Source organism: Oncorhynchus keta, chromosome 9 (genome assembly GCF_023373465.1).
Source record: "Oncorhynchus keta strain PuntledgeMale-10-30-2019 chromosome 9, Oket_V2, whole genome shotgun sequence".
Classification (NCBI taxonomy): domain Eukaryota; kingdom Metazoa; phylum Chordata; class Actinopteri; order Salmoniformes; family Salmonidae; genus Oncorhynchus; species Oncorhynchus keta.
The window spans coordinates 40,712,984-40,766,270 of NC_068429.1; the positions used below are offsets into that span (position 1 = coordinate 40,712,984).

The 53,287-nt window shown below is 44.8% G+C and overlaps 1 protein-coding gene across 3 annotated transcripts; it reads right to left on the reverse strand.

The window, feature by feature from the left end:
- Window positions 1–17,090: 17,090 nt before the first annotated feature.
- LOC118387829 (uncharacterized) lies at window positions 17,091–53,040 on the reverse strand. 3 transcript variants are annotated; one of them, XR_008143328.1, is made up of 12 exons: window positions 52,571–53,038; window positions 44,866–45,056; window positions 37,038–37,156; window positions 36,870–36,959; window positions 31,008–31,128; window positions 30,743–30,882; window positions 29,114–29,316; window positions 28,681–28,790; window positions 26,473–26,614; window positions 24,408–26,371; window positions 22,853–24,267; window positions 17,091–20,991 (listed from the first exon to the last, which is right to left on the reverse strand). XR_008143328.1 is itself a non-coding variant. In XM_035776587.2 (12 exons), the coding sequence occupies exons 2-12, from the start codon at window positions 52,627–52,629 to the stop codon at window positions 24,260–24,262; spliced, it is 3,147 nt and encodes a 1,048-aa protein (XP_035632480.1). In that variant the 5' UTR covers window positions 52,630–52,634; window positions 52,765–53,040; the 3' UTR covers window positions 17,091–24,259. The 3 variants fall into 3 exon arrangements, 2 of the variants coding, with proteins under 2 accessions (XP_035632480.1, XP_035632479.1); XM_035776587.2 differs by having other exon boundaries at window positions 17,091–24,267; window positions 52,571–52,634; window positions 52,765–53,040; XM_035776586.2 differs by having other exon boundaries at window positions 17,091–24,267.
- Window positions 53,041–53,287: the final 247 nt, after the last annotated feature.

Genomic DNA, 53,287 nt, shown 5'->3' on the forward strand with positions numbered 1-53,287 from the left:
ATGGAAAGAGAGAGGGAGGGAGAGAGAGTCCTGCAGACACACGGGTCAGAAATGACACTTCACTCTGTTCTAAGTTCACACCGGCAGAAAGATCGAAAGCACGACTTGTAGTAGCAGAAGCAGCAGCTCAGTGTCAAGCAAAACAACCTCCAGAGGAATCAGACTCATAGGGGCTGAGAAGTAGAGGAGGGAACAGATTTTGGGAGGGATGGAGGCAAGCGGAGAAAGATGCCCCCTCCCCCGTTGTCCCCCTCTCCCGTCTCCATCCCCTCCCCCACCCACCCCTCGCTCGTCTCTGTCAGCCACTCGAGCCTGGCAGACAGACAGAGTTCATGGTCTCTATGAAAATATGATAAATTCAATCAGGTGCTGCAAATTTCATGAACCAGACGTCTCACTACTGAATTTCTGAACGGGGTGTCAAAACAATCTCTTCTGTGACGTCTGACACACCGTGGCAGGCACTGAATCAGAGGACAACGAGAACCGGCCAAGCCTGACCTGAAACCCTTTCCACCTCACTCATATGTATTGCCCCTCTCTCATGCTTATCGGACACCCCCTCAACCCCTTCCCCCTCACATCCTCATCCCGACACATCCCTCACCCCCTCATCCCCTTCCCCCCCTCACATCCTCATCCCGACACATCCCTCACCCCCTCATCCCCTTCCCCCCCTCACATCCTCATCCCTACAACCCCTCACCCCGTTATCCCCTTCCCCCCCTCACATCCTCATCCCTACACACCCCCTCATCCCCTTCCCCCCTCACATCCTCATCCCTACACACCCCTCACCCCTTTGTCCCCTCTCAGCCCTCTATTTTGTAGCCACGTTGGTACGGTTCTGTTCAGACGGACCACTGTGTCTGTCCAATACAGTTCCGTTATCACTACCTCCTTTTCTATGATTCAATTTATATATTCAATAGAGAATCCAACAGAGAGAACTCCTTTTTTAAATGTACGCCCTTCCTTCGCTTGCAGGGCACCCATGGTAATGGGACTGGATATGCCTGGAGGGCAGCAGAGGGTGGCCAAATCCTCATCTCTCCACTCTTCCAAAAGAACCCATTAATATTTCACATTTATGCAAATAGCCTTAAATAGGGATTAATTGCCCTAAATCAAAATGCAATTACCGTTAAAACGCTGATTGAAAATAGGTGAATCATTACATTGACAATGTCTCTGAGAGAAATGAAAACGCAGCTCTTAAGTGGGACTGAGTGGAAGACACAGACAGTTAACAAAAGAAAGGCTTTTCAAACATTTAGATGAAAGTACCCAATTAATGTTCCAAATCTTTATTTTCTATAAAGTAACTAACCTCCCTACTAACCTCCCTACTAACCTCCCTACTACTCTCCCTACTACCCTCCCTACTACCCTCCCTACTACTCTCCCTACTAACCTCCCTACTAACCTCCCTACTACCCTCCCTACTAACCTCCCTACTACTCTCCCTATTACCCTCCCTACTAACCTCCCTACTACCCTCCCTACTAACCTCCCTACTACCCTCCCTTCTACCCTCCCTACTACCCTCCCTACTACTCTCCCTACTACCCTCCCTACTACCCTCCCTACTACTCTCCCTACTAACCTCCCTACTAACCTCCCTACTACCCTCCCTACTAACCTCCCTACTACTCTCCCTATTACCCTCCCTACTAACCTCCCTACTACCCTCCCTTCTACCCTCCCTACTACCCTCCCTACTACTCTCCCTACTACCCTCCCTACTACCCTCCCTACTACTCTCCCTACTAACCTCCCTACTAACCTCCCTACTACCCTCCCTACTAACCTCCCTACTACTCTCCCTATTACCCTCCCTACTAACCTCCCTACTACCCTCCCTACTAACCTCCCTACTACCCTCCCTTCTACCCTCCCTCCTACCCTCCCTACTACCCTCCCTCCTACCCTCCCTACTAACCTCCCTACTACCCTCGCTTCTACCCTCCCTCCTACCCTCCCTACTACCCTCCCTCCTACCCTCCCTCCTACTCTCCCTACTAACCTCCCTACTACACTCCCTACTAACCTCCCTACTACCCTCCCTATTACCCTCCCTACTAACCTCCCTACTACCCTTCCTACTACCCTCCCTACTAACCTCCCTCCTACCCTCCCTACTACCCTCCCTACTAACCTCCCTACTACCCTCCCTACTACCCTCCCTACTAACCTCCCTACTACCCTCCCTACTACCCTCCCTCCTACCCTCCCTACTAACCTCCCTACTACCCTTCCTACTACCCTCCCTACTAACCTCCCTCCTACCCTCCCTACTAACCTCCCTACTAACCTCCCTACTACCCTCCCTACTACCCTCCCTCCTACCTTCCCTACTACCCTCCCTACTACCCAGTGTACTACCCTTCCTACTACCCTCCCTACTACCCTCCCTCCTACCCTCCCTACTACCCACTGTACTACCCTCCCTACTACCCTCCCTACTACCCTCCCTACTCCCTCCCTACTACCCTCCCTACTACCCGCCCTACTACCCTCCCTACTACCCAGTGTACTACCCTCCCTACTACCCTCCCTCCTACCCTCCCTCCTACCCTCCCCACTACCCTCCCTCCTACCCTCCCTACTACCCTCCCTACTACCCAGTGTACTACCCTCCCTACTACACTCCCTACTACCCTCCCTCCTACCCTCCCTCCTACCTTCCCTACTACCCTCCCTACTACCCAGTGTACTACCCTCCCTCCTACCCTCCCTACTACCGTCCCTACTACCCTCCGTCCTACCCTCCCTACTACCCTCCCTACTACCCTCCCTACTACCCAGTGTTCTCACCGGTCTGCATTTCTAAGAAGAAATAAGAAAGCAGAAAGACATCATTACAAATGAGTACATTCTAATTATTGCTTTGATATGCATTTTCACCTAATAGTCTCATGATTTCAGGTGCAGAAGAATGAAGACATTTACAAGTAAGTATTTTGATATTATATTTTGATATACACAGAAAATCAGTATTTAAATAAAACACCATCAAAAACACATGTATTTGAACCCAGGTCTGATGACCACAGAGGTAAACTCTAAAAACGTCACTCTATGGGTGAGTTCATTCTCTATATCAGTGGCCTTTACCTGTGGAATAACTCTGTATTCTCTCAGTTGTCGCACTGATGTGATGGCAGTGGAGTAGTTTGGGGAAGATACACCAGAGGGAGAGAAAGAGGGAGATCACAGGGGCAGAGGGAGAGGTAGAAGGAGGTCACAAGGGGAGAGAAAGAGGGAGGTCACAGGGGGAGAGGGAGAGGGAGAAGGAGGTCACAAGGGGAGAGAAAGAGGGAGGTCACAGGGGCAGAGGGAGAGGTAGAAGGAGGTCACAAGGGGAGAGAAAGAGGGAGGTCACAGGGGGAGAGGGAGAGGGAGAAGGAGGTCACAGGGGCAGAGGGAGAGGGAGAAGGAGGTCACAAGGGGAGAGAAAGAGGGAGAGGGAGAGGGAGAAGGAGGTCACAAGGGGATAGAAAGAGGGAGGTCGCAGGGGCAGAGGGAGAGATAGAAGGAGGTCACAAGGGGAGAGAAAGAGGGAGGTCACAGGGGCAGAGGGAGAGGTAGAAGGAGAACACAGGGGGAGAGAAAGAGGGAGGTCACAGGGGGAGAGGGAGAGGGAGAAGGAGGTCACAGGGGCAGAGGGAGAGAGAAGGAGGTCACAAGGGGAGAGAAAGAGGGAGGTCACAGGGGCAGAGGGAGAGGTAGAAGGAGGTCACAAGGGGAGAGAAAGAGGGAGGTCACAGGGGCAGAGGGAGAGGTAAAAGGGGGTCACAAGGGGAGAGAAAGAGGGAGGTCACAGGGGGAGAGGGAGGGGGAGAAGGAGGCCAGAAGGGGCAGAGGGAGAGGTAGAAGGAGGTCACAAGGGGAGAGAAAGAGGGAGGTCACAGGGGCAGAGGGAGAGGGAGAAGGAGATGAAGAGGGAGGTCACAGGGGGAGAGGGAGGTCACAGGGGGAGAGGAAAGGAAGAGGGAGGTCACAGGGGGAGAGGAGAGGAAGGTCAAAAGGGGGGAGGAAGAGGTAGAAGGGCACAGGGGGAGAGGGAGAGGGAGAGGAGGAAGAGGGATGTCACGGGGGAGAGGGAGAGAAAGAGGGATATCAAAAGGGGGGAGGAAGAGGGAAGTCACGGGGGAGAGGGAAAGAAAGAGGGGGAGAGGAAGGTCAAAGGGGGGTGGGAGAGGAGAGGAAGGTCACAGGAGGAGGAGAGGAGAGGCAGAGGGAGGTCACAGGGGGAGAGGCAGAAGGAGGTCACAGGGGGAGAGGAAGATCCCTAGTGTTCCAGGGGAGAGTTAGGAGGGCACAGGGGGAGAGGGAGAGAAGAGGAAGAGGGACGTCACGGGGGAGAGGGAAAGGAAGAGGGGGAGAGGAAGGTCACAGGAGGAGGACAGGCAGAGGGAAGTCACGGGGGAGAGGCAGAAGGAGGTCACAGGGGGAGAGGAAGATCCCTAGTGTTCAAGGGGGAGAGGTAGGAGGGCACAGGGGGAGAGGGAGAGGAGAGGAAGAGGGACGTCACGGGGGAGAGGGAAAGGAAGAGGGGGAAAGGAAGGTCAAAGGGGGGGGTGGGAGGGGAGAGGAAGGTCACAGGAGGAGGACAGGCAGAGGGAAGTCACGGGGGAGAGGCAGAAGGAGGTCACAGGGGGAGAGGAAGATCCCTAGTGTTCCAGCAGGTTATGATGGGTTCAGGTCTCAGAGACCCAGAACGACCCCCCAGGGACTAGACTCTCCTGACAGCCTCTCAGACATGACCAGGGGCAGAGCAGAGGAGCGAGGAGCTGTGTGTGTGTGTTTGGTGACAGTCAGTCAACTGTTGTTATGTGGAAAACAAACCTTCAGTACTATTATCTGGCAGAAGACTGAGAACTGAGGTAACAATTAAAATCAGGAAAAAACATTCTGTCAAACCGGCTCATATCTATTATAAACAAATATATACATATCTCTGTATCCATAGCTGTTATCTTGTTTTTGGGCATAGCATAACAATAGATGATGCTTTGGGTTTTCATACATTAAATGTGCAACCCATATTCTACTACAGCAGTGGTCACCAACCCTTTCTCAAGAGTCCAGACGACTTTCACAGTCAAAAAGCAAGCCGAGATCTACCGCTCAGAGTTGTTTTAAACATGACTTAAAAAATTTAACATTAACTTAATTCTGTTCTGTAGGAATGAGGTTTGTGAAGTCGGCATAATACATTATCACAGAATATTGGCTATATGCCTGGCCTGACAATGTTGTTCTTCTCAGAGCATATTTTATTTCAAAACTCGAGCTTTGATAACAAAACAGATCAGTTGATGTAGCACTTGCTAGGCAGAGCTGAGCATAAACTGAAATAAATTGCTTTTTTATTTTACTGGACTGATGGTACCTGCATCTCATGGGCATGGTGCTTTCAAGACAACTGGGAACTCGGAAGAAGAAGAAAAAGTACAATTATGATGTCAGGTCATCTTCAGGTTGGAACTCTAGAAAGTTGCCTGAGTTTCAGACTTGGAATTCCGAGTTGGATGACCGTTCAAAACGATTTTCCCAGCCGGATCTCGTTCCCAGTTGTCTTGAACCCACTGAAGTCGGAACTCGGAGATGTCCGAGTTCCCAGTTGTTTTGAACATGGCATTAGTCTCAGTGGACGGAGGGAGAGAGCAGCAGAGGGTCCGCCTCTCATGGTCCCTGCTCCCTCCTCCTTTCCTCTGGTGAGACTGGCCAGACAGAGGGTCCGCCTCTCATGGTCCCTGCTCCCTCCTCCTTTCCTAAGGTGAGACTGGCCAGACAGAGGGTCCGCCTCTCATGGTCCCTGCTGTCTCCTCCTTTCCTCTGGTGAGACTGGCCAGACAGAGGGTCTGCCTCTCATGGTCCCTGCTCCCTCCTCCTTTCCTCTGGTGAGACTGGCCAGACAGAGGGTCCGCCTCTCATGGTCCCTGCTCCCTCCTCCTTTCCTCTGGTGAGACTGGCCAGACAGAGGGTCCGCCTCTCATGGTCCCTGCTGTCTCCTCCTTTCCTCTGGTGAGACTGGCCAACAGAGGGTCCGCCTCTCATGGTCCCTGCTCTCTCCTCCTTTCCTAAGGTGAGACTGGCCAGACAGAGGGTCCGCCTCTCATGGTCCCTGCTCTCTCCTCCTTTCCTAAGGTGAGACTGGCCAGACAGAGGGTCCGCCTCTCATGGTCCCTGCTCCCTCCTCCTTTCCTAAGGTGAGACTGGCCAACAGAGGGTCCGCCTCTCATGGTCCCTGCTCTCTCCTCCTTTCCTAAGGTGAGACTGGCCAGACAGAGGGTCCGCCTCTCATGGTCCCTGCTCTCTCCTCCTTTCCTCTGGTGAGACTGGCCAGACAGAGGGTCCGCCTCTCATGGTCCCTGCTCCCTCCTCCTTTCCTCTGGTGAGACTGGCCAGACAGAGGGTCCGCCTCTCATGGTCCCTGCTGTCTCCTCCTTTCCTCTGGTGAGACTGGCCAGACAGAGGGTCCGCCTCTCATGGTCCCTGCTCTCCCCTCCTTTCCTAAGGTGAGACTGGCCAACAGAGGGTCCGCCTCTCATGGTCCCTGCTCTCTCCTCCTTTCCTCTGGTGAGACTGGCCAGACAGAGGGTCCGCCTCTCATGGTCCCTGCTCCCTCCTCCTTTCCTCTGGTGAGACTGGCCAGACAGAGGGTCCGCCTCTCATGGTCCCTGCTGTCTCCTCCTTTCCTCTGGTGAGACTGGCCAGACAGAGGGTCCGCCTCTCATGGTCCCTGCTCTCCCCTCCTTTCCTAAGGTGAGACTGGCCAACAGAGGGTCCGCCTCTCATGGTCCCTGCTCTCTCCTCCTTTCCTAAGGTGAGACGGGCCAACAGAGGGTCCGCCTCTCATGGTCCCTGCTCTCTCCTCCTTTCCAGGGTCTGTGTTTTGTTTACCTCTGAATCAGAAGACGGACTATACCGGCACACTTTACATTGACAAAACAAGGGTTATGACACATTTTTTCTGGCCAGAGGGGACACCGTCTTCCACCTGATGGCGAAACTCGAGTTGCACCGCATCCGCCTCATGCACAAATTCATGTTATTCCTGTCCAGAGAAAGTGAAATATTCCTCGATATTAAAATAGAGACGACGAGCTGCTAATAATAATTAAAAATCAGGGCTACCGATACACTTGGCAACTATTTTGTGATAGTTGAATTAAAATAGTGTTGATAGTTCTGAATAAAAACTTAAACATGAACTCACTCATAAAAACGACAGCTATTTGCCGTATTCTTTAACAGTCTCTCTGGTCAAGGTTTTTAAAAGTTACGAAATCTCATGTAGGCTAGTATCAAACTTTGATGGAAGTTGTAGGCACGGTGATTTGATGCTATCCAACTGGCCAGCACAGTAAAAGCACTCGATTTAGCCACAGATATTCCGGTCTGCTGATATTTGTCTTTTCAGACAAATGAAAAGGTTCAAAATGGGAACACACTGCCTATCCGGTGCACAGGGCTTCTGAATCAAACGCACCTACCGGCTACCGGCTAACGCAAGCCTTTATCTGCACAAAATGTAGAAAACCCCTGGGTGGCTGTTGCTGTTCAGCTTTCACCCATGTTACACTGTTGCCTTGCCAACAGCAACTGGGCAGTCATTCTGCTCTCTTCCTCCCATGTCACCTTCTCTCGAGCTAGTTTATTACCCCCATTTAAATTTAAGGGTCTTTACTGGCATGGGAAAGATTGAAATAGATAATAAACAAAAGTGAAAATAAACAAAAGAAATGAACAGTAAACATTACACTGACAACAGTTCCAAAAGATGTGCAAATAGTTCAAGTACAAAAGGGAAAATAAATACACATCAATCCAGGTTGTATTTACAATGGTGTTTGTTCTTCACTGCTTGCCCTTTTCTTGTGGCATCAGGTCTCAAATCCTGCGGCAGTGATGGCAGACTGTGGTATTTCACCCAATAGATATGGGAGTTGATCAAAATTGGATTTCGTTTTCAAATTCTTTGTGGGTCTGTGTAATCCCAGAGAAATATGTGCCTCTCCATCTAGCCCCCTCTCTCTCTCTCTCTCTCTCTAGCCCTCTCTCTCTCTCTCTCTCTCTCAATTCAAGGGCTTTATTGGCATGTTAAACATATGTTAAACATTGCCAAAGCAAGTGAAGTAGATTTTACGGATACAAGTATCCTGTGTGTGTATCCTGTGTGTGTGTTTCTTTTCTCTCCTTCTCCCCTCACAGGTGAAAATCATCACTCCCCAATCAGTCACCAATCCAATCATCAATCAGAAGACACACCTACTCCTGTTTCCTACCCAATCACAGTTCCTTTCCCTTGGTTTAAAAACCCTGTCAGTAGTTTGCTCTAGAGCTCAATCTCTCTGTAAATGCCATATATATGCCATTTAGCTGACGCTTTTATCCAAAGCGACTTACAGTCATGTGTGCATACATTCTACGTATGGGTGGTCCCGGGAATCGAACCCACTACCCTGGCGTTACAAGCGCCATGCTCTACCAACTGAGCCACAGAAGGACCACGCCACAGAAGGACCATGTCTGTAGGTCTCTGTTTTTCACTCTCTCTTTGTGTATTAATCTCTCTTTTGTTTGAGCACCTCCATAGCACTTTGTCCTCACCTGTGAGTATTGTTTTTGGTTATCAAATCAAATTTATTTATATAGCCCTTCATACATCAGCTGATATCTCAAAGTGCTGTACAGAAACCCAGCCTAAAACCCCAAACAGCAAGCAATGCAGGTGTAGAAGCACGGTGGCTAGGAAAAACTCTCTATAAAGGCCAAAACCTAGGAAGAAACCTAGAGAGGAACCAGGCTATGTGGGGTGGCCAGTCCTCTTCTGGCTGTGCCGGGTGGAGATTATAACAGAACATGGCCAAGATGTTCAAATGTTCATAAATGACCAGCATGGTCAAATAATAATAAGGCAGAACAGTTTAAACTGGAGCAGCAGCACGGCCAGGTGGACTGGGGACAGCAAGGAGTCATCATGTCAGGTAGTCCTGGGGCATGGTCCTAGGGCTCAGGTCCTCCGAGAGAGAGAAAGAAAGAGAGAAGGAAATAATTAGAGAACGCACACTTAGATTCACACAAAACACAGAATAGGACAGGAGAAGTACTCCAGATATAACAAACTGACCCTAGCCCCCGACACAAACTACTGCAGCATAAATACTTGAGGCTGAGACAGGAGGGGTCAGAAGACACTGTGGCCCCATCCGAGGACACCCCCGGACAGGGCCAAACAGGAAGGATATAACCCCACCCACTTTGCCAAAGCACAGCCCCCACACCAGAGGGATATCTTCAACCACCAACTTACCATCCTGAGACAAGGCTGAGTATAGCCCACAAAGATCTCCGCCATGGCACAACCCAAAGGGGGGTGCCAACCCAGACAGGATGACCACATCAGTGAATCAACCCACTCAGGTGACGCACCCCTTCCAGGGACGGCATGAGAGAGCCCCAGTAGGCCAGTGACTCAGCCCCTGTAATAGGGTTAGAGGCAGAGAATCCCAGCGGAAAGAGGGGAACTGGCCAAGCAGAGACAGCAAGGGCGGTTCGTTGCTCCAGAGCCTTTCCGTTCACCTTCCCACTTCTGGGCCAGACTACAATCAATCATATGACCCACTGAAGAGATGAGTCTTCAGTAAAGACTTAAAGGTTGAGACCGAGTTTGCGTCTCTGACATGGGTAGGCAGACCGTTCCATAAAAATTGAGCTCTATAGGAGAAAGCCCTGCCTCCAGCTGTTTGCTTAGAAATTCTAGGGACAATTAGGAGGCCTGCGTCTTGTGACCGTAGCGTGCGTGTTGGTATGTACGGCAGGCCCATATCAGAGAGATAGGTAGGAGCAAGCCCATGTAATGCTTTGTAGGTTAGCAGTAAAACCTTGAAATCAGCCCTTGCTTTGACAGGAAGCCAGTGTAGAGAGGCTAGTACTGGAGTAATATGATCAAATTCTTTGGTTCTCGTCAGGATTCTAGCAGCCGTATTTAGCACTAACTGAATTGTATTTAGTGCTTTATCCAGGTAGCCGGAAAGTAGAGCATTGCAGTAGTCTAGCCTAGAAGTGACAAGCATGGATGAATTTTTCTGCATCATTTTTGGACAGAAAGTTTCTGATTTTTGCAATGTTACGTAGATGGGAAAAAACTGTCCTTGAAATGGTCTTGATATGTTCTTCAAAAGAGAGATCAGGGTCCAGAGGAACGCCGAGGTCCTTCACAGTTTTATTTGAGACGACTGTACAACCATTAAGATTAATTGTCAGATTCAACAGAAGATATCTTTGTTTTTTGAGACCTAGAACAAGCATCTCTGTTTTGTCCGAGTTTAAAAGTAGAAAGTTTGCAGCCATCCACTTCCTTATGTCTGAAACACATGCTTCTAGCAAGGGCAATTTTGGGGCTTCACCATGTTTCATTGAAATGTACAGCTGTGTGTCATCCGCATAGCAGTGAAAGTTAACATTATGTTTTCGAATAAAATCCCCAAGAGGTAAAATATATAGTAAAAACAATAGTGGTCCTAAAACGGAACCTTGAGGAACACCGAAATTTACAGTTGATTTGTCAGAGGACAAACCATTCACAGAGACAAACTGATATCTTTCCGACAGATAAGATCTAAACCAGGCCAGAACTTGTCCGTGTAGACCAATTTGGGTTTCCAATCTCTCCAAAAGAATGTGGTGATCGATGGTATCAAAAGCAGCACTAAGGTCTAGGAGCACGAGGACAGATGCAGAGCCTCGGTCCGATGCCATTAAAATGTAATTTACCACCTTCACAAGTGCCGTCTCAGTGCTATGATGGGGTCTAAAACCAGACTGAAGCATTTCGTACACATTGTTTGTCTTCAGGAAGGCAGTGAGTTGCTGTGCAACAGCCTTTTCTAAAAATTGAGAGGAATGGAAGATTCGATATAGGCCGATTAGTTTTTTATATTTTCTGGGTCAAAGTTTGGCTTTTTCAAGAGAGGCTTTATTACTGCCACTTTTAGTGAGTTTGGTACACATCCGGTGGATAGAGAGCCGTTTATTATGTTCAACATAGGAGGGCCAAGCACAGGAAGCAGCTCTTTCAGTAGTTTAGTTGGAATAGGGTCCAGTATGCAGCTTGGAGGTTTAGAGGCCATGATTATTTTCATCATTGTGTCAAGAGATATAGTACTAAAACACTTGAGCATCTCTCTTGATCCTAGGTCCTGGCAGAGTTGTGCAGACTCAGGACAACTGAGCTATGAAGGAATACGCAGATTTAAAGAGGAGTCCGTAATTTGCTTTCTAATAATCATAATATTTTCCTCAAAGAAGTTCATGAATTTATCACTGCTAAAGTGAAAGTTATCCTCTCTTGGGGAATGCTGCTTTTTAGTTAGCTTTGCGACAGTATCAAAAAGGAATTTCGGATTGTTCTTATTGTCCTCAATTAAGTTAGAAAAATAGGATGATCGAGCAGCAGTAAGGGCTCTTCGGTACTGCACGGTACTGTCTTTCCAAGCTAGTCGGAAGACTTCCAGTTTGGTGTGGCGCCATTTCCGTTCCAATTTTCTGGAAGCTTGCTTCAGAGCTCGGGTATTTTCTGTGTACCAGGGAGCTAGTTTCTTATGAGAAATGTTTTTAGTTTAGGGGTGCAACTGCATCTAGGGTATTGCGCAAGGTTGAATTGAGTTCCTCAGTTAGGTGGTTAACTGATTTTTGTCCTCTGGCGTCCTTGGGTAGACAGAGGGAATCTGGAAGGACATCAAGGAATCTTTGTGTTGTCTGTGAATTTATAGCACAACTTTTGATGTTCCTTGGTTGGGGTCTGAGCAGATTATTTGTTGCAATTGCAAACGTAAAAAAAATGGTGGTCCGATAGTCCAGGATTATGAGGAAAAACATTAAGATCCACAACATTTATTCCATGGGACAAAACTAGGCCCAGCGTATGACTGTGACAGTGAGTGGGTCCAGAGACATGTTGGACAAAACCCACTGAGTCGATGATGGCAGAGTTATGGTGTTTGTTTGCTGGTGGGAAAAGGGGAAACCAAGACAAGTCGCCCATGGGCATACACTACCCGTAAGTAGACTTTGTTAAATACACTAGTTAGAACTGGGCGGACCACCCACTGTATTTTTGGTTAGTTAGGTAGCTGTTGTTAAAGTAGGCTAGTCTAGCTTAGGGGTGTTTTTGAATACTTATTGTTTCTTTCCTTGGGTCCAGCTCAGCCCCTTTTCCTGCCCCCCATTACCGTGTGTTTTCAAATAAACCTTGAGTTTGACGGTAGATTTCAGTTGCCCTGGTTATTTCGTTCACACTTTTACTTTGTCACTATTATAATTTGCATGAGTTATGTTACATTTACATTTACATTTAATGTTACGGGTCTCATTACCATCCCCCCTAGACTGTCGGGCCAAAAGGGATTTGTAACAGTAGATAATAAACACAAGTGAAATAAACAATAAAAATGAACAGTTAACATTACACTCACAAAAGTTCCAAAATAATAAAGACATTTCAAATGTCTTATTATGTGCAAATAGTTCAAGTACAAAAAGGAAAATAAATAAATAGAAATATGGGTTGTATTTACAATGGTGTTTGTCCTTCACTGGTTGCCCTTTTCTTGTGGCAACAGGTCACAAATCTGGCTGCTGTAATGTTTCTTTGTGGGTCTGTGTAATCTGAGGGAAATATGTGTCTCTAATATGGTCATACATTTGACAGGAGGCTAAGAAGTGCAGCTCAGTTTCCACCTCATTTTGTGGGCAATGTGCACATAGCCTGTCTTCTCTTCAGAGCCATTTCTGCCTATGGCGGCCTTTCTCAATAGCAAGGCTATGCTCACTGAGTCTGTACATTGTCAAAGCTTTCTTTAAGTCTCTCTCTTCAACTGATTTCAAAGAGCTTTATTTGAATGGGAAACATACATACACAAAATAAAGGGAACACTAAAATAACACCCTAGATCTGAATGAATGAAATATTCTTATGAAATACTTTTTTCTTTACATAGTTGAATTGTGCTGACAACAAAATCACACAAATTATCAATGGAAATCAAATTTATCAATGGAGGTCTGGATTTGGAGTCACACTCAAAATTAAAGTGGAAAACCACACTACAGGCTGATCCAACTTTGATGTAATGTCCTTAAAACAAGTCAAAATGAGGCTCAGTAGTGTGTGTGGCCTCCACGTGCCTGTATGACCTCCCTACAACACCTGGGCATGCTCCTGATGAGGTGGTGGATGGTCTCCTGAGGGATCTCCTCCCAGACCTGGACTAAAGCATCCGCCAACTCCTGGACAGTCTGTGGTGCAACGTGGCGTTGGTGGATGGAGCGAGACATGATGTATTATTATTATTATTATGTCCCAGATGTGCTCAATTGGATTCAGGTCTGGGGAACAGGCAGGCCAGTCCATAGCATCAATGCCTTCCTCTTGCAGGAACTGCTGACACACTCCAGCCACATGAGGTCTAGCATTGTCTTGCATTAGGAGGAACCCAGGGCCAACCGCACCAGCATATGGTCTCACAAGGGGTCTCAGGATCTCATCTCGGTACCTAATGGCAGTCAGGCTACCTCTGGCGAGCACATGGTGGGCTGTGCGGCCCCCCAAAGAAATGCCACCCCACACCATGACTGACCCATCGCCAAACCGGTCATGCTGGAGGATGTTGCAGGCAGCAGAACATTCTCCACGGCGTCTCCAGACTCTGTCACGTCTGTCACATGTGCTCAGTGTGAACCTGCTTTCATCTGTGAAGAGCACAGGGCGCCAGTGGTGAATTTGCCAATCTTGGTGTTCTCTGGCAAATGCCAAACGTCCTGCACTGTGTTGGGCTGTAAGCACAACCCCCACCTGTGGACGTCGGGCCCTCACACCACCCTCTTGGAGTCTGTTTCTGACCGTTTGAACAGACACATGCACATTTGTGGCCTGCTGGAGGTCATTTTGCAGGGCTCTGGCAGGGCTCCTCCTGCTCCTCCTTGCACAAAGGCGGAGGTAGTGGTCCTGCTGCTGGGTTGTTGCCCTCCTGCGGCCTCCTCCACGTCTCCTGATGTACTGGCCTGTCTCCTGGTAGCACCTCCATGCTCTGGACACTATGCTGACAGACACAGCAAACCTTGCCACAGCTCGCATTGATGTGCCATCCTGGATGAGCTGCACTACCTGAGCCACTTGTGTGGGTTGTAGACTCCGTCTTATGCTACCACTGGAGTGAAAGCACTGCCAGCATTCAAAAGTGACCAAAACATCAGCCAGGAAGCATAGGAACTGAGAAGGGGTCTGTGGTCACCACCTGCAGAACCACTCCTTTATTGGGGGTGTCTTGCTTGGAGTTACATTGTGTTGTTTAAGTGTTCCCTTAATTTTTTTGAGCAGTGTATGTTTACATTGCCAAAGCAAAAGGAATAGACAATAGGAAGTGCAACTCAGTTTCCACCTCATTTTGTGGGCAGTGGGCACATAGGCAGACCTGGCTCGCCAGAGATGAAAGGCTATGGCGGCCTCTCTCTATAGCAAGGCTATGCTCACTGAGTCTGTACATAGTCAAGAACTTTCTTCATTTAGGGTCAGTCACGGTGGTCAGGTATTCTGCCACTGTGTCTACCTGACGAAGCTTCTCTCTATGCCGAGACCTTAAAACTGAGGTATAGTCCTCATTCTGATCTGGGTGCTTTGTTTGCGGTTTTGTGTTGTACACTAAGTATATTTTTGCAGAATTCTGCATGCAGTCTCTCAATTGGGTGTTTGTCCCATTTTGTGATTTCTTGTTTGGTGAGTGGAACCCAGGCCTCACAACCATAGACGGCAATGGGTACAGTAACTGGTTAAAGTATTTTTAACCAGATCCTAATTTGAATGTTGAGTTTTATTTTCCTTCCGACGGCATAGAAGGCCCTTCTTGCCTTGTCTCTGAGATCGTTCACAGCTCTGTGGAAGTTACCTGTGGTGTTGATGTTTAGGACGAGTTAGGTGTCATTTTTTGTGTGCTCTAGGGCAACAGTGTCTAGATAGAATTTGTATTTATTGTCTTGGCTACTGGACATTTTTTGGAACAGCATAATTTTTTGTCTTACTGAGATTCACTGCCAGATAGCTCATGCATTATCTCAACAGGTCTTGTTATATATCTGATGTTGTTGTCCTTTCTAGCATGGCCATCTCCTGAGTTCCATATCTCCCTCCATGTCTTTAAGGACTCTGACGGCAGCCATCTTTACTCTGTCAGAGCCGTTCAGAGACAAGGCCGGGAGTGCTCTCTAATTCCTTGTTCACTGTCACATTTGCTCCCGCTCTTCCCTCCCCCTGGCGCTTGAGGGCGCCAGATTGCCTTGCATCGCGCACTCCTGCCATCCCTCGTCACGCGCATCAGCGTTATTGGACTCACTTATCACCTGATTATTTCCTCCCCTATATTTGTCAGTTCCTCAGCTCTGTTCCCCGCTGCTGCGTTGAATGTTTTCTGACGCTGTTCCTGTCTCATTTTATGTCCGTTATTTATTAAACGTTACTCCCCATACCTGCTTCGTCTCCCCAGCGTCAATCCATGTGACAGCTCACACTGCGACCTTAACGCTCAAATCCGTTTTGTTTTTCAAATTCGTTTTGGAATAATGACTGCAAACATCAAGTGACCAAATCAGATTTGTGTGTGTGTTCAGACAGCAGTCATGGCTACCCTAGTTGTCATAGTTACGACAGTGTGTGCGCAGTGGTGTAGGCTGATTGGTGGTGGTGCTCATGCTTTGTCACTCAGAAGGTGACAATACCTGCCTGGGACATTTCCCAGTTTCTTTGAATGTTCAACATCATCGTGTAAGAACCATTTTAAAGCCTCAAAGGATAAGATTATATTATAAATTAGTCCTTTTTGGCTAGCCACAGCAGTCAACTTTCTAGCACATTCACTCATTTGTTTGTAAACAATTAACAAGCTAGTTAGCTAGTACTACGTCATGTTCTGCTCAAACTGTCAGAAGATTAGCTAGCTAGCAACAAGATACGCCAAATAACAGTCTAAAAACCACTTGAGGTCAAATAAATCCGATTTGACAGTTCAGACACAAGTTGCATGGCCAGGAATCAGATTTGTACCAGACTTCAAATCACATATGAAGGTGTAGCTTGAAATATCGGATTCCATGTGGCTTTTGGCTGTTCAGACTGCAGGAAAAAGAGCAGATTTGAATAGGATATGCAAAGAAATAGGATTTGAGTCACTTCAAACTGCCAATGTGAACAAGGCTTTAGGACACAGAGCTTATAGTGGATGGATAGGGTGATAGGGGAGAGAAAGAGACTGACAGATGAGATAAAGGGATACAGGCGGTTATATAAAGGGGTTGTGGGAACACAGCATCTTCCGAGAGAGTGATGAGGGAGAAGGAAGAGACAAAGCACAGTGGAAACACGTTAACCTGTATTAGTCTGGACACCTGGACCTTGTAAGATATACTTGGAGGAAGCTTAATCAAGCTAGCCGGATTGATTATTTTCTTTGAACTTTTTCTATGGTGCTAAAATTGAAAAAAATATTGATTGAGGATCGAATGCAATCAGACCATCAACTTATATCCCTTCAGATAAGACTTTCCATGAGGATGGGATATTGGACATGTGAACAGGGTTAATTGACAGACAGTACTTAACTGAAATGAAGGAATTCATAAAATATTTTTTTATAGGCCACTCAATTTAGTTTTCACCCCCAAGCATATTAGATGGAGAACGACAAAACATTTATAACGTTTTTCCTAAACCTTCAACATAGAAACACAACCAGAAATAACCTACAGAAAATAGTTACAAACGATGGAGAAATCCTTACTCATTTTGAATGAAAAAATGTAAACAAACTCACTTAACGATGAGTTTTGTGATATCCTTCTCCAAAAAATTCATGTTAAACTCTGTGAAACCCCAAAAATATTGTGATAGCATTATAACACAGGACAAACTACATTTGGCAATTGGTTCCTTTCAGACGGGAAAAAAAAACCCTGGCCTGTAACGGCTCTCTTCTATCTCCTCCTCTGACGAAGAGGTAGAACAAGGATCGGACCAAAATGCAGCGTGATGATGATTCATTATAGATTTTAATGAAGGAAAACTATACATACAGAAACTACGAAAATAATGAAATGAAATAATGAAAACCGAAACAGCCCTATCTGGTGCAAACACAAAGACAGGAACAATCACCCACGAAACACTCACAGAATATGGCTGCCTAAATATGGCTCCCAATCAGAGACAACGATAATCACCTGACTCTGATTGAGAACCGCCTCAGGCAGCCATAGACTACGTAGCCACCCCACAAAACCCCAAGACAAAAAACACACCACAATAACCCATGTCACACCCTGGCTTGACCAAATAAAGAAAGAAAACACAAAATACTAAGACCAAGGCGTGACATGGCCTAGATATATCAAATTTTTAATGAACTACTGATAGATCCACTACTATCAGACACACAAAAAGAAGATTGATCTCTTTCCTACTGAAGCAGGAGCCAGGAAGCAATACAAAGACCCAGTATATATATATATATATATATTTTTAGGCCTATCACCATTGAATGTTGCAACGCCAAAGCATTGGCAAAGTGTATTGCTCATAGAATTAAAAAGGTCCTACCGGACATTATTCATCTCGATCAGACGGGATTCTTAAAAGGAATACACACTACATGACCAAAAGTATGTGGACACCTGCTTGTCAAACATCTCAGTACAAAATCACGGGCATTAATATGGAGTTGGTCCCCTCTTTGCTGCTAATAACAGCCTACGCTCTTCTGGGAAGGCTTTCCACTAGACGCTACTGGGATTTGCTTCCATTCAGCCACAAGAGCATTAGTGAGGCTGACCTCGACAAACCAATTCTGTATGGACCTCGCTTTATGCACAGAGGCATTGTCATGCTGAAAAAGGAAAGGGCCTTCCCCAAACTGTTGCCACAAAGTTTTAAGCACATAAATGTCTAGAATGTCATTGTATGCTGTAGCGTTAAGACTTCCCTTCACTGGAACTAAGGTGCCTAGCCCAAACCATGAAAAACAGCCCCAAACTTTAATCAACTTCGGAGAATATCTCATAAGATGGGTAAAAGTCATGTACAACAACACTATATAAAATAATGGTTACTTCTCTGAAAATGTTGAACTGTCAAGAGGTGTAAAAGAAGGTTGCCCTCTATCATCATACGTATTCATTATGGCCATTGAAGTGTTAGGGTTCAGATCCAACGATAACATTAAGGGGTTAATTGAGGACCTGGAAGTTTCACCAGTGGGCATATGGTGAAGATGATTTGCTTGGTGTACATATCCTAGAAACGTCTAACGATCTTGCAACTATTAACTTTGATAGAAAATGTAGTAAAATAGATAGGATCTTGAAACCGTTGAGGGGAAACACCTGTCCATCTACGGGTAAATTACCCTGATATTTTACTTTACATACAGTGCCTTCAGAGAGTAGTAATACTCCTTGACTTATTCCACATTTAGTTGTGTTACAGCCTGAATCTTATTTTTTTTTTTTATCACACACAATACCCCATAATGACAAAGTGAATACATATTTTTTGAAATAGCACATTTCTTGAAAATTAAATACAGTAATATATATGACACCCTTGAGTTAACACTTTGTAGAAGCACCTTTGACAGCAATTACAGCTGTGTGTCTTTCTGGGTAAGTCTCTAAGAGCTTTCCACACCTATATTGTGCAACATTTGCCCATTATTATTACAAACAATTCTTCAATCTCTGCCAAATTGGTTGTTAATCATTGCTAGACAGTCATTTCAGGTCTTGCTGTAGATTTAAGTCAAAACAGTAACTCGGCCAACTCATGAACATTCACTGTCTTCTTGGTAAGCAACTCCAGTGTAGATTTGGCCATGTGTTTTAAGTTATTGTCCTGCTGAAAGGTGAATTAATCTCCCACTGTCTGGTGGAATGCAGACTGAACCAGGTTTTCCTCTAAGATTTTGTCTGTGCTTAGCTCTATTCTGTTTATTTTTTTATCCTGAAAAACTCCTTAATCCTTAACTATTACAAATATACCCATAACATGATGCAGCCACCAATATGCTGGAAAATATGGAGTACTCAGTAATGTGTTGTATTGGATTTGCCACAAACATAACACTTCGTGTTGTATTCAGGACAAAAAGTGAATTGCTTTACCACAATTTTTTCAGTATTACTTTAGTGCCTTGTTGCAAACAGAATGCATGTTTTGCAATATTTTTTATTTTGTACAAGCTTCCTTCTTTTCACTCTGTTCATTAGGTTAGTAATTGTGGAGTAACTACAATGTTATTGATCCATCTTCAGTTTTCTCCTATTACAGCCGTTAAACTCTATAACTGTTTTAATGTCACCATAGGTCTCATAGTGAATCCCTGAGCGGTTTCCTTTCTCTCTGGCAATTGAGTAAGGAAGAACACCTGTATCTTTTTAGTGATTGTGTGTATTGATACACTATCCAAAGTGTAATTAATAACTTCACCATGCTCAAAGGGATATTCAATGTCAGTATTTTTAAAACCCATCCACCAATAGGTGCCCTTCTTCGCAAGGCATTGGAAAACCTCCCTGATCTTTGTGGTTGTGTTTGAAATTCACTGCTTGACTGAGGGACCTTAAAGATAATGTATGTGTACAGTCGTGGCCAAAAGTTTTGAGAATCACACAAACATTAATTTCCACAAAGTTTGCTGCTTCAGTGTCTTTAGATATTTTTTGTCAGATATTACTATGGAATACTGAAGTATAATTACAAGCATTTCATAAGTGTCAAAGGCTTTTACTGACAATTACATGAAGTTGATGCAGAGTCAATATTTGCAGTGTTGACCCTTCATTTTCAAGACCTCTGCAATCCGCCCTGGCATGCTGTCAATTAACTTCTGGCCCACATCCTGACTGATGGCAGCCCATTCTTGCATAATCAATGCTGGGAGTTTTTGTCAGAATTTGTGGATTTTTGTTTGTCCACCCGCTTCTTGAGGATTGACCACAAGTTCTCAAAGGGATGAAGGTCTGGGGAGTTTCCTGACCATGGACACTAAATATCAATGTTTTGTTCCCCGAGCCACTTAGTTATCACTTTTGGCTTATGGCAAGGTGCTCCATCATGCTGGAAAAGGCATTGTTCGTCACCAAACTGTTCCTGGATGGTTGGGAGAAGTTGCTCTCGGAGGATGTGTTGGTACCATTCTTTATTCATGGCTGTGTTCTTAGGCAAAATTGTGAGTGAGCCCGCTCCCTTCGCTGAGATGCAACCCCACACATGAATGGTCTCAGGATGCTTTACTGTTGGCATGACACTGGACTGATGGTAGCGCTCACCTTGTCTTCTCCGGACAAGCTTTTTTCTGGGTGCCTCAAACAATCGGAAAGGGGATTCATCAGAGAAAATGACTTTACCCCAGTCCTCAGCAGTCCAATCCCTGTACCTTTTGCAGAATATCCGTCTGTCCCTTATGTTTTTCCTGGAGAAAAGTGGCTTCTTTGCTGCCCTTCTTGACACCAGGCCATCCTCCAAAAGTCTTTGCCTCACTGTGCGTGCAGATGCACTCACACCTGTCTGCTGCCATTCCTGAGCAAGCTCTGTACTGGTGGTGCCCCGATCCCGCAGCTGAATCAACTTTAGGAGAGGGTGCTGGTGATTGCTGGACTTTCTTGGGTGCCTTGAAGCCTTCATCACAACAATTGAACCGCTCTCCTGATTTAGGTGCAATCTTACTGGCAGCAATGTCCTTGCCTGTGAAGCCCTTTTTGTGCAAAGCAATGATGACGGCACGTGTTTCCTTGCAGGTAATCATGGTTGACAGAGGAAGAAGAATGATTCCAAGCACCACTCTCCTTTTGAAGCTTCCAGTCTGTTGTTCGAACTCAATCAGCATGACAGAGTGATCTCCAGCCTTGTCCTCGTCAGCTGGTCCTTTTGTGGCAGGGCTGAAATGCAGTGGAAATGTTTTTGGGGGATTCAGTTCATTTGCATGGCAAAGAGGGACTTTGCAATTAATTGCAATTTATCTGATCACTCTTCATAACATTGAATTGAGTTGAGTTTATTTTTACAGGGACAGTTCACATTAATCAACGTTTCTGTAAAAGTGCCGGTTTTAGCCAGCCGGCTAAAAACTATTACAATATAGACAATCATTGAGCAGTAAGCACACGCAGAGCAACATAGGACAAGCAAGACGTAGCATACAGACAGAGCAACATAGAACAAAAAGCAGCAAGACAAAATTCATAAAAGCAACAAAGTGTTTCCACACCTCACAAGCTACAGACAACAGACAACATGGAAAGCAGCAATACACAGCTAGGGACCATGTTCACAAATCTGATTGACCTTTAGCCATGTCTTCATGCATGTGTGATATGTGGTGCAGTTATGAGTGTCTGATGGCAGTGTATTCCTGACAAGGGAAGCTCTCACAGAGAAAGCGGATTTACTAAAAAGGTGCTTTTCCTTAGGGGAACTATACAGTCACCTCTCATGGCAGACCTTGTGGATCTGCTGCCATTTGTTTGGGTTTTCTGTTTAACAAAAATATTGAGTGGAGGGGGAGCCAGGCCATTTAGGATCTAGATTTTTGATGTCTCAGTGCCATGGGATCATGTTTATGAACTGATATACAAAACAACATTTGACGCATCAATCCGTTCTTTTCTATTTAAATTATTATATTCAGTGCATTCGGAAAGTGTTCAGACCCCTTGACTAATTCCACAGTGACGTTACAGCCTTATTCTAAAATGATTTAAGAAAAATTCCCCTCCAATCTACACAAATACCCCATAATGATAAAGCAAAAAATTGAAATATTACATTTACTGTACATATGTATTCAGACCCTTTACTCAGTACTTTGTTGAAGCACCTTTGGCAGTGATTACAGCCTCGAGTCTTCTTGGGTTTGACGCTACAAGCTTGGCACACCTGTATTTGGGGAGTTTCTTCCATTCTTTTCTGCAGATCCTCTCAAACTCTGTCAGGTTGGATGGGGTGCGTCGCCGCACAGCTATTTTCAGGTCTCTCCAGAGATGTTCGATCAGGTTCAAGTCTGGGCTTGGATATGTGCTTAGTGTTGTTGTCATGTTGAAAGGTGAACCTTCACCCCAGTCTGAGGTTCTGAGTGTTCTGGAACAGGTTTTCATCAAGGATCTCTTCGCAATTTGCACTGTTCATCTTTCCCTTGATCCTAACTAGTCTCCTCTCCCTGCCGCTGAAAAACATCCCCTCACCATGATGCTGCCACCACCCTGCTTCACCGTAGGGATGGTGCCAGATTTCCTTTAGACATGACGCTTGTCATTCAGGCCATAGAGTTCAATCTTGGTTTCATCAGACCAGAGAATCTTGTTTCTCATGGTCTGAGTTCTTGTAGGTACCTTTTGGCAAACTCCAAGCGGGCTGTCATGTGCCTTTTACTGACAAGTGTCTTCTGCCTGGATACTCTACCATAAAGGCCTGACTAGTGGAGTGCTGCAGAGATGATTGTCCTTCTGGAAGGTTCTCCCACCTCCACAGAGGAACTCTGGAGATCTAAGGGTGACTAGGCTTCAGGCTAGACTAGGCTAACTGTTTCCTTCCTTTGTGTGTGTGTGTGTGTGTGTGTGTGTGTGTGTGTGTGTGTGTGTGTGTGTGTGTGTGTGTGTGTGTGTGTTCACAGCTAAAGCCTGAACAGAAACAATAATGTCAATACAAGATCTCTGAAGACCAAAACAGCACGACATCAAACAAGTTCAAAACAAACAAACATGACGAAGCATAAAAATAGTGTACACTCCTTTTTATGCTTACCATAACAACATGGACATTCACTCATACACAAACAGCTGCATTTGAGCAACTTCCAAAAACACTACCGCCCATCTTGTTTCTTGAAATGGAAACAAACAAAATATCATATTATCCAGCTCCAAGGACCAGTCTCCGAAAGAGGTGAGATTTTTTGTACAGTTGTATTCCTCCAGGAGATGTTGCTGGTGCCACGGTGGAGATGGGTTTGTTGTATTCCTCCAGGAGATGTTGGTGGTGCCACGGTGGAGATGGTTTGTTGTATTCCTCCAGGAGATGTTGGTGGTGCCACGGTGGAGATGGTTTGTTGTATTCCTCCAGGAGATGTTGATGGTGCCACGTGGAGATGGTTTGTTGTATTCCTCCAGGAGATGTTGGTGGTGCCACAGTGGAGATGGTTTGTTGTATTCCTCCAGGAGATGTTGCTGGTGCCACGGTGGAGATGGGTTTGTTGTATTCCTCCAGGAGATGTTGGTGGTGCCACGGTGGAGATGGTTTGTTGTATTCCTCCAGGAGATGTTGGTGGTGCCACGGTGGAGATGGTTTGTTGTATTCCTCCAGGAGATGTTGGTGGTGCCACGGTGGAGATGGTTTGTTGTATTCCTCCAGGAGATGTTGATGGTGCCACGAGGGAGATGGTTTGTTGTATTCCTCCAGGAGATGTTGCTGGTGCCACGGTGGAGATGGTTTGTTGTATTCCTCCAGGAGATGTTGGTGGTGCCACGGTGGAGATGGTTTGTTGTATTCCTCCAGGAGATGTTGCTGGTGCCACGGTGGAGATGGTTGGTTGTATTCCTCCAGGAGATGTTGGTGGTGCCACGGTGGAGATGGTTTGTTGTATTCCTCCAGGAGATGTTGCTGGTGCCACGGTGGAGATGGTTTGTTGTATTCCTCCAGGAGATGTTGATGGTGCCACAGTGGAGATGGTTTGTTGTATTCCTCCAGGAGATGTTGCTGGTGCCACAGTGGAGATGGTTTGTTGTATTCCTCCAGGAGATGTTGATGGTGCCACGGTGGAGATGGTTTGTTGTATTCCTCCAGGAGATGTTGATGGTGCCACGGTGGAGATGGTTTGTTGTATTCCTCCAGGAGATGTTGATGGTGCCACAGTGGAGATGGTTTGTTGTATTCCTCCAGGAGATGTTGCTGGTGCCACGGTGGAGATGGTTTGTTGTATTCCTCCAGGAGATGTTGGTGGTGCCACAGTGGAGATGGTTTGTTGTATTCCTCCAGGAGATGTTGATGGTGCCACAGTGGAGATGGTTTGTTGTATTCCTCCAGGAGATGTTGATGGTGCCACGGTGGAGATGGTTTGTTGTATTCCTCTAAGTTCTAGAGTCTAGGAGATGTTGGTGGTTCTGTTAGCCAGGCCAGTGAAGAGAAAAGGATCCGCATCACAGTTTGGAACTGCTAGGGACCTATGGAGGGACAGATGAAGACACATCACATTGGAGGGTCATTGTAAGTCACATTCCAGTACCTACAAGTCTTGTGAGAATGGGAGGCCCCCCCAGAACCTTGCTAAAACAGTAGTAAAATGGATTGTAAGCACTCTCACCTGTGTAGAATAAAGATGACTGTACAGATCCGTTCTCAGGAGGAAATCCTGGCATCGGACATCCAGAAAAAAGGCTGCCTTCCAATCCCCTCTCACCCAGCGTCAAGCTCCCTTCACTGGGATTATTACAGCTGCCATCCCCCCTGGAGCTCTGGGGAACCAGCTGGCGTCTGGGAAAGGGGCCTGGGAGATGCTTCATGCCCAGGTATGGAGCCCCAGACCAGGCAGGGGGAGCTGCCATGCCCTCCCCTGGCTGAGCCCCTTTGGATAGGGCAGGGATGGGGTTAGGGATGGTGGCTGTGGGGTAGGTTGGGTTAGGAATGGAGGTTTGGGGGTAAGAAGGTTTTGGGATTAGAGATGCTTCAGGGTAAGGCACAAAGAATTTGGGGGCTTGGGTAGAGAAGCTGATTCTACAGTCATTGGAAAGAATGGGAGTGGGTCTGGGTCCATTGGACTGAGTTGGGGCAGGTATGGGTCCGTGTGACCTGTTTTGGGCAGGTGTAAGGCCACTGATATTTGAAGGCTTTTTTTCAAACATACAGTTGCCGGAGGGTGTGAGTGTTTGAGTTCTGGATGCGTTATTGGACGGTATGTGTGTGGTGTGTTTGGGGTGTGTGTGACTGAGTCCATTTACTGGCTTTGCTGGAAAACACTGTGGTATCTGCCAAGGTTGCCATTGTGTACTTTGCCGTGGCTGTTGCCAAGGCTGCCTTGGGTCCTGATATGAAGGACCCGGACAGGGCTGCCCTGAGAACTGCCTTTTTGCATCTCCAGTCCCAGAGTGGTATAACTCCAGGCTGGGCTGCATGGTTTGGTCAAAGGCCTCAGGGAGAATATTGTAGAAGTTTGGGAGAGGAACAGGGCTGTGGGTATTAAGGATAATATTTTGGATGGAGGGTATCCAGGACTCCGGTTGGTTGTTAATATGGGATGGTTGTGGGACCGTTCGGTTGCCATGGAGATAGACGCCACTTCCTTGAGTCCGTTGCCCTGCAAACGTGTGAGCAGCCTTGGGTAGTATGTTTGTGTTTACAACGCTGTGTGGCTCTCCAACAATCCCAGGACTACACCCCACCCCGTGCGCCACGCCACTAACAACTCCATTATTCAGCAGCCTCTGCTCTTCATAGCTGTTGAGTTTAGAGGTCATGTGTGGACCACCCATCTGCCATCGGTTCTCACTGTGTGAGCCGTTCCCGCCATTGAAGCCCTTGTTGCCTGGCAATAAGGAACTCAGGGAGTGAGGGAACATGCCCAGTGTGTTCGGATTGGCAGTGTTGTGAGCAGGGAGTCTGTTTATTGGCTCAGTGGCCTGTCTCAAGCTGCCTATCACACATCCACCATCATTCTCCCTCATCAGAGCCTCCTCCACGTACGAGAACACATCATTGGCTAAGATATCATCCAGCTTCCCCGTCACATCCTGCTGTTCCATGTTGATCCTGAAGAGGGTGCTCTCCCACTCCCTCAGCTCTGTCTCCTTCAACCTCAGCCCCTCCAGGCCCTCCGCCCCCATCTTCCCCAGGATCTCCCCCAGAGAGTCCATCATGGTTTGGGCTGTGGGGTCTACCAATCTGGGCCTATGGGGACCCTGGAGCTCCCCGGGGACACTCAGCAGAGCGTGGCTGTCCAGGAAGGCTCTCTCCAGGCCTGGGTCCTGGTCCTGGGGGAAGGCTAGGTCTAAGTCCGGGGAAAGGTCCTGGAGGTCCAGGCTAGGGTCCTGGGACTGAGTGTAAACAGAGCGGTCTTGACAGAGTAGGGACCCCAGTAGAGAGGCAGGGTCCAGGTGCTTGTCCTCAGGGCTAGAGCCTGGGGGAGTGAGGCCTGGGGGGATGGGTGGTCCTGGAGGCATAACGGCAGTATCCAGAGAGGAACAGGACTCATACAGCAGAGCCTCCCCAGTGGCAAAGTTGAAGGGAAGCTCTATTCTCCGCTGACGCAGGTGCTCCTCGCCCTCCTGGTTCCTGTAGATGGGTGACAAAGGTCAAAGGCCACTAAAACATACCTTATAGCATGGAATGCTACAACTATTTTGAGTAAAGATAAATGTCAACAGTAGGCTCACGTCAGGGCTTTCTGTCGAACGACGATGAAGTCGGGTCTCCCTGCCTTGAAGACGACCCTGGCGTTGGCCTGAACCCACACCCACACACCTGCCTTAGTCAGCAGCCTAAAAATGGTGAAACCAGTCTCTCCTGTTTTTATCACTACAGAGAGATAAAGGGGAGGAGAGAGAGAGGGGGAGAGATGAGGAGGAGAGAGAGATATAGCGAGGAGGAGAGAGAGATATAGCGAGGAGGAGAGAGAGATATAGCGAGGAGGTGAGAGAGATATAGAGGGGAGGTGAGAGAGATATAGAGGGGAGGTGAGAGAGATATAGCGAGGAGGTGAGAGAGATATAGCGAGGAGGTGAGAGAGATATAGCGAGGAGGTGAGAGAGATATAGAGGGGAGGAGAGAGAGATATAGCGAGGAGGAGAGAGAGATATAGCGAGGAGGAGAGAGAGAGATAGCGAGGAGGAGAGAGAGAGATATAGTGGGGAGGAGAGAGAGAGATATAGTGGGGAGGAGAGAGAGATATAGCAAGGAGGAGAGAGAGATATAGCGAGGAGGAGAGAGAGATATAGCGAGGAGGAGAGAGAGAGATATAGAGGGGAGGAGAGAGATATAGAGGGGAGGAGAGAGATATAGCGAGGAGGAGGAGAGAGATATAGAGGGGAGGTGAGAGAGATATAGCGAGGAGGAGGGGGAGGAGAGAGATATATAGAGGGGAGGAGAGAGATATAGAGGGGAGGAGAGATATATATATAGCGGGGAGGAGAGAGAGATATAGCGAGATATAGCAAGGAGGAGAGAGAGATATAGCGAGATATAGCGAGGAGGAGAGAGAGATATAGCGAGGAGGAGAGAGAGATATAGAGGGGAGGAGAGAGATATAGCGAGGAGGAGAGAGAGAGATATAGAGGGGAGGAGAGAGATAGAGGGGAGGAGAGAGAGATATAGCGAGGAGGAGAGAGATATAGAGGGGAGGAGAGAGAGATATAGCGAGGAGGAGAGAGATATAGAGGGGAGGAGAGAGAGATATAGCGAGGAGGAGAGAGAGATATAGAGGGGAGGAGAGAGATATAGCGAGGTGGAGAGAGAGAGATATAGAGGGGAGGAGAGAGATATAGAGGGGAGGAGAGAGAGATATAGCGAGGAGGAGAGATATATATATAGCGGGGAGGAGAGAGAGATATAGAGGGGAGGAGAGAGATATAGCGAGGAGGAGAGAGAGAGATATAGAGGGGAGGAGAGAGATATAGAGGGGAGGAGAGAGATATAGAGGGGAGGTGAGAGAGATATATAGCGAGGAGGAGAGAGAGATATAGAGGGAAGGAGAGCGATATAGAGGGCAGGAGAGAGAGATATAGCGAGGACGAGAGAGAGATATAGCGAGGAGGTGGAGAGAGATATAGCGAGGGGGAGGAGAGAGATATAGAGGGGAGGAGAGAGATATAGCGAGGAGGAGAGGGAGATATAGAGGGGAGGAGAGAGAGATATAGAGGGGAGGGGAGAGAGATATAGAGGGGAGGGGAGAGAGATGTAGAGGGGAGAGAGATGTAGAGGGGAGGAGAGATGTAGAGGGGAGGAGAGATGTAGAGGGGAGGTGAGAGAGATGTAGAGGGGAGGTGAGAGAGATGTAGAGGGGAGGTGAGAGAGATGTAGAGGGGAGGTGAGAGAGATGTAGAGGGGAGGTGAGAGAGATGTAGAGGGGAGGTGAGAGAGATGTAGAGGGGAGGAGAGAGAGATGTAGAGGGGAGGAGAGAGAGATGTAGAGGGGGGAGAGAGAGAGATGTAGAGGGGAGGAGAGAGAGAGATGTAGAGGGGAGGTGAGAGAGAGAGATGTAGAGGGGAGGTGAGAGAGATGTAGAGGGGAGGTGAGAGAGAGATGTAGAGGGGAGGGGAGAGAGAGATGTAGAGGGGAGGTGAGAGAGATGTACAGGGGAGGTGAGAGAGATGTAGAGGGGAGGAGAGAGAGAGATGTAGAGGGGAGGAGAGAGAGAGATGTAGAGGGGAGGAGAGAGAGAGATGTAGAGGGGAGGTGAGAGAGATGTACAGGGGAGGTGAGAGAGATGTAGAGGGGAGGAGAGAGAGAGATGTAGAGGGGAGGTGAGAGAAAGGAGTCAGACTCTGCATCATAATGAATGTTGGCTTGCAAAACACCAGATGTAAGCTTCAGAAAATGTTTACTCATATGCGTGTGTGTAATGAGTAACTACAATCGAACTCACTTTTGAGGTGGTTGTCTGCGCAGTACATCATGTCAGCAGCATGGATGAACTGGTAACCTGAGCCTCTAGTGACCAACTCTGTTTCAGAGTAACCCAGCACCACTTTACCTCTGGAGGGGATAGAAGAGACACATGGCACACACACACACACACACACACATACACACACACAGATGTGCCGAGACACACACACACAGGTCAATTTATGAAGGTCCGATGCTGTAGCACATATTATTAGAAGAAAACCAACATTGTCCTCTCAAGTTCCCTCTGTTAGTCCCAGGGAGGGTACAATGTTGTAAGTGATGCTGTGAGATGTGATGGGAGATTGCACACATTGCTTCCCCTTCTTTCAGTACAGTACCTGGTGTCTATACCCATAGGGTTAGGGTAAGGGTTAACACACTACAGGGTTTGGGGGTTACTCCAGTACCTGGTGTCTATACCCATGGGGGCGAAGTCCAGTCTGTGTTTGGTCTGGAAGAGGAGAGTCTTGGTCCTGATCTCCATGACAGCCGGGGGCTGCAGGGGCGCAGCGATGGCAAGGAGGGCCAGCTGAGCGGGGGTCGTGGCCCCGTCATCCGCCAGCCTCCCCTGACCACACACATACTTCAGACGCCCCTGGAACTTCAACGCCTAGAGGAGAGAGAGAGCTCGTGTTGCATACAGTGATTCATTCACATGTATTTTTAGGCGAGTGCTCTCCATATCATGAATGGATTATGGTTAACCTATGGATCACATTTGATACAGTTGAAGTCAGAAGTTTACATACACCTTAGCCAAATACATTTAAACGCACAATTCCTGACATTTAATCCTAGTAAGAATTCCCTTTCTTAGGTCAGTTAGGATCACCACTATTTTAAGAACGTGAAATGTCAGAATAATAGTAGATAAATCATTCTATTTCACCTTTTATTTATTCAAATGGGAAGACCCATTTGCGACCAAGCTTTAACTTCCTGACTGATGTGATTGAGATGTTGCTTCAATCTATCCATATAATTTTGATTCCTCATGATGCCATCTATTCTATGAAGGGCACCAGTCCCTCTTGCAGCAAAGCACCTCCACAACATGATGCTGCCACCCCTGTGCTTCACAGTTGGGATGGTATTCTTCGGCTTGCAAGCCTCCCCTTTTTCCTCCAAACATAACGATGGTCATTATGGTCAAACAGTTCTATTTTTGTTCCATCAGACCAGATGACATTTCTCCAAAAAGTATGATCTTTGACCCCATATGCAGTTGCAAACCGTAGTCTGGCTTTTTTATGGCGGTTTTGTAGCGGTGGCTTCTTCCTTGTTGAGCGGCCTTTCAAGATATGTCGATATGAGATTTGTTTTACTGTGGATATAGATATTTCTGAACCTGTTTCCTCCAGCATCTTCACAAGGTCCTTTGCTGTTGTTCTGGGATTGATTTGCACTTTTCACACCAATGTACGCTCATCTCTAGGAGACAGAACGCGTCTCCTTCCTGAGTGGTATGATGGCTGTGTTTATACTTGCATACTATTGTTTGTACAGATGAACGTGGTACCTTCGAGCATTTGGAAATTGCTCCCAAGGATGAACCAGACTTGTGGAGGTCTACAATTATTTTTCTGGGGTCTTGGCTGATTCCTTTTGATTTTCCCATGATGTCAAGCAAAGAGGCACTGAGTTTGAAGGTAGGCCATGAAATACATCCACAGGTACACCTCCAATTGACTCAAATGATGTCAATTAGCCTATGAGAAGCTTCTAAAGCCATTACATAATTTTCTGGAATTTTCCAACCTGTTTAAAGGCAGTCAACTTAGTGTATGTAAACTTCTGACCCACTGGAATTGTGATACAGTGAATAAGTAAAATACTCTGTCTGTAAACAATTATTGGAAAAATGACTTGTGTCATGCACAAAGTAGATGTCCTAACCGACTTGGAAAAACTATAGTTTGTTAAACAAGAAACTTGTGGAGTGATTGGAAAACAAGTTTGAATGACTCCAACCTAAGTGTATGTAAACGTCCGACTTCAACCGTATATGTATTTATCATATCTGTATGTGGCCCTACCAGGAAGCCGGAGGTGTTGTCTAGCAGACAGCGGAAGCGACAGCAGAAGCTTCTCTCTAGGAAGAAGCTGTTGTCTGGAGGGATGTGCTGGGGCAGGTAGCTCATAGACTCACCATGAGGCCTGCTGCAAGATTGCCTGGCTGCAGAAGACAGTTGACATTCCAATTAGACACCTGTTTGAGATACTTGGGACTGTACTATCAATAGCTGACCAACCACTAAAAGAAACATTTTCAGAGTGCTGTGGTCCATGTACTGTACACACCGTCTGGTGCGGCCTCTGAGTCGTTCTGGTTGGGGTTGAGAGCGACGTGAAGCTGACACCGGAACATGGCTCTGTCATCTATGTGGATCAGGTCGTACACACTCTGGTGCACCACATCAGACTGGGCAGCATTATATTCATCCAGAAATGAACCCAGAGTTAACATGCTGAATGCTACAACTGTCATAAACATAGTGCCCAAGAGGTCCATAATTCTACATCGAACGATTCCATAAATCAATAAGTTATGATCAGTGCCTTCGGAAAGTATTCAGATGCCTTGACTTCTCCCACATTGTGTTACGTTACAGCCTTATTCTAAAATGGATTACATCGTTGTTTTCCCTTATCAATCTACACACAATACCCCATAATGAAGAAGCAAAAGGAGTTTTTATGACATGTTTGCTCATTTAAGTATTCAGTCCCTTTACTCAGTACTTTTTTAAGCACCTTTGGCAGCGATTACAGCCTCATGTCCTCTTGGGTTTGACGCTACAAGCTTGGCACACCTGTATTTGGGGAGTTTCTCCCATTCTTCTCTGCAGATCCTCTCAAGCTCTGTCAGGTTGGATGGGGAGCGTCGCAGCACAGCTATTTTCAGGTCTCTCCAGAGATGTTCGATCGGGTTCAGGTCTGGCTGGACCACTTAAGGACATTCAAAGAGTTATCCCAAAGAGACTTGTCCACTCTTGTGTTGTCTTGGCTGTGTGCTTAGGGTCGTTGTCCTGTTGGAAGGTGAACCTTTGCCTCAGTCTGAGGTCCTGAGAGCTCTGGAGCAGATTTTCATCAAGGATCTCTCTGCACTTTGCTCCGTTCATCTTTGCCTTGATCCTGACTAGTCTCTCAGTCCCTGCCGCTGAAAAACACCCCCACAGCATGATGCTGCCACCCCCATGCTTTACCGTAGGGATGGTGCCAGGTTTCCTCCAGACGTGGCGCTTGGCATTCAGGCCAAAAAGTACAATCTTGTTTTCATCAGACGAGAGAATCTTGTTTCTCATGGTCTGAGTCCTTTAGGTGCCTTTTGGCAAACTCCAAGCTGGCTGTCATGTATGTACCTCTTTGTCACCACTTCCACCGTCGGTGGTTCCTCTCCCTGTTCGGGCGGCGCTCGGGGGTCGGCGTACCAGCCATCACCGATCCATGTTTTCTTTTCCGTTTGTTTCGTCTTTGGTTCATTCACACCTGGTTATCATTTGCTTTAATTTCTGTGTGTATATTTACCTACCTCAAATCAATCAAATTTTATTTGTCACATACACATGGTTAGCAGATGTTAATGCGAGTGTAGCGAAATGCTTGTGCTTCTAGTTCCGACAATGCAGTAATAACCAACAAGTAATCTAACAATTCCAAAACTACTGTCTTATACACAGTGTAAGGGGATAAAGAACATGTACATAAAGGTATATGAATGAGTGATGGTACAGAGCAGCATAGGCAAGATACAGTAGATGGTATCGAGTACAGTATATACATATGAGATGAGTATGTAAACAAAGTGGCATAGTTGAAGTGGCTAGTGATACATGTATTACATAAGGATGATATAGAGTACAGTATATACGTATACATATGAGATGAATAATGTAGGGTATGTAAACATATTAGGTAGCATTGTTTAAAGTGGCTAGTGATATATTTTACATAATTTCCCATCAATTCCCATTATTAAAGTGGCTGGAGTTGAGTCAGTGTGTTGGCAGCAGCCACTCAATGTTAGTGGTGGCTGTTTAACAATCTGATGGCCTTGAGATAGAAGCTGCTTTTCAGTCTCTCGGTCCCAGCTTTGATGCACCTGTACTGACCTCGCCTTCTGGATGATAGCGGGGTGAACAGGCAGTGGCTCGGGTGGTTGTTGTCTTGATGATCTTTATGCCCTTCCTATAACATCTGGTGGTGTAGGTGTCCTGGAGGGCAGGTAGTTTGCCCCCGGTGATGCGTTGTGCAGACCTCACGACCCTCTGGAGAGCCTTGCGGTTGTGGGCGGAGCAGTTGCCGTACCAGGCGGTGATACAGCCCGCTAGGATGCTCTCGATTGTGCATCTGTAGAAGTTTGTGTGCTTTTGGTGACAAGACGAATTTCTTCAGCCTCCTGAGGTTGAAGAGGCGCTGCTGCGCCTTCTTCACAATGCTGTCTGTGTGAGTGGACCAATTCAGTTTGTCTGTGATGTGTATGCCGAGGAACTTAAAACTTACTACCCTCTCCACTACTGTTCCATCGATGTGGATAGGGGGGTGTTCCCTCTGCTGTTTCCTGAAGTCCACAATCATCTCCTTAGTTTTGTTGACGTTGAGTGTGAGGTTATTTTCCTGACACCACACTCCGAGGGCCCTCACCTCCTCCCTGTAGGCCGTCTCGTCGTTGTTGGTAATCAAGCCTACCACTGTTGTGTCGTCTGCAAACTTGATGATTGAGTTGGAGGCGTGCGTGGCCACGCAGTCGTGGGTGAACAGGGAATACAGGAGAGGGCTCAGAACGCACCCTTGTGGGGCCCCAGTGTTGAGGATCAGCGGGGTGGAGATGTTGTTGCCTACCCTCACCACCTGGGGGTGGCCCGTCAGGAAGTACAGTACCCAGTTGCACAGGGCGGGGTCGAGACCCAGGGTCTCGAGCTTGATGACGAGCTTGGAGGGTACTATGGTGTTGAATGCCGAGCTGTAGTCGATGAACAGCATTCTCACATAGGTATTCCTCTTGTCCAGATGGGTTAGGGCAGTGTGCAGTGTGGTTGAGATTGCATCGTCTATGGACCTATTTGGGCGGTAAGCAAATTGGAGTGGGTCTAGGGTGTCAGGTAGGGTGGAGGTGATATGGTCCTTGACTAGTCTCTCAAAGCACTTCATGATGACGGAAGTGAGTGCTACGGGGCGGTAGTCGTTTAGCTCAGTTACCTTAGCTTTCTTGGGAACAGGAACAATGGTGGCCCTCTTGAAGCATGTGGGAACAGCAGACTGGTATAGGTATTGATTGAATATGTCTGTAAACACACCGGCCAGCTGGTCTGCGCATGCTCTGAGGGCGCGGCTGGGGATGCCGTCTGGGCCTGCAGCCTTGCGAGGGTTAACACGTTTAAATGTTTTACTCACCTCGGCTGCAGTGAAGGAGAGTCCGCATGTTTTCGTTGCAGGCCGTGTCAGTGGCACTGTATTGTCCTCAAAGCGGGCAAAAAAAGTTATTTAGTCTGCCTGGGAGCAAGACATCCTGGTCCGTGACTGGGCTGGTTTTCTTCTTGTAGTCCGTGATTGACTGTAGACCCTGCCACATACCTCTTGTGTCTGAGCCGTTGAATTGAGATTCTACTTTGTCTCTATACTGACGCTTAGCTTGTTTGATAGCCTTGCGGAGGGAATAGCTGCACTGTTTGTATTCGGTCATGTTACCAGTCACCTTGCCCTGATTAAAAGCAGTGGTTCGCACTTTCAGTTTCACGCGAATGCTGCCATCAATCCACGGTTTCTGGTTAGGGAATGTTTTAATCGTTGCTATGGGAACGACATATTCAACGCACGTTCTAATGAACTCACACACCGAATCAGCGTATTCGTCAATGTTGTTATCTGACGCAATACGAAACATATCCCAGTCCACGTGATGAAGCAGTCTTGGAGTGTGGAATCAGCTTGGCCGGACCAGCGTTGGACAGACCTCAGCGTGGGAGCTTCTTGTTTTAGTTTCTGTCTGTAGGCAGGGATCAGCAAACTAGAGTCGTGGTCAGCTTTTCCGAAAGGAGGGCAGGGCAGGGCCTTATATGCGTCGCGGAAGTTAGAATAACAATGATCCAAGGTTTTTCCAGCCCTGGTTGCGCAATCGATATGCTGATACAATTTAGGGAGTCTTGTTTTCAGATTAGCCTTGTTAAAATCCCCAGCTACAATGAATGCATGGATTCCAGTTTGCAAAGAGTCAAATAAAGTTCGTTCAGAGCCATCGATGTGTCTGCTTGGGGGGGGAATATATACGGCTGTGATTATAATCAAAGAGAATTCTCTTGGTAGATAATGGGGTCGACATTTGATTGTGAGGAATTCTCCTAAATCAGGTGAACAGAAGGATTTGAGTTCCTGTATGTTTCTGTGATCACACCACGTCTCGTTAGCCATAAGGCATACGCCCCCGCCCCTCTTCTTACCAGAAAGATGTTTGTTTCTGTCGGCGCGATGCGTGGAGAAACCCGCTGGCTGCACCGTCAAATCGGAGGGTCTGCTGTCCGGACCTCTGACAGTCTCTATGGGGGTGCCACAGGGTTCAATTCTTGGACCGACTCTCTTCTCTGTATACATCAATGAGGTCGCTCTAGCTGCTGGTGAGTCTCTGATCCACCTCTACGCAGACGACACCATTCTGTATACTTCCGGCCCTTCTTTGGACACTGTGTTAACAACCCTCCAGGCAAGCTTCAATGCCATACAACTCTCCTTCCATGGCCTCCAATTGCTCTTAAATACAAGTAAAACTAAATGCATGCTCTTCAACCGATCGCTACCTGCACCTGCCCGCCTGTCCAACATCACTACTCTGGACGGGTCTGACAACTACAAAACTTAGGTGTCTGGTTAGACTGTAAACTCTCCTTCCAGACCCATATCAAACATCTCCAATCCAAAGTTAAATCTGTAATTGGCTTCCTATTTCGCAACAAAGCATCCTTCACTCATGCTGCCAAACATACCCTTGTAAAACTGACCATCCTACCAATCCTCGACTTTGGCGATGTCATTTACAAAATAGCCTCCAATACCCTACTCAACAAATTGGATGCAGTCTATCACAGTGCAATCCGTTTTCTCACCAAAGCCCCATATACTACCCACCATTGCGACCTGTACGCTCTCGTTGGCTGGCCCTCGCTTCATACTCGTCGCCAAACCCACTGGCTCCATGTCATCTACAAGACCCTGCTAGGTAAAGTCCCCCCTTATCTCTGCTCGCGGGTCACCATAGCATCTCCCACCTGTAGCACACGCTCCAGCAGGTATATCTCTCTAGTCACCCCCAAAACCAATTCTTTCTTTGGCCGCCTCTCCTTCCAGTTCTCTGCTGCCAATGACTGGAACGAACTACAAAAATCTCTGAAACTGGAAACACTTATCTCCCTCACTAGCTTTAAGCACCAACTGTCAGAGCAGCTCACAGATTACTGCACCTGTACATAGCCCACCTATAATTTATCCCAAACAACTACCTTTTTCCCTACTGTATTTAATTTATTTATTTATTTTGCTCCTTTGCATCCCATTATTTTTATTTCTACTTTGCACATTCTTCCATTGCAAATCTACCATTCCAGTGTTTGACTTGCCAAATTGTATTTACTTTGCCACCATGGCCTTTTTTTGCCTTTACCTCCCTTATCTCACCTCATTTGCTCACATCGTATATAGACTTGTTTATACTATATTATTGACTGTATGTTTGTTTTACTCCATGTGGAACTCTGTGTCGTTGTATCTGTCGAGCTGCTTTGCTTTATCTTGGCCAGGTCGCAATTGTAAATGAGAACATGTTCTCAACTTGCCTACCTGGTTAAATAAAGGTGAAATAAAAATAAAATGTCCAATCAATGGAATTTAACACAGGTGGACTCCAATTAAGTTGTATACCCATCTCAACAGGATGCATGGAAACAGGATGCACCTGAGCTCAATTTTGAGTCTCATGTCAAAAGATCTGAATACGTGTTAATGTGATATTTCAGTTTTTATTTTGAAATAAAAAAACATGTTTCCGCTTTGTCATTATGGGGTATTGTGTGCAGATTGCTGAGCATTTTTATTTGTTGTATCCATTTTAGAATAAGGCTGTAACGTAACAAAATGTGGAAAGAGTCAAGGGGTATTTTCCCGAAGGCGCTGTACCTGGTGGAAGCCCAGGTAGTCCTGGATGGTTGGAGAGGCGTAGAAGATGGAGCCAGCAGTGGTCACCACCAGGACAAAACCATTCAGGGCCTACGCAGAGAGTGAGAGGATACATGAGAAACACACACACGGAATCCCTGACACACACACACACACACACCGCTATACCTGCAGCAGTAGGTTTCCCTCTGAGAGGCTGACTCCGTCTATAGAAGTGGATGTCCATCCGTTCCTCCCGTTCCCACTGACGAGGGCGGCCGGACACTCACTCTTCTTCTGGAGGGTCGCTGCAACACAGAGGAGATCAAACACGACTTTGTTCGTTAGTCCTTAAATGTATTTCTAGAGTACAGTACACTCCTGAGATGGAGACAGGACTGTCTGAAGCCTTTGAGACCCTGGGGGAATGCACACTGCAATTTTTTAGGTAAATATTTAAGGCCCCTATTAAGCTAATAAATTATGGGTTTATACGCATAAGATTCTAACAAACTACAAATCGCTGTCTTTAGAATAACTGTTTGGCCGTTTGAAAGAAGAGAAAATGCATGACGGTGTGATCACATCCAACTTGGATGAAAAAAGCAACTTTCTGAAATCATCCGACAGAAGTTAATCCAACTTTCTGAAATCATCCGACAGAGGTTAATCCAACTTTCTGAAATCATCCGACAGAGGTTAATCCAACTTTCTGAAATCATCCGACAGAGGTTAATCCAACTTTCTGAAATCATCCGACAGAGGTTAATCCAACTTTCTGAAATCATCCGACAGAGGTTAATCCAACTTTCTGAAATCATCCGACAGAGGTTAATCCAACTTTCTGAAATCATCCGACAGAGGTTAATCCAACTTTCTGAAATCATCCGACAGAGGTTAATCCAACTTTCTGAAATCATCCGACAGAGGTTAATCCAACTTTCTGAAATCATCCGACAGAGGTTAATCCAACTTTCTGAAATCATCCGACAGAGGTTAATCCAGGTCTGATTTTAAAAAATGAGGACATGGGCTCAAAAATGAGGACATGGGCTGTAAGGCTGTGCAGGAAGTGCAGCTCAGTTTCCATCCCATTTTGTGGGCAGTGTGCACATAGCCTGTCTTCTCTTGAGAGCCAGGTCTGCTTTCTTTTTTGGGGCGGCAGGGTAGCCTAGTGGTTAGAGCGTTGGACTACTAACCGGAAGGTTGCAAGTTCAAACCCCCGCGCTGACAAGGTACAGATCTGTGCTTCTGCCCCTGAACAGGAAGTTAACACACTGTTCCTAGGCCATCATTGAAAATAAGAATTTGTTCTTAACTGACTTGCCTAGTTAAATAAAATAAAAATTTGAAAGTAGCAAGTCTATGCTCACTGTCTGTACATAGTCAAAGCTTTCCTTAAGTTTGGGTCAGGTATTCGGTCTCTGTTTAGGGCCAAATAGCATTCTAGTTTGCTCTGTTTTTTTGTTCATTCTTGTTTGGTGTATTACATTGTACGTGGAAGATATTTTAGCAGTCTCAATTTGTTTTTTGTCCCATTTTGTGAATTCTTGGTTGGTGAGCTATAACTGATTCAAGTATTTTTAGCCAGATTGTAATTGGTATGTCAAATTTTATGTTCCTTTTGATGGCATAGAAAGCCCTTCTTGCATTGTCTCTCAGATCGTTCACAGCTTTGTGGAAGTTATCTGAGGTGCTGATGTTTAGGTCAAGGTATGTATCGTTTTTTTGTGTGCTCTAGGGAAACGGTGTCTAGATGGATATTGTACTTGTGGTCCTGGCTACTGGACCTTCTTTGGAACACCATTTTTTCTGTTTTCCTGAGATTTACTCTCAGGACCCAGGTCTGGCAGAATCTGTGCAGAAGATCTACAGTTGAAGTCAGAAGTTTACATCCACTTATGTTGGAGTCATTAAAACTCATTTTTCAATCACTCCACAAATTTCTTGTTAACAAACTATAGTTTTGGCAAGTCGGTTAGGACATCTACTTCGTGCATGACACAATTAATTTTCCAACAATTGTTTACAGACAGATTATTTCACTTATAATTCACTGTATCACATTTCCAGTGGGTCAGAAGTTTACATACACTAAGTTGACTGTGCCTTGAAACAGCTTGGAAAATTACAGAAAATGATGTCATGCCTTCAGAAGCTTCTGATAGGCAAATTGACATCATTTGAGTCAATTGGAGGTGTACCTGTGGATGTATTTCAAGGCCTACATTCAATCTCAGTGCCTCTTTGCTTGACATCATGAGAAAATCAAAAGAAATCAGCCAAGACCTCAGAAAAATAATTGTAGACCTCCACAAGTCTGGTTCATCCTTGGGAGCAATTTCCAAATGCCTGAAAGTATTACGTTCATCTGTACAAACAATAGTACCCAAGCATAAACACCATGCAGCCGTCACATCGCTCAGGAAGGAGACGCGTTCTGTCTGCTAGAGATTAACGTACTTTGGTGCGAAAAGTGCAAATCAATCACAGAACAACAGCAAAAGTACCTTTTGAAGAGGCTGGAGGAAACGGGTACAAAAATATCTATATCCACAGTAAAACGAGTCCTATATCGACATAACCTGAAAGGCCACTCTTCAAGGAAGAAGCCACTACTCCAAAACAGCCATAAAAAGCCAGACTACGGTTTGCAACTGCACATGGGGACAAAGATCGTACTTTTTGGAGAAATGTCCTCTGGTCTGATGAAACAAAAATAGAACTGTTTGGCCATAATGACCATCGTTATGTTTGGAGGAAAAAGGGGGAGGCTTGCAAGCCGAAGAACACCATCCCAACCGTGAAGCACCGGGGTGGCAGCATCATGTTGTGGGGGGGCTTTGCCGCAGGAGGGACTGGTGCACTTCACAAAATAGATGGCATCATGAGGATGGAACTTATGTGGATATATTGAAGTAACATCTCAAGACATCAGTAAGTTAAAGCTTGGTCGCAAATGGGTCTTCCAAATGGACAATGACCCCAAGCATACTTGCAAAGTTATGGCAAAACGACTTAAGGACAACAAAGTCAAGGCATTGGAGTGACCATCACAAAACCCTGACCTCAATCCTATAGAACATTTGTGGGCAGACCTGAAAAGGCATGTGCGAGCAAGGAGGCCTACAAACCTGATTCAGTGACACCAGCTCTGTCAGGAGGAATGGGCCAAAATTCACCCAACTTATTGTGGGAAGCTTGTGGAAGGCTACCCCAAACGTTTGACCCAAGTTAAACAATTTAAAGGCAATGCTACCAAATACTAATTGCGTGTATGTAAACTTCTGACCCACTGGGAATGTGATGAAAGAAATAAAAGCTGAAATAAATCACTCTACTATTATTCTGACATTTCACATTCTTAAAATAAAGTGCTGATCCTAACTGACCTAAGACAGGGAATTTTTTACTAGGATTAAATGTCAGGAATTGTGAAAAACTGAGTTTAAATTTATCTGGCTAAGGTGTATGTAAACTTCCAACTTCAACTGTAGGTGCTGCTGTAGGCCCTCCTTGGTTGGGGACAGAAGCACCAGATCATCAGCAAACAGTAGACAATTGACTTCAGATTCTAGTTCACTGCAATACGTCCCTGATCATGTTTCACTGCGCTATTTCTGGAACAGACAAGAGTATCAGTAACTTCCTACAGGCCACACACACACACGTTGGTCGATTTTCTGACCAACGAACGCTAAATGTGTATCGGTTTTGGGCTCCCACAGACCGATGCACTCATCTTAAACATTTGAACCTGTGGGGATTCGTTACATCCTTACAGCCAGGCCAAAACACACACAGCTGCACCAACGCTCAGATACACACATCTGACTGACCCTGGGGGCTGATGACAGCACGACCTCAAATAACAAACGTGAATGTAGACAGTGGGCAACAACAACAACATCATCATAAAGGTTCTCTGGATAAGTCTGAGCTAAGGCTCCCTGTTGCTATGGGGAGAGGGGTAACCATGGTAACCAACACTAGGCGATGTGGATAGCCTCACCTGGGGCTTATTCACAAGGGTGCCATGTTTATAGAGTGCTTAGATAGAAATGTGTTATCTAGAACAGACACGGTACTAAGAATAACAAATACTATCAGCTCTATACTGTATATTTCTATCTGCAATGTTTCTGATCTATACATTGGCTTACCTTGAAAGCACAGACCTTTAGTCACCTAAGTATACATCAGTGGCAGTCAGTGCCATTTAAGATGAGGAAGGACGATAAAAGAAAATTAAGAGCATGGCCTTATTTCTAATACAGCATATTGGGTGACTGTCATTCATATTCCATTCATCCAGTCAATACCACCTTGCACACTCATGCCTGCATGTAGCTGATCTAGGGTGCAATTCTATTGGACAAATTCATGTACAGTGGGGAGAACAAGTATTTGATACACTGCCGATTTTGCAGGTTCTCCTACTTACAAAGCATGTAGAGGTCTGTAATTTTTTTATCATAGGTACACTTGAACTGTGAGAGACGGAATCTAAAACAAAAATCCAGAAAATCACATTGTATGATTTTTAACTAATTAATTTGCATTATATTGCCTGACATAAGTATTTGATCACCTACCAACCAGTAAGAATTCCGGCTCTCACAGACATGTTAGTTTTTCCTTTAAGAAACCCTCCAGTTTTCCACTCATTACCTGTATTAACTGCACCTGTTTGAACTCGTTACCTGTATAAAAGACACCTGTGCACACACTCAATCAAACAGACTCCAACCTCTCCACAATGGCCAAGACCAGAGAGCTGTGTAAGGACATCAGGATAAGGACATCAGGATAAAATTGTAGACCTGCACAAGGCTGGGATGGGCTACAGGACAATAGGCAAGCAGCTTGGTGAGAAGGCAACAACTGTTGGCGCAATTATTAGAAAATGGAAGAAGTTCAAGATGACGGTCAATCACGCTCAGTCTGGGGCTCCATGCAAGATCTCACCTCGTGGGGCATCAATGATCACGAGGAAGGTGAGGGATCAGCCCAGAACTACACGGCAGGACCTGGTCAATGACCTGAAGAGAGCTGGTACCACAGTCTCAAAGAAAACCATTAGTAACACACTATGCCGTCATGGATTTTGCCAGCAGCTCTTCATTGTGCATCAAGCATTGCGCTGTTTATGACTTCAAGCCTACAGTGCCTTGTGAAAGTATTCGACCCCCCTTGAACTTTGAGACCTTTTGCAAATTTCAGGCTTCAAACATAAAGATATAAAACTGTATTTTTTTTGTGAAGAATCAACAACAAGTGGGACACAATCATGAAGTGGAACGACATTTATTGGATATTTCAAACTTTTATAACAAATCAAAAACTGAAAAATTGGGCGTGCAAAATTATTCAGCCCCTTTACTTTCAGTGCAGCAAACTCTCTCCAGAAGTTCAGTGAGGATCTCTGAATGATCCAATGTTGACCTAAATGACTAATGACGTTGAAAAATCATAATCGGTCGACCTCTACCCGCAATAGCATCTGCTAAACACGTGTATGTGACAAATAACATTTGATTTGAACACAGAGAAGAGAGAGAAGAGAGAGGGAGAGATTGTTTGTATATCATTGTATTTTAAATGTGTGTGACTTTCCTTGTCTATCAGTGTATCAGTGTTAAGTTACTATTGATGTTTTGTGGACCCCAGGAAGAGTAGCTGCTGCTTCTGCAAAAGCTAACGGGATCCAAACTAACAAGAGAGAGAGAGAGAGAGAGAGAGAGAAAGAGACAAAGGGTATAGGAAGAAAAACAAAAGGACAGTAGAGAGAAAGGGAGAGAGGAGGAATAAAAAAGAAAGAGTGTGGAGAAAGAAGGGGTTGTTTGAGGAGAAAACAACAACCTTCATCCAAATCTGACAAAAAAGAAAAGAAGCCTTCAAAAGTTTAGGCTGACTCTCGTAACAATCCCAAACCAAAATGGCATCTATGTGCCACAGCAGTGGGTTGGGTAAGACTGGGGTCTTTTTCCAAACAAAATATTATGTCAGTCTAGAGAATATACCATTAATAACATGCTCTATTTTAGTTGCCTCAGTCACATTCTAATGCCTTGACTCCATCCGAAATACACAGCAAATGTATTTAATACTTTACCCCCCAGATTGGTAAAATGAGTTGTGGTATTGAGTAGAAACTACAATTTAATTACTGAACATGTATGAATTCAGTGTATTGTTAATTATTTTGGATATCATCTTGGCCTATAAACAGGCGGAGAACATTAAACCTGTTTTAACATTAAACCTGTTTAATTACTGAACATGTGTGAATTCAGTGTATTGTTAATTATTTTGGATATCATCTAGGCCTATAAACAGGACTATTTACTAAGCGGAGAACATTAAACCTTTTTTAACATTCAACCTGTCTTTCCTAGAGATGAAAGTCTGATTTTACAGTTTTACTGCAATATACACTACCAGTCAAAAGTTTTAGATCACCTAAAGTTTTTATTTATTTATGTTGTACTGTTTTATACATTGTAGAATAATAGTGAAGACATCAAAACTGAAATAACACATTGAATCATATAGTAACCAAAAAAAGTGTTAAATACATCAAGATATATTTTATTTTTTAGATTCTTCAAGGTAGCCACCCTTCGCCTTGATAACAGCTTTAACACTTGGAATTTTCTCAACCAGCTTCACCTGGAATGCTTTTCCAAAAGTCTTGAAGGAGTAGCCACATATGTTGAGCACTTGTTGGCTGCTTTCCCTTCACTCTGTGGTCCAACTCCTCCCAAACCATCTCAACTTGGTTGAGGGTGGAAGATTGTGGAGGCCAGGTCATCTGATGCAGCACTACACCACTCTCCTTCTTGGTAAAATAGCCATTACACAGACTGGAGGTGTGTTGGGTCATTGTCCCATTGAAAAACAAATGATAGTCCCACTAAGCCCAAACCAGATGGGATGGCGTATCGCTGCAGAATGCTGTGGTACCCATGCTGGTTAAGTGTGCCTTGAATTCTAAATAAATCACAGACAGTGTCACCAGCAAAGCACCCACCATAACACCTCCTCCTCTATGCTTTACGATGGGAAATACACATGCAGAGATCATCCGTTCACCCACACCGCGTCTCACAAAGACAAGGCGGTCGGAACCAAGAATCTCAAATTTGGACCCCAGACCAAAGCACAAATTTCCACCGGTCTAATGTCCATTGCTCGTGTTTCTTGGCCCAAGCAAGTTTCTTGGTGTCCTTTAGTAGTGGTTTCTTTGCAGCAATTTGAACATGGTCTCCTCTGAACAGTTGATGTTGAGATGTGTCTGTTACTTGAAACACAGAGTGATGGTTGCTGATAATGGGCCTCTGTACGCCTATGTAGATATTCCATTAAAAAAAACAGCCATTTCCAGCTACAATAGTCATTTACAACATGAACAATGTCTACACTGTATTTCGGATCAATTTGATGCTATTTTAATGGACAAAAAAATTGCTTTTCTTTCAAAAACAAGTACATTTCTAAGTGACCCCCAACTTTTGAATGGTAGTGCAGGAGATCAACTTTATTCAGTGAGTTCGACACCTTTTATGAACTAGTCAACACTTGCTGTTCAAACGTCAATCAAAGCATAGTAAATAGCCTATGCACCATGGCTGGCTATGGGCTATAGGAAACACGCAAGAGAAAATAAAGAATGTGCCAGAAAAGTGGATTTCGGCTCATCATTACCACTTAGAGCCCCACAGTGGAAGTGTCATAATACCTAGTGGTTAAACAGGGAAATAGTTCCTTCTCGACACCCTCAACTGTTAGTGGCAATGTAGTGATACACACACACACATTCCTAGTTGTCTATGGTAATCTATACTCTCCACTTCACACTTCTGGCTGACATAAAAACAACCTGCTAATGTAATGACTGTAGAGCATGTTCATAGCCTAATTATTTTCCAACAGTGAGTTTAGAGATACATTGTGGTGTGTGTATGGTTCTGTGTGTGTGTGTGTGTGTGTGTGTGTACTTCCATAGTCCACTCACCATGGAAGAAGCTCTTGACCTTGAGGTATCCCACACTGAGCCGGAGGACGGACAGTTTGTCCAGCCGACCCCTGACCTCTTGGGAGAAGGGCAGAAGGCCAGTCAGCCGGTCCAGCTCCCCGTTCAGACGGTCCCGGTGACGTTTAGACGGGTTGGTCATCACCACACCGTCCCCTGGAGCAGGGTTCAGACTGGGGACAGGCAGGAGAGGGGAGGGGGATATAGGAATTTACTGAACAGAGCTGAACTACTGCAGCTGTTTTTCAGAGGCTTTAGCTCAGAGGGCTAACAGACTGAGGCCAGATACGAGAGGACGAGGGACGATTAGGAATCTACTGAACACAGACTGGAGTAATGCACGTGATTGTCAGAGGCTTTAGCTCGGTGAGCTAACACAATCTTGTGGTGCACAGATGACCCAGGTTCAAAACTAGTCAGTAAGCCATTATTGACATGATCTGGATACCTTGAGGTGATGCCCATCTGCTATTGGGGCCATTCAGGAGAGGAGGTGAAGTATAATGGATTTGATACCTGGTCAGTCAAACGTATGTTTATGTCATCTGTAGTGTCCCTGTAGTCAACAGCAGGCTGAGATACTGTTTCAGGGCAATTTCTCTCACCAGATCCTTGAGTAAACAACAAAAGGCGTGTTCACACTGCACCTTAGCCCAGGGCTAAGAGCCTCCTTAGCCCAGGGCTAGCTGGCCCAGCTCAGGAGCTCCAGAATCACAGTGTCAAAATAGTCAGTGACACAGGTCAAGAACAACATATAGAATTTTCACCATAACTAAAAAGATTGCAATTTTGAAACTGCAGTTAGTGAAGAAACTGCAGTCGACTGTGGGATTTTGGATGCAGTATTTGCAGCATACTGCAGTTATACTGCACTCTGACTGCAATATTTTTTCATAAGGGCACTGTCCAAACACTGCATTTTCACCCAAATTGCATATGCTTGTAATACCTGTGATGCGTTCTGCATGCTATTTTAATAAGTACATTTATACAATTTTCATCCTTCCATCTGAAGACAAAATCCTGACAAAAAACAAAATACTTGAATCAGTGCAAAAATATTGGTTGCTATGGCTAATTATGACAATTTGTTAGTTACTCTATCCTTATGAACCGCATAGCATATCATTACAGCAGTATGTACCGGTAAAATAAACTCAGCAAAAAAAGAAACGTCCTCTCACTGTCAACTGAGTATATTTTTAGCAAACTTAACGTGTAAATATTTGTATGAACATAACAAGATTCAACAACTGAGACATAAACTGAACAAGTACCCCAGACATGTGACTAACATAAATGGAATAATGTGTCCCTGAACAAAGGAGGGGGGGTCAAAATAAAAAATAACAGTCAGTATTTGGTGTGGCCACCAGCTGCATTAAGTACTGCAGTGCATCTCCTTCTCATGGACTGTACCCGATTTGCCAGTTCTTGCTGTGAGATGTTACCCCACTCTTCCACCAAGGCACCTCCCAGACATTTCTGGGGGAATAGCCCTAACCCTCTCCCTTCGATCCAACAGGTCCCAGACATGCTTAATGACCATTCCACAGGTGCATGTTCATTAATTGTTTATGGTTCATTGAACAAGCATGGGAAACAGTGTTTAAACACTTTACAATGAAGACCTGTGAAGTTATTTGGATTTTTATGAATTATCTTTGAATGACAGGGCCCTGAAAAAGGGACATTTATTTTTTTGCTGAGTTTATGTTAGCTAGCTGCCTAACATTAGCTGGCTACTAATATATCAAATCTTCCAGTATATGAACTATATATATGCTATTCAACTACCCAACATTTATTGACTTGATTATTCATGTCACTCTTACCTTAGCTACATTTGAATGTACCAGAGCGCAGAATAACTGATGAATTTACAAACACTCAACACCCGATGAATATGGCCAACGTTGGGGGAAAATAACGTAATTAAATTCTTGCCAAGCAGCACAGTTAGTCACCAACGTTTTGGATAACATGAAAAAAGCCTTACCAGCCCTGCTAGGGTGAGTAGAATGGTAAGAGTGAGGATGTGTTATCTTATTTGTGTCTGGAAGTAGCTGGCAAGCTATCCAACTTTAGCATGTTAGTTTGGGTGCTTGACTGCCTTTGTTAGGTCAGAGAGCTTGGATCAACCCTGCTACTTGGCTAGAGCGGGCAGTGTACGCTCTGAACAGTCTGAATTTCCAAAACACCCAAATTCATAAAATGTCTAACTAGTCATTTGTTATGCTAACATGCTAGCAATAGGCTGCATAGCAACAACATACATTTCCGGTAGACATGCGAAGCTCAACTGAAAGGTTAGCATTTGTTTACAGTATACTAAAATGAACTAATAGTATATAGTGTGAAGTATATACTCATTAAGCATATAGTATATTAGAGTATGTTAGTATGGGTATTCGAACACAGCTTGGGTTTGTGAGTATATTGATCAAATGTGTACATATGTTCTGATTGCAGGTTTGAAACCTGTTATCAACATGTATATTGCGGGGGTAGTGGAAAAATACCGAAACGTAGTGTGTGGGGCCGTTGGTCATTCGAAAAGTGGAGGGGCAATATTGGCTACATTTAGGACAGGAAAATTATTATATTTAGTGGGGACACAGGCAGAATCGAAAGCGGTTGGTCAACCGTGCCCGTAATTGTTTATTTGGGGTATTAGGTTGATTGTGGAGGTCTGCACACTGCAAAATGTATAGTAATTTAGACTAAGAATGCATTGAGATACCAATCTGTAATTACCACAAGTGATGAGAATAGTTCATTTTGGGAATATAAGATGAATATACTGTTTCTAAATGTACATTTTAACCGTGACGATGGGTGCTAAGTTGAGGGTCTTGAATTTGAGTGATAGACTCAACATGGAGCATTGAAGACAGTCATTCTAAATGTGGGTTGTATAACATTGATAGTAGGGGTTTTGTTGTACCATGTTATCATAAGTCTAATGTTAAAATGCATTAATACATATGGCTTTCTGGATGATACAGCACAATTGACTTGAGCATGTTTTAGTATGTTTATAACTATATAAGTGGACTAGCAGTAATGACTAACGTGTTATGGGTTAGATAGAATGATTCATTGTGCAAAATATATTTGTAGCCGGAGGCTAAGTACATACAGGGACAGAATGTTTGCATAAGAGTGTGCCAAATGATAGGTGACCATTGCTGTACATTCATACCCTAGGGTGAGGTTAACTTGACTATTATAGTGGAGCATCTGAAAGAGCTCAGTGGTGATCTCGCAAAAGAACACCAACCAGACAACGATTGGAATCGGTTTGGATGGGTTATTATTTGGTGTTATGGGAGCTACAATATATTATAGGTTGATTTATGGCATTGTTATTTTTTTTACAATAATGCTTATTATAGTCGATTCCAACACCTGTTAAGAAATTGTTCAGCAAAGCCATTGAGTCTATTCTTGCCATGTCATTACTGACCCCTGAAGGAAGCACCCAGAACCCTATTTACCTGATGTATTTCCTGTCTGATTAAATGTCTGATGAAGACAATGATAATCCATAACACCAAGGTAAAAACATTCAGTTAATAGTGCAGCCTGTCCATGCCCACAGAGGGGAGGTTATGTGAATGATGCTCCCAAGGTAGAGTTAAGGCCCTACCATCATGGTGACCCTGTGGCAATATGGACAGTCTCAACGAAGTGATTTCCTTGTGTGTGGTGATAAAGTATGTAGTGATGTTTAAATTCATATGTTCCTTTCCCCCTTCTGAGAGTGAATTGCACTATGTGAAGTGTTGAAACTCAATGACAACGGAAGTAACTTACAATTGTAATGTACTAAGTGTAAGAAAGTCTTTCCTCTTCCCTCTTTTCCTCATGTTAATGCTTGTTTAATGAAAATGCTTGTAAGTCACTTTCCATAAGGTTGATACTTAGTCTCAAAAGGGAGGAAATGTCATGGAAAATTAAATAATTTGTCATGCTATCCTGTGTTTTACTGCTTAAAGTATAGTCTCTTGGTATATGCTAGTGTTTTTCTAACCTGCTACAAACTTGTCTTTGCTATACGCCCAGTCTTATGACTAAAGTACATTTGGGAGCAACCGCAGCATGTGACATCCTGTCTTCCTATGGAATTGCTACCACACTTCTCACTAGTGTTGCACGACTGCAGGATTTTTGGAGTCAACTCCAACTCCTGTGGTTGGAGTCGAGGGAGTCGACTCTTGCTCCACCCCCAAAACATTCTGAAATGGATGCACACACGTACACACCACCTTATTATTGCAGAGTCCTACTAGGAAGCAGGGCCAGTCCGGGCCATTCTGCCACCCTAGGCGAGACCAAAAGTTGCCTATTTTCCAGATGTTGAAGTTAGGCGCAATTTAAATTCTGAATGAAAGATGGAAAGACATCCTTTATAGATCTCTGTGTTTAGGCCAAATCAAGGCTGATCCAGACCGGACCAAATCGGAACCAAACATAGACATCTATGATTGGTTCAGATATGACCAAAAACCAACGTCCATGGAAATCAAGGCATGCACCAAAAACATATGTCCAAAAGGTGTCTGCCTCTGTTTACTGAGGTATAGCCTACCATGTCGGCCCCCAATGGAATTTTATGAATGCCCATCCATGTGGTAGGCCCACCGTTTATAAAACAGGCCATTGCATTGGCTTTATTAGACCTGATTCCTGAGACTAATCAATTTGGCAATTTAAACTCTGAATATCAGCTACCCAACTTTATCAGGAGGAGTTATCCTGAGCCTATTTGTAATGTGTTTACACAGGAAATGCAGAAGTATTTTCTTTTTGACTATCATCAGCTCATCAAAAATTTAAATCAATGATCATGACAATTGAGCCCACGGGATGAAACTCCCGAACAGCAGTTGTGAGTAGCCTGATTGTACATTCCATATGGTTCATTTTAATTTGACCGGTCTTGTTTTTAGGATAGGATAGGCTATGATGTTTGTTAACATGTCAGCGCATTCTTTATTCGATTGGGCGCCATTTATGTTAGGCTATTTGATCAGAGAAACCTGCATGATGTAAAAAATGAATCTCATTACATTGTCATACATTTTCTCTCCAGCCTGTAGGCTACAGAAAAGGTCACATACTCTTTCTGATAAAGGATTTGTTAGATTATTTTTTTGACATAACGTTGGTGGAGCGCTGCATCTCTCCAAAAGCACCTGGGAGAGGCGCGCTGGGAATGGACTTGTGATTTTTTTTAACGCCGATACCGATTATTGGAGGACCAAAAAAGCTGATACCGATTAATCGGCCGATTTAAAAAAAAATAATAATAATAAATTGTAATAATGACAATTACAACAATACTGACTTAAGACTTATTTTGACTTAATATAATACATCAATAAAATCAATTTAGCCTCAAGTAGATAATGAAACATGTTCAATTTGGTTTAAATAATGCAAAAACAAAGTGTTGGAGAAGAACGTAAAAGTGCAATATGTGCTATGTAAGAAAGCTAACGTTTCAGTTCCTTGCTCAGAACATGAGAACACATGAAAGCTGGTGGTTCCTTTTAACATGAGTCTTCAATATGCCCAGGTAAGAAGTTTTAGGTTGTAGTTATTGTAGGACTATTTCCCTCTATACCATTTGTATTTCATTAACCTTTGACTATTGGATGTTCTAATGAGTTCTAGTGAGTTATTTGATAGTTAGTGAATTATTAGCCAGTCATAGATAATTTGTAGTCAGCAATGGTGGAGTGATTGCTTCCTACAAGAGCACAAAATGTGTACATTTTTGAAAAGTGGGTCCGACAAAGAGCTTTTTTTTGTCTTAAAGTGGCAGTGTTGTATTTTGATACAGGCTTGAATAAGCTAAGTAGCCAATAGGCAGAGGGTAGCATATTAATGCATTTTATTTTGTAAAGTGGTTTGCATCAAACAACACAACATTTTCAGTCACCTCCTTGCCTGAATGACAAGTGGATAAACAGGTTAACGTCAAGCCCTGCATGTTAAAATGTTATGCGACACATTTTCTCCATTGTTTTTGATGGTAGGCAACTCTGGTAGGACCTACAAAATCTAATCAAACACTTCATGAGGGCCCATGAGCTCATGTTGCGCAACATTTCTAAAGGCTATGCAATTGCGTGAGAAAACGGAGTGGTGGCCTTGATTAAAAAGAGGAGGATCACATCAGCTTTATATAGACTAGGCCTACTATATTTATTTCTCGACTTTACTAATAGTAAGCACATTGCTTCTCTTTAACAGGGGTATAGTCGACCTGGCTGGCATGAAAATGAACCACGGGAAAAAGTCCTCCATTCTCTATTTAAGTGCAAAGATGACATGTATTGTTTTCCCTTGCCCGTTTCAAGACAGGTGCACGATAATGGTCCATTCTAAATCAAACCACATTTCACACATATAGTATTTATTAAATGTAAAGACAATATTAAATTAAGAATAGTCTGATGGGTGACAATATTAGTCTATCACTTTTTCACTTGTGAATTCTATTTTAGTACTTTAGCACTTCAGCAAGAAATAGCGCATGCTATTTTTTTTATATCTATATTTATACAAAGTCCCTTAAAATTAAATATCTAATTGACCATGTGACCTAGACACCTCAAACCAATGTTGCAATGTTCACAGGGTTGGGACATACATCGCACAGGCTTTGGTTATTTGAAAAAAATATAGATATATTTCACCCCTCAATTTATTAGTTAAATGTGTGACTTAGAACTTCAATTGCTCCTTGATCACATGACGTAGGCACCTCAAAGCAACTTTGTATTGTCCAAATACCACTTACACGATTTTATAGAAATATTTGAAAGTATATAATTTCAATAGCTCTTCAACCAAGCTTAGCAACCTAATTTCAACTCTCATTTGTTCCTTACATAGAGCTATGTTGCACAAAATCATTGCACTTGTTTTTTTTATATCTATATTTATACAAAGTCACTTAAAATTCAATAGCTAATTGACCATGTGACCTAGACACCTCGAACCAACGTTGGAATGATCACAGGAGAGGGACATACAGCGCATTTTGGAAAGTATTCAGACTCTTGTCCTCATCAATTTACACGCAATACCCCCTAATGACAAAGCAAAACAGGTTTTTAGATATTTTTGCAAATGTATTAAAAATAAAAACAGAAATACCTTATTTACATAAGTATTCAGACCCTTTGCTATGAGACTCGGGTGCATCCTGTTTCCATTGATCATCCTTGAGACGTTTCTACAACTTAATTGGAGTCCACCTGTGGTCAATTCAATTGATTGGACATGATTTGGAAAAGGCACACACCTGTCTATATAAGTTCCCACAGTTGACAGTGCATGTCAGAGCAAAAACCAAGCCATGAGTTCAAATAAATGGTCTGTAGAGCGCCGAGACAGGATTGTGTCGAGGCACAGATATGGGGAAGGGTACCAAAACATTTCAGCAGCTCTAAAGGTCCCCAGGAACACAATGGCCTCCATCATTCTTAAATGAAAGAAGTTTAGAACCACCAACACTCTTCTTAGAGATATATCGAAACTCAAACCAACTTTACCACGGCCCGGAACCGAAATGGGACACTAATGACTTTCGACCTAATCTAAGAGACGTGCATGACCAGAAGCAGAAAGCAGTGAATACATCCTACATTTATAAGCATATTATGCTTACCTTTTCTGGACGGGTTTCTTCCTCTTCTTCGCCGCATAGATCCCCTCATCCCCCAACATGGTGACTTTTCAAAATAAATACAAATCAATCAAGTTTAAGTTTTCCTCCGCAGTTTATCCGCGTAACGAACATTAAACGCAAAACACACATGAAGTAGCCGACAGTTCCAAGTGCGAACAGAGAAGTTCGCATACTTTCTGCTGGTCCAAACGCCCTTTGCTGTCTGCTCTGTTGTTTTGCGGTCGATAAAACGTTGGTCTGACGGTGGTCCTACTCCTATTTGTCCACTCCAAAGTCACCAAATCTCCACTTCAGTCCTTCAAACGTGAAAATTGTCCAGTCTGTTCCTCAAAGCAAGCTCGACCCGAGACCCTAAAAGGGTTTTCTTTCCGGCACGAGGTTTCAACCAATTGAAATCTCTGTAACATAGAGCTGTGTCACACCGAATATTATTGGTGTAAATTCACTAACGTTGCCATTGTTCTTGGTAAAAGCATTATATTGGCAGCAGCAGAGACGACATCAACGACGTCTGAGACAGAGAGCAGTACAGAGTCAGTGTGCGGTGATGGTGTATATTGTGCCTTTCACTTTTCTCGAGGCATATGTAATAAGTGTGTAACAATAACCTCTGCTGGCAGGGTTGTCTGGGTTTTAGTGAGGTCCGGACTGGGTCTTCCCTTCCTATACATTTTTAAACGTTTAAACTCATTTAGA

Bases quoted from the DNA above. Each gene is read 5' to 3' on its own strand.
- LOC118387829 (XM_035776587.2), bottom strand. From the start codon at position 52,629: ATGTTGGGGGATGAGGGGATCTATGCGGCGAAGAAGAGGAAGAAACCC. The intron at 37,157-44,865 runs GTGAGTGGACTA...TCTGTGTTGCAG, and splicing joins GGTCAAGAGCTTCTTCCATG to CGACCCTCCAGAAGAAGAGT. The intron at 29,317-30,742 runs GTAGGGCCACAT...TCTCTCCTCTAG, and splicing joins ACAACACCTCCGGCTTCCTG to GCGTTGAAGTTCCAGGGGCG.